This window comes from Grus americana, chromosome 10 (genome assembly GCF_028858705.1).
Source record: "Grus americana isolate bGruAme1 chromosome 10, bGruAme1.mat, whole genome shotgun sequence".
Lineage (NCBI taxonomy): Eukaryota > Metazoa > Chordata > Aves > Gruiformes > Gruidae > Grus > Grus americana.
Genome location: NC_072861.1, coordinates 523,579 through 582,815, shown reverse-complemented (window position 1 = coordinate 582,815; position 59,237 = coordinate 523,579). Strand labels below are relative to the sequence as shown.

At 53.1% G+C, this 59,237-nt stretch overlaps 7 non-coding genes across 7 annotated transcripts; 5 read left to right on the top strand and 2 right to left on the bottom strand.

The window, feature by feature from the left end:
• Positions 1-19,929: 19,929 nt before the first annotated feature.
• Positions 19,930-20,011, bottom strand: TRNAS-AGA (transfer RNA serine (anticodon AGA)). Its single transcript has one exon. It is a non-coding gene; the product is annotated as a tRNA-Ser (tRNA).
• A 12,575-nt stretch (positions 20,012-32,586) lies between these two features.
• On the top strand, positions 32,587-32,658 carry TRNAG-UCC (transfer RNA glycine (anticodon UCC)). The gene has a single exon. It is a non-coding gene; the product is annotated as a tRNA-Gly (tRNA).
• Positions 32,659-33,595: 937 nt separating this feature from the next.
• TRNAL-CAG (transfer RNA leucine (anticodon CAG)) lies at positions 33,596-33,678 on the top strand. Its single transcript has one exon. It is a non-coding gene; the product is annotated as a tRNA-Leu (tRNA).
• Positions 33,679-43,275: 9,597 nt separating this feature from the next.
• TRNAS-AGA (transfer RNA serine (anticodon AGA)) lies at positions 43,276-43,357 on the top strand. Its single transcript has one exon. It is a non-coding gene; the product is annotated as a tRNA-Ser (tRNA).
• Positions 43,358-48,365: 5,008 nt separating this feature from the next.
• Positions 48,366-48,437, top strand: TRNAM-CAU (transfer RNA methionine (anticodon CAU)). Its single transcript has one exon. It is a non-coding gene; the product is annotated as a tRNA-Met (tRNA).
• Positions 48,438-57,701: 9,264 nt separating this feature from the next.
• On the top strand, positions 57,702-57,783 carry TRNAS-AGA (transfer RNA serine (anticodon AGA)). The gene has a single exon. It is a non-coding gene; the product is annotated as a tRNA-Ser (tRNA).
• Positions 57,784-58,490: 707 nt separating this feature from the next.
• TRNAQ-CUG (transfer RNA glutamine (anticodon CUG)) lies at positions 58,491-58,562 on the bottom strand. The gene has a single exon. It is a non-coding gene; the product is annotated as a tRNA-Gln (tRNA).
• Between the last annotated feature and the right edge of the window lie 675 nt (positions 58,563-59,237).

The window sequence follows — 59,237 nt, the reverse complement described above, 5'->3', positions numbered from 1 at the left end:
AGCAGGTGGATATTCCTGAAGGAACTGCAACCCGTGGAGAACCGTGCCAGTGAAGAATTTTCCTGACAGGCCTGAAGCGTGTGGAAGAGCCCACAGTGAAACATATTTTGCTGTTTAGAACTGCAGCATGTGGAGAACCCGTGCTGGACTGACTAGTCTGCAGTGAAGGACTGTAGTTGAGCCTGGTAAAAGTGGGAGGAACAGTTCCAATTTTTTTTTCTCTTATCCCTCACTACCCAAAACCACACACACGGCCCAATCCTTCTCTTCTGGCTGCTCAGGACTGCAATTCAGTGGTGGAATACTACACCTTCCCTCCCACATGCACGTCGGAAGGTCCTCTGAACCCTAGACTGTACCATAGATCTGTGTAGCATGCGTGCCTGGAGCACGGCCCTGGTTTGTCCAGTGTCCTCATCCCTCACGCTCACACCCCACAAAAAAAAAAAAAGAGCCCAGTCACACAGAAGTGAGCTAGGAGTAGAGTGTAAAGAAAAAGAACAACAAACCAAATCACCTTCCTGTTCCTCACATGTCTGCAGAGGGTTTCCAGGATGAGTTTCTCCTTTCGATTCCCAGGGATCAAGGTGAGTCTGACCAACCTGCAGTTCCCCAGGTCCTCCTTTGTGCCCTTCTGGAAGATAGGAGTGACACCACCTCCAACCTCTTGAGCGCATAAGGTGGTGTCAACCCTTGAACAAAGACTCCAGCTGCCGTGCAGGGTGTTGGTGTTTAGGGGGAACAGTTTGCAAGAGTGGGCAAGATCTATGGAAAGGGCAAGGTAGAGCCTGGCTGAGGAAAAGTGTGGAGAGGCCAAGGGAGAATAAATGGGAAGTGTGGGTGCCTTTTTGGTGGAGTACGTATGTCCAGAGCTTTTTTCCAGCAGTGGCAAGCATTGTCCAATTCCAGAGCATGGACCAAAATATTAAACGACCCACAAAAGCCATCATTTACCTCACTAGATGAACGCAGCTCGATTCCCTTTTGACTCTGGAGCAGGAAGATGCTATAAAAGAGTCCGTGTGGAGGTGGTGCACCCGGCAGTGCCTATCTGCATGCAGAGCAAGGGTGGGAGGTGGTTGCAGGCGAGAGCGTGAGCATGAGGAGAGGCTGGAGGAAGTGTATGTGCGGGCGGCTGGAAGGAGGAGGCTGGCCAGTCTGTGAAAAAGCAACAGTCTTGGCTGTGTTGACTGTTCTGGGAAGTGGGGTTGTATGTGGGGTTTGTGTTAGCACAGTATTTCCAGAGTCTGTCATCAGCGGTGCTTCAAGTAGGTGGAGTTACAAAGATGGGAATCGTGATTGCGCATGCTCTGCTTCCTAATGGAATGCCCACCCTAACCCCAGCTTGCAGTCACACTGCATACCTCCAGACCTGAAAACCCACCACACCAGTGAAAGAGAGAAGTGCCATGACTGGTTTCCATACGAAGTTTGCGAACAACAGTTGAGAGGACTGAGACGTTAACTCAAATGTCTGTATGAACATCACATCTGAGCAGGTGGGACACTGGTCTTTGACCACCCCCCAGAAGTAAAAGAGGGTTACTGTGTGTCACATTTCTGTGTCCATTGTTTCTTGCCCTCCCACTTGGGCACCAGTGACAAGAGGATGGCTCTCTCTCCTTTAATCCACCTGTCCACTCTCCAGCAACCTCAGCCTTCCCTTCCCCAGGCAAAGCAACCCCAGCTCTCCCAGCCTGTCCTTGTAGGACAGATGAGCCAAGTCACCTCAGTGTCCCTTTGGCAGGGCTGACAGAGCCCCTAGCTGTGCAGAAGTGGGAATCAGCCACACGATGACACCCATGGAGTCCCTGTAAGGGCACCTGGCATGCAGCCATCAAGGTCTCCTGCAGAGGAAGGACACCTTGAAGAAGCCTTCCCACTTGCTGCTGGGCAAAGATTGGACCACAAGACAAAGCAGAAGCAACAGCCTTCAGTCAGGGAAAGACGTGCACTTGCCCCAAAGTTCCTGCACCGAGAGCAGCAGTGGCTGCTGAGAGGTTTTGGTGGCACAGTGTGGAGGGGAGAAAGGCATCATCTGCGAGTCTAAACAGGGACACTGGATATCCCTTTCTTCTTGACTGCACGCTTGCATGTAGGAGGCCTTGCTTTACTGCTGAGCACAAAGGTGGGTTGGTTTTTTTTTTCCCTCCCAAACCAACTCCGAGTAGCAAGAGGCATCACCAAAAGGAAAGGAGGTATGAAACAAGACTTCCAAATGTCAGGACTGTAGCTGAGATTCAGGCTCAGAAAGGACACTTCTCCCTGCCCATCCACAACTGGTTGACAGCTCGGGACATAAGCCAGTGCTCTTCCTTGCAGAGCGGGTATCTGCCGGAGGGAGGAGGAGAACAAACCACCACGAGTCTCCAGCTATGCTGCACAAAGTCTTTAATGAGAAGGAGCAGATGCAGTGGCACAGAAGAGAGAAACACGCCTGCAGGGTTCAGGGAGGCACAGAGAATGGCCCGTTTCCCAAGGAGAAGCTCCACACAAAGCACTGGCCTTTTCCCATTCTGCTCTCCCTGGTGGCAATCCCAGCCCACCAAGAGCAGTCCCTAACTCTGGCACCCTACCCCCATCAGCAGGAGGTTCATCAAAGCAGAAGAGAACGAGCCCTTTCTGCAGGAGCTCAGAGCAAAGCAGAGCCAGAGGAGGCACGGCCAGGCCTGCCGTGCAGCCAGGAGCAGTGGGCACAGGTCCCTCCGGCCAGGTGGCATGAGGACACCCAGCCCGTCTGCAAGCCGTGGCCACGCTCCTGCTGCTGCAGGGTCCCCGTCTTCCTTCCTGCTCCGAAGGGGATGATGCGCCGGCTTCAGCAGTTCAGGCTGCAGCGGAGGGGAGGCAGACACAGCCCTGACCCCCCCAGACCAAGGGAGCCCCCAGAAGAGATGGGAACCCCCCCGGCGCTGAGGGAGCTCCCAACAGCAGCGGACAGAGAGGATCCAACAGCTGTGCTCTGAGGGAAAGAGGTGAGGATGGGGCCCGGCAGGGTCACCACCACCGGGGAGGCCTGGATGGCCACCGTCGAGTCAGCGCAGCGGGCGACACAGGGCTCACTGCAGCTGCTTGCAAGTGGGGTTGGGCCAGAGGCACCGCAGGGTGTTTGGAGACAGGGTCTGAAGCAAGACATCTCTGGGTGAGGGAGGCAAAGCTGAAACGCAGAGCAGAGAGGAAACAGAGACCTCAGTATCAGTCTGTCTTTTCCTCAGCTCTCTCTGAAGATACGCTTTGCTGCCCTCCATCTCCACCTCTAGCTGCAAGCCCAGAAAGAACCCGCAGATGATCTTGCTAACATGCACAACAGCCGTGACACTGTCTGAAAACACACACTGTGCTTACAGCTCCCACGGCCGGCCCTCATCGTGCCCTCCTAGTTGCACGGCACAGGCAAGCTGACCCACTTTTGGAAGAGGACCCAGCAGAGTGGGTTTAAAGCACCTGCGGAAAGACTGATCGTACCCCATCTCCAGAATACACAGTGCTGCGCTGAAGAAAGCCCTGCATGCTCTTGGCCATTTGGATAGAGCCCATCTACGAAACGTAGGTGGAAATTCTGCTGGGCAGAGCTCCCTGCAGATGAGCCCCATTGATCATTTCCTGCTTGAAAGAACCCCCCTCTTCCCTGCTCTCCCCTGCCAGCCCCATCACAAGGGAAACAGGTCACAGCCCTTCAGCAGTTCTGTTGCGGGGCCAAGCTGAGGCAGCCCAAGTATCAACCTGAGCAGCCCCCATGACAGCAGCTCAGCCCAGAGGGAGAGATGGAGCGGACTCAGGCTTACCTCGTTCCTTGAGGAAAGGGAGCCAAGAGAGGAGGATGCGGAGCCTGGAGCACCACAGGCTTTTATGCTGTGTCCCAGAGCCCCACGGGGCCACAAACATTCCTTGCTCATGAAGCACCTAAACACCGAGCAGTTGCCGCTTGCCAAGGCCTCGCTGGTCATTAAGCCCTTGCCTCTTTCATCTGAAACGATTTCCTCCTGCTGCATAGCATCTAACCTCAATATAATTAATTTGTGTCCCGGCCTGCTAAGACCAATTGGCTGGGAGGTCTCAGGCTGCTGTGCAGAGATTTTAAGTGGCTTTCAGTCACATGGATCATATTCAGTACATCTCCTTCTTCACGGTGACTTTGGTGACCAGTGACCAAATTTGGCTATTAGGGAGACCTCAAGTCAGCTCTCAAGTGCTTTCAGTGCATGGCATCAGTCTGATCCTGGGAGGCATCTCTCTCCCAGCAGGTCGTCGTAGGCTCACAGAACATGGTGGGAGAAGAGACTCACATCTTCAGGGATGTGGCAAAGCTCAATGGCAAAGAAGGACCATTTTGGACTGATGGGAGGCCCCGTGCAGGTAGGAGGGAGGGCCATGAGGACCTTGCTTACACTCATCAAGCTTTATCACAACCTCCTTTTTCTGCCTATGACCCCAGAGAACAAAGGCAGATTTATAACATTGAAGAGCAGAGCAGGGGGCCAGACAGGTCTCTGTGAGGTGACCTCTCCCTGGGGTCTCCATAGCCATGTCCCTTGATGACTTGACCAGGTCCTCACGCTTCTTCCAACCAGGGCTCTGGGCTCAGATTGGGAAGTGGAGAGCCTGTTGGACAGAAGTAAATCAGGGCATAGGAGGGTGATCAGAGAGATGCCCACATCCTCCCCTGAAAGAGACCCACAGCCAGATGGACTTGTTTGGCTCAGCAAGTTCACCTCAGAGGCCAAAGACCTGGATGACCTGCTTTTGAGGAGAGGCACAGGGCACGGAGGCAAAAGCTCCTGGGTCTTTTTTCTGGGTCAGGCCCATTCCACACATTTAAATCCAGAAAGGGACATTGGATCCGTGTCCCAGAGCACCTGGGAGTCATAGTGATCTGGAAGAGTTGTGAAAACCCCTGAACTGCAGGCAAACGTGAGTCACCCTGCTGTGGACATAGTTCCCCGGCCTGAAACACGCTGGTGACAGAAGAGCTAATAGCCTCATTCCTCCCAAAGTGCTTCTTTCCTCAAGGGCATTTGTTGGGATGTGGTGTGTAACTGGAAAGTTCGGTCTGCTCAGAGCAGGAGGTTGGCCCAGAGGACCTCCAGAGACCCTTTCCAACCATCATTATTCTGGGGTGGGCTGAATCACACAATTCCTTGAGCAGCCACCAAAAGGCAATGCCCTGGAAGGCGGCAGCAGCAGCATGAGATTGCATGGAAGTACCAGTTGTTTCAGGAATGCTGCTAACTTGTGTGGAAATGCCCTGGAGGAAAGTGGCGCACTGGCGCTATGAGTTCTGCTATCCCTGGCACGCCTGAGGCTGGGGCACTGTGTCCACTGAAGTCCACAGCACAATGACTCACGTTTGCCTGGAGTTCAGGGTTTTTCCCAACTCTTCCACATCATGATGACTCCCAGGTTCTCTGAGAGGCTGATCCGATGTCCCTTTGTAGTTTGAAATGCGTGGAATGGGCCACCCCATCTCTCACCAAGGAAGAAGAGCCATGACCTTTTGGCTTGATGCCCTGAGCCTCTGCTCAAAAGCAGGTCATCCAGACCTTTAGGCCCTGGGTTGAATTTGCTGAGCAAAACAGCAGAATTTGGGTGTGGGTCTCGTTCAGGGAAGGATGCAGGCATCTCTTTGATCGCAAAACCAGGCCGTGGTTGAGCATGATGAGGGTAAGCAAGGTCATCGTGGCCGTCACTCCTGCCCACAAGGGGCTTCCCTCCAGCCCACAATAATCGTTCCATTCCATTGATTTTTGCCACATCCCTGGAGAAGTGAGTCCCTTCTCCTGTATGGGATTGTGCAGTCTTGTCCTTCTGCCTGAACTTACCCACTGTCTCCTGTGTGTCTATGATGACCTGCAGGGAGAATTGTCTCTCAGGCTTAGCCGGAGCGCTTCCACTGAAAGCACTTGAGAGCTGGCTTGAGGTGTCCTTCCTGGCTCAATTTCACCATGACCGGTGGCCATGCTTACCAGGCGTAGAAGCCTACCAAGTAGAAGTGTAACTGATAAATTGTTAGCTTGACCAACATGCCTTGAAGAATCTTTGAGGATTGCCAAAGAAGTAGGAAATTAAGGGAAAGTTAATTCCAACAGGTGGAGATCGCGACCACTAACCCATGGACCACCTACCCCAATTATACCACCTACTCTAAACCAATCATTTAATAGAATAAAAAATGCATATGTATTAGAAAGAAGAATACGTTAATGCTGCATTTATAAATAACCACTGAGTTGGAGCTTTGAGGTGCTGTCCTGGAAGAGACACCCACATCTGCGTAAATATGCAAAAATACCTCTGCTCTGTGTGTATATTGGCGTATTGCACACCGGGTAAACGAATTCTTCAACAGCATTTCCACACATTTTAGAACCATTCCTGAAACAACTGGTACTTCTGTGCTATCTCCTGCCACTGCTGCCTTCCATGTCATTGCCATTTGGTCACTGCTCAAGTGCTTGTGTGGCTCAGTGCACCACAGAATAATGATAGTCAGAAAGGACCTCTGGAGGTCCTCTGGGCCAGCCTCCTGCTCTGAGCAGACCAAACTTCCCAGTTACCTCAGGAAGCTCTGGACCGTGTCCCGCCAACTTCTGAACGTTGGCACTGGCAGAGAGGTCCCTGTCTCTAGGGCAGCTGTTCTGGGGCTGCAGTGCCCCTCCTGTGAGCTACCAAGAGATGGCAGTCAGGTTGCCAGTACTGGAGAGGAGCTCCTGGCTTGCTGCCTTGAGCCTTTCCTCAAAAGCAGGCCATCCAGGCCTCTGGCCTCTGGCGTGAACTTGCTGAGCAAAAAAGGTGAATTTGGGTGTAGGTCTCATTCAGGGAAGGACAAAAGCAGTTATCTCTTTGCTCAAAAAACCAAGCCGTGGTTGAGCATGACGAGTGTAAGCAAGGTCATGGTGGCCATCACTCCTGCCCACAAGGGGCTCCCCTCCAACCCACAATGATCTTTCCATTCTGTTGAGCTTTGCCACATCCCTGCAGAAGTGAGTCCCTTCTCCTGTATGGGATTGTGCAGTCTTGTCCTTCTGCCTGAAATTACCCACTGTCTCCTGTGTGTCTATGATGACCTGCAGGGAGAATTGTCTCTCAGGCTTAGCTGGAGTGCTTCCACTGAAAGCACTTGAGAGCTGGCTTGAGGTGTCCTTCCTGGCTCAATTTCACCATGATCGGTGGCCATGCTCATCATGAAGAGGGCAATGTGACAAAGGCAATCCGTGTGACACAAAGCAGCTTAAAATCTCCCTGCACGGTAGCCTGAGACCTCCGAGTTCATTGGCCTTAAGAATCAGGGACGCAGAAGAATCGTTTTGATATTAGGAAGCATCACGCTTGCAGATCCTGATCCTGGTAGGGGCCTTCAACCACCCAGACATCTGCTGGAAAAGCAGCACAGTCAACTGCAAGCAGACCAGGAAACTAGTGGAGTGAGAGAGAGCCTGACCAGAGGAGAGGCACTGCTGGGCCTGTTTTTCACTAGTGCAGAAGAACTTATTGGAGAGGTGAAAATTGCAGGTAGGTTGGTGTTGCCTATCGTTGGCATGGCGACCTGGTTCAGGAACGGTGCGACGACTAACCCCAGGTCGCTCGGTCCATCAGCTCGCTGACACCAATGTGGTGGACGGCAAATGGCGTTTATTGGTGGGTGACATAGCATTATATAGCTTGGGTTTACGACGTCACATCCGTCTGCTTACGTCGTAAACTAAACGCTATTGGCTATTAGGAGAGGGGTCTTATCTTTCCGTACAGCGCGACATCTTCCGGCCGCCAGACCCTAACTACCTAGATTTCCCCCCTCCCTATGCATAAGTAAATTAGTTAAAATATAACAATCCTAAGAAAAAGGTCTATTTCTATTCTTATTCTATATTATATGACAATCTTAAAAAGTATATGTTATAAATTTGAATAAAAAACATAAGGCACAATAAACGGGTGGAAGTTAGGGGGTAACCGTTAGTAATGGGGTGTAAGTCGGGGTAACTTTAGGGATAACTGGGGGTAACACTGAGTAGGTATATTCTTAAAGCAGTTGCTGGCGTTCTATTAACATAATGTTAACCTTCTCTAGTCGGCTCTTAACAAATGACACGATTCTATTCAATATACAGGGTCCAAAGATCAGTGTCATCATGATCATTGCGACCGGCCCTATCAAGGTAGATATCAGGGTGGTTAACCATGGTGAATGGTTAAACCGTGATGCAAACCAATTTTGTTGTGCCTCTCGTTCCCTCTTCCGTTTTTCCAATCCCTCTCGCAATTTGGCCATAGTGTCTCTCACTATTCCTGTGTGGTCCGCATATACACAACACTCTTCTCTTAGTACGGCGCACACCCCCCCTTGCTGTAAGAACATCAGGTCTAATCCTCTTCGATTTTGTAACACTACTTCAGATAATGATCTAATTGATTGTTCTAATGCAGTTATTGATTGTTCAATTCTAGCCAGGTCCTCATCTACTGCCACCCTCAAGGCACTAAATTCTTTACTCTGTTGCACCAAGGATGCTACTCCTGTACCTATTCCTGCACCTCCTATGATCATTAGAGTAGCTATCGTTAGTGCTGTAAAGGGTTCTCGTTTTGACAGATGATGTTCTGGGGTAATATGTGAGTCATAGGCAAATTCTTCAGAATGGTAAAAGATTTTAGGGACTACAGATACCTGGACACAATATTCTGAGGATTCATCAAATTTTTCCAACGACAAACAAGGTGTAACTCCAATAGTAGAACAAACCCACTTGGCATTTTCGGTCGGTATTAACCACTTTGCAGGGGTTTTATATTGTGCCTTATTAACACACAGTTGTTCTTTGTGCTTTGGGACTTTGCCTACACACACGCCACTTCCCACCACCTGTGTCAATGTAATGCCTTGCTTTTCTGTGTCCCATATGCACTGGGCCGGATTTGTACCATTTGCCTGTATAGGCATGTCACTTACTCCTACAGCCTCATAAAAGGGTGGTTTTATTCCATAGCACAACCAGCAATGCTCTGTAAGGTTTGAGTTAGTTTTGTTCAATACTTGGTAGCTAGCTTGCATCATTTTCCAGAGAGGATTTCCATAAGGGATTTTGGTGGTGCGTGGTGTGGTAGTGCGTGGTGTGGTAGTGCGTGGTGTGGTTGATGTTTTCTGGTTGTTGGTCTCTTTAGTCACGTAGTCCTGACTGGGAATAGTCAGGACCACTTCCTTAACAGTTGCTTGGTTGGGGCCTACTGGCAGTGGATCATTCGGGACAACCTCTTTTTTTATGATGATTAAGCCACCTTTGTCTGTCCCTGGTTCTGTGTATCTTACTCCCCAAATTTTTCCAAGTAACCAACTGTCCTCTTGGGGCTTGGTAACATTTAAGAAGAGGTATCGACAACTTCCGCGTCCTCGCCATGCTTGCGGTGGAATGCACCCATATGGACCCCACTGGACTTTTAGGTATCTGTCTCTACCACTACCCGGTATCCAAGCAGGAGCTATGGTCTCACATCCCCAATAGCTGCAATAATATTGGTTAGGGGAGTTACAATATCCCTTCCCAGGATTCGAGCTGGGACACATATAAAATCCTAGGTATTCCCAACATCGGTCTCTCGGGACAAGCTGACACAGAGAGGCAGTAAAACTTGGCGCACCTGATGTTATTTGAGTTGCGATAACTTGGTGATCCTCAAATCGAAAGAGGGACCATTTAAATGGCTGGTGAGGGTGACCTGATTTTACCTGTTCTATGGTGACAAGCTCTAAAATCAAAACCACACAAAGGCATCGCGGCCCCCCCCCGCGGAGGGTATTTTGTCGTTGTTTGGTTTCTGCCAGTGCGGAATTTCCAGGCTTGGACAGGACGCTTGCCAACTTGTCATCTTCTCTTGTCACCGGGGTGTAAGGGTTAAGGGGGTGTCCAATGATCCAGTCCTGTGAACAAAAACTCACAGTTTTCATTAGTTTTATTCTGAAGGTCTGGTTTAATAGACTTAAGCGGACACCACTTAACTGTTCCATCTTTTTTGACAGCGGCGTACCCTCACCCTGTAAGGACTAGCCTCCATCCTTGTTCCCATTCTCCCAGCTCATTTCTAATTATGACTAACGGGCCTTCTTCTAGCGCTCGAGTGGCCCAATGTTTTTGGGTGGGGCTATTCACCTCTTCTCCCCTGGGGAACTGGTTTAGTGCTAATAAAGCAGTCGCTAGCAAGCGCGCCTGATCTCCTGAGGGAACAGTGTTGGTAAAACCTTCTGTTTTTGCTAATACCTCCAATTTAGATTTTAGAGTTTGGTTTGCTCATTCGACTATGGCTTGTCCCGTGCTATTATACGGGATGCCGTGTATTAGAGTAATACCCCATTTCAGAGCGAATGCTTGGACTGATTTGGATACAAAATTCGGACCATTGTCCGTTTTGATCTGATTAGGGACGCCAAGCCACGCCATGGCTGTCAGCCAGTGTTGGATGGTTGCTTTGGAGTCGGTCTTAAGGTGTTGTGTAGCTACGATCACCCCGCTATATGTGTCTACAGTCACCGCTAGCCACGCTCGAGGTTTCAGTAACTGACAGAGCGTAAAATCCGTCTGCCACACCTCGGAGGCTTTGAGACCTCTGGGGTTGACTCCACTAGACCATAGTGGTGCTTTTTGACAGTGGGGACACGTGGCTACTATGTGTTTTGCGTCAGTGGCTGAAATTCCACACCTCTTTGCTAGCGCTTTAGCTCCAATGTGGGGGGATTCATGTAGTTGGCGGGCATCTCTTAGTGTCCACAATCCTTTAGCAGTGGCATCTACTTTGTCGTTACCGGTTTGGAAAAACCCTTTAATTGGGTCGTGGCTGTTGACGTGGATGACCGATATGGTACCTTTTCGGGAAAAGAGCGCTTCTTCTAGCATTAGAGCTGCTGTAGATGTTGACACGCCGGGCCCTGACATGGCTAAGCAAAGCTTGGCCACGAACATTGAATCGGTTACTATATTGAGATGTTCCGCTGGGAACAGTCCGCACGCTAGTACTACTGCCGCCACTTCCAGCTGTTGAACTGAAAGCGCAAAATCGGTCATTTTAATGCAGTGCCATTCTCCTTCCGATTGCCATACTGCTGCCGCGGTTGAGGTCGCCGAGGATGCGTCTGTGAAGACCGTTGGTCCCGGCTGGGGCCGGTCCATGATCTTCTGTGGAAGGTCGATGTCGACAATTGTCAGCATTTGAGTCCAGGGGGGCTTTGTGGCATGCCGGACTTCTCCACCAAATCCGACAAGGGCTATAGCTAGATATTCTGACACTGCCACTGATTGCGTTGGGAGCTGTTTGCGGAAGGGTAGGTATATTGTGGCAGGTTCAATGCCTAGATGTCTTAGGGCGAGTTTTCTGCCTTTCATGATGAGGTTACCAAGGCACTCGACTCCTGGGGAGAATGCACGTGACGGTTTTCCCAGGACTATCCATTGTATTGGTTGAGCTTTTTCAGGGGGGCCCTGGGCCAGTGCCCCTACTCCCCCCCCTGCTGTAAAATGCACATACAGATCGAGTGGTACATTTGGGTTCCATCTGGCGAGTGAGCTTGACGATATCTGTTGCTCGATAAAGTCAAGAGAGTTCATTGCTTCCGTCGTTAGAGTTTTTTGTTCCCATGGGTTCTTTCCTTTCAAAAGATCGTATAGGGGGGACATGGTTTCTGGAGGGATCAGGATGATATTGCGGAGCCATTGTAAGGACCCTACTAACTGTTGCATATCGTGGAGTGTCTTGATGTTCCGACGGATTTTCATTTGGGGGGGGGTTATGTAGGAGCTCGTGATGTTCACTCCCAAAAAAGTTACACATGGTCCTCTTTTAATTTTTGCGCTCGCGATTTCAAACCCGTTTGTTTTTAGAGTTTCTGAAACCATCGACACCAGCTGGTCCACCTGACTCCCTGACGGCGTGGCGATCAAAATATCATCCATGTATTGAATGATAGTTGCAGTCGGGTCGCTGCGTCGAACCGGTGCCAATGCCCGATCTACCGTTATTTGGCAGATAGTAGGCGAGTTAATCATTCCTTGGGGCAGCACTTTCCACTGGAAGCGTAAATTGGGGCGTTGGCTATTTGGGAACACGACGGAAAAGGCAAATCGTTCTTTATCCTCCTCATGCAGGGGTATCGAAAAGAAACAGTCTTTAATGTCGAGAACAGCGCAAGGTTGTCCTTCCAGTATCATAGAGTTCATAGGCAACACCGTTTGGACAGGACCCATTGGTTGAATTTTCTTGTTTACTTTACGTAGGTCATGGAGGAGGCGAAACCCCTCACCCGTTCGTTTGGGTATTACAAAACCCGGGGTGTTCCATGGGCTAGTAGAAGGCTCTATATGACCTCGTTGTAGTTCGCGGTCGATTAGCTCAAGAAGAGCATCCATTCGAGGCTTCGACAGGGGCCACTGCTCGACCCATACTGGGTCGGACGATTTCCACGTCAGTCTAATTGGTAGAAGTGGGTGTGCGGCAGTGGCCCTTAAGGTAAATTTGTCACCCTGGCTTTTAATAGGGCTAGAGCATCCCTTCCCAACAGGGGTGGGACTCCTGACATGACATATGGGAAAAGGTTGATGGTTTTCTCTGGTCCCTTTTCAGTGTGAAGCGTAATTGCTATCAATTGGGCGCTCTTCCGAGCTCGAGTTAATCCCCCGACTCCACCCACCAAGGGGGCATCTTCCAATTTCCAACGTGGGGGCCAGTTCGTCTCAGGGATAACTGTAACATCTGCTCCGGTATCGATCAAAAAGGGGACACTAATGGTGGTGCCATTTAAGGTATTGTAGAGGGAACAGATTTCCCACACCACTGGCGGGTTATCACACTTTACTGTCAGGGCCACCCTGGGGTCTCGCCCCCAAGGGGTGGTCCTTGCTGTCCCTGAGGTGGGGACAGGTTCGGCAGGATCGTCGGTTGAACCATAAAGTCGGTCGCTCGTCGAGGGGGCAGCGGATTCGGGAGCGCTTCACCCCATTCGGGGTTGGCATAATTGGGCTGCCTTATGTCCCAAGTGGGAGAGGGCTGTGCACGGCCCGGGTGCCCTCTCCCTCTCCCGTTTCCCTGGTTTTTAGATCTGCATTCCTTGGCGAAATGCCCTTTCTTTCCACAAACCCAACACGGTCCTCTGGGTCGATTTTGACGCGGGGGGAGCAGTGTTGGCTCCAGGTTCCGCATCCTCCTCTCTTGCCTCCCTTTCCTCAAGGAACGAGGTAAGCCTGAGTCCGCTCCATCTCTCCCTCTGGGCTGAGCTGCTGTCATGGGGGCTGCTCAGGTTGATACTTGGGCTGCCTCAGCTTGGCCCCGCAACAGAACTGCTGAAGGGCTGTGACCTGTTTCCCTTGTGATGGGGCTGGCAGGGGAGAGCTGGGAAGAGGGGGGTTCTTTCAAGCAGGAAATGATCAATGGGGCTCATCTGCAGGGAGCTCTGCCCGGCAGAATTTCCGCCTACATTTTGTAGATGGGCTCTATCCAAATGGCCAAGAGCATGCAGGGCTTTCTTCAGCGCAGCACTGTGTATTCTGGAGATGGGGTATGATCAGTCTTTCCGCAGGTGCTTTAAACCCACTCTGCTGGGTCCTCTTCCAAAAGTGGGTCAGCTTGCCTGTGCCGTGCAACTAGGAGGGCACGATGAGGGCCGGCCGTGGGAGCTGTAAGCACAGTGTGTGTTTTCAGACAGTGTCACGGCTGTTGTGCATGTTAGCAAGATCAGCTGCGGGTTCTTTCTGGGCTTGCAGCTAGAGGTGGAGATGGAGGGCAGCAAAGCGTATCTTCAGAGAGAGCTGAGGAAAAGACAGACTGATACTGAGGTCTCTGTTTCCTCTCTGCTCTGCGTTTCAGCTTTGCCTCCCTCACCCAGAGATGTCTTGCTTCAGACCCTGTCTCCAAACGCCCTGCGGCGCCTCTGGCCCAACCCCACTTGCAAGCAGCTGCAGTGAGCCCTGTGTCGCCCGCTGCGCTGACTCGACGGTGGCCATCCAGGCCTCCCCGGTGGTGGTGACCCTGCCGGGCCCCATCCTCACCTCTTTCCCTCAGAGCACAGCCGTGGGATCCTCTCTGTCCGCTGCTGTTGGGAGCTCCCTCAGCGCCGGGGGGGTTCCCATCTCTTCTGGGGGCTCCCTTGGTCTGGGGGGGTCAGGGCTGTGTCTGCCTCCCCTCCGCTGCAGCCTGAACTGCTGAAGCCGGCGCATCATCCCCTTCGGAGCAGGAAGGAAGACGGGGACCCTGCAGCAGCAGGAGCGTGGCCACGGCTTGCAGACGGGCTGGGTGTCCTCATGCCACCTGGCCGGAGGGACCTGTGCCCACTGCTCCTGGCTGCATGGCAGGCCTGGCCGTGCCTCCTCTGGCTCTGCTTTGCTCTGAGCTCCTGCAGAAAGGGCTCGTTCTCTTCTGCTTTGATGAACCTCCTGCTGATGGGGGGAGGGTGCCGGAGTTAGGGACTGCTCTTGGTGGGCTGGGATTGCCACCAGGGAGAGCAGAATGGGAAAAGGCCAGTGCTTTGTGTGGAGCTTCTCCTTGGGAAACGGGCCATTCTCTGTGCCTCCCTGAACCCTGCAGGCGTGTTTGTTCTGTGCCACTGCATCTGCTCCTTCTCATTAAAGACTTTGTGCAGCATAGCTGGAGAGTTGTGGTGGTTTGTTCTCCTCCTCCCTCAGTTTGCCACTCACTCTGCAAGGAAGAACAACTCGCCTCTGTCCGGAGCTTACTGGCTGTTGAGTGTGGAAGCTGGTGGAGGTTGATAGTGGAGCAGTAGAAATAAGCAAGCAGGCAAGAGAAAGAGTACAAAGCCTCATAGAAATGATGAATATGTATATTTTGATATATACTTGAGCCGGAAAAAAAAGAGGAATTAGCAGAGGATGGTTTTGATCCATCGACCTCTGGGTTATGGGCCCAGCACGCTTCTGCTGCACCACTCTGCTCCCCCCAGCACCTCAGCCGGGACCTCCCACAGCCCTGCCTGACGCTGCCTGGCACTGCCAGCTCCAGCGCTTGTGCTCACCATGCTTTCCCTTCCTCTGCCCTGTGCCCTCGACCAGGCACGAAAAATGTCTCCCTGGCAAGCTCACTGGCCCTGGGCCTGTGGTGGGAAGCGCAAGGGCCTTGCTTTGCCCTTCTCCACACTTCTCCTGCCCATAACCCTGGATGGGGCTATTTCTCTTTTTCCCTCATCATTTTTCCAGCAGTTGTCTGGGTGGTTGAAGGCCCCCACCACGATCAGGATCTGCAAGCGTGATGCTTCCTAAAATCAAAACGATTCTTCTGCGTCCCTGATTCTTAAGGCCAATGAACTCGGAGGTCTCACGATGCTGTGCAGGTAGATTTTAAGCTGCTTTGTGTCACACAGATTGCCTTTGTCACATTGCCCTCTTCATGATGAGCATGGCCACCAATCACACTGAAATTGAGCGGGGAAGGACATGTCAAGCCAGCTCTCAAGTGCTTTCAGTGGAAGCACTCCAGCTGAGCCTGAGAGACAATTCTCCCCGCAGGTCATCATAGACACACAGGAGACAGTGGGTAAGTTCAGGCAGAAGGTCAAGACTGCACAATCCCATACAGGAGAAGGGACTCACTTCTGCAGGGATGTGGCAAAGCTCAACAGAATGGAAAGATCATTGTGGGTTGGAGGGGAGCCCCTTGTGGGCGGGAGTGATGGCCACGATGACCTTGCTTACCCTCATCATTCCCTACCACAGTCTGGATTTGTGATCAAAGAGATGCCTGCGTCCTTCCCTGAACGAGACCCACATCCAAATTTACGTGTTTTGCTCAGCAAGTTCACTATGCCCCAGCCTCCAGCATGACAAGGATAACATGGCTAATGACCCCAAAGTGTGGCTTTCCTCAAGGGCATTTCCACACAATTTAGCACCATTCCTGAAACAGTTGGTGCTTCTATGCAATCTCCTGCAGTTGCTGTCTTCCAAGGCATTGCCTTTCGGTGGCTGCTCAAGGGCTCCTGTGACTCAGTCCACCTTTGAAAAATGAAGTTTTGAGGGGACCTCTGCAGGTCCTCTGGGCCCATCTCCTGCTCCGAGCTGACCAAACTTCCCCGGTTCCTCAGCAGCCTCAGCAGGAACCTCCAGGCCTGATCCCATCAACTTCTAAACACTGCTGCTCTCAGAGAGGTCACTGTCTCTCAGGCAGCTCTTCCAGAGTTGAACTATGCTCGCTGACACTTCTTTTCCTGAACAGCAGATGATATTTCTACTGTTGCAATTTGCCCTTTTGCAGCGAACCTCTCGGGAGAGTCTGACAGCTGAGCCTCCCCGGCCCACATGTGGGCCACCAGGAGATGACAGTGACAGTGCCAGCAGTGGTGAGAAGATTCCAGGGTTATGAGGTAATGTCTGGAGATGGATGGGAAATAAATACCAGGATTAGGAGTGAAGATTCTCTCCGGGATTTGCCCTGAAAGCTGTGCAGGGACAGATTTTTTTTCTCCTCTTTCCAGCCCTTCTGCCCAGAAAGGGCTTCTTGTCACCGGCATGAAAGTGAAATGCAGAGCAGGTGGCATTCCATGCACACAACCAGCCCTAGTGCTCTCCATAGTGGCCTGGAGCACACTAAGAACTCCTGGCTCATGCAGATCCAACCTAGAATTAGGTTGCTTTTAAAAGCAAACTTTGGACTATACACGTGCAAGCTGACTTCCAACTATGTTTTCTATCACTGAATCATTCTTTGCAGCTTTTACTGTTTTAAGTAAACCCCTTTGATTCACTTAATCCCCATGCAAGTCACAATTACAGCCTCAGACCTAATGTTCTCTTTTTGTGTCTTTTTCGGTGGGTGGAGGTTATCCAGAAGACACAGGGCTGTTGTGCAAATGTTTGCTGCTCATGTGACACTCAAGGCACTGTCCTGGGGAAAGGACTCGGTGCAGTAAAGGGATTTCCAGAAGCACCTTTATTCTTGGCTTCCTTGTTAAGTGGCTCGAATAAAAGTTTTCATGGGGTCCGTTCAATGACACATCAAGAACCACCACTTTTCTCTCTCATTCTGAGATTGGTTCTTTTGTCCCACTTTTAAAACCCACCTAGATCTAGGTGTCATGAAGGACCCTTCAAGCCAGCTCTCGAGTGCTTTCAGTCCAGGGCTAGTACTGAGAGACATCTCACCCTGTGGGTCACTGTAGGCACACAGGAGACGGTGAGATAAGGACGCACGTATCCAGGGATGTGCCAAAGCACAACAGCAAGAAAGAACAGTTGTGGGATGGAGGGAATGCACCACTGAGGGCCACGAGGACCTTGCTTACGCTCATCAGGCTTTACCACAGCCTGCTTTTTCTGCCCGCGTCCTGCCCTGAAAGAGACCAACACCCAAATTGACCTGTTTTACTCAGCAAATTCATTCCAGAGACCAGAGGCCTGGATGACCTGCTTTTGAGGAGAGGCGTGGGGCAGGGAGCCAAAAGTTCATGGCTCTTTTTTCTGGGTCAGGGATGGGGTGGCCCATTCCATGCATCTAGAAAGGGACACTGGATCTGGCTCCCAGAGCACCTGGAAGTCACTGTGATGTGGAAGAGTGGGGAAAACCCCTGAACTCCAGGCAAACATGAATCACTCCGCTGTGATCTGCTGTGTGCACTGTGGCCCGGCCTCAAGCGTGCCAGAAATACACAGAAGTAGCTCACAGTCTACTTCCGCTGAAAATTCTGCTTTCCTCCAAGCCTTTTCCACACAATTTAGAACCATCCTGAATCAACTGGTGCTTCTGTGCAATCTTGTGCTGCTGCTTCCAAGGCATTGCCTTTTGGTGGCTGCTCAAGGGCTCCTGTGACTCAGCGTACCCCAGAAGGTTCGAAAGGACCTCTGGAGTTCCTCTGGGCTGACCTCCTAGTTTGATCTTCCCAGTTTCCTCAGAGGCTCCTGGCCTTGTCCCATTGACTTCTGAATACTGTCACTGTTGGAGACATCACTGTCTCTTGGGTAGCTCTCTCCAGGGCCGCAACACGCCCCCTTTCACCTCTCTTCCCAAAACCGCAGCTGGCATTAGCCTTGCTGAAACTTGTCAGGAAAGCGGCTGTTAGTGATTATTCAAGTCGTGTTGTACAGGAACATCTGAAGGACATAAGACCTGTGGCTGGCTGTCAGGACCAGACAACCCTACCCGTGTGCTGAGAAGTACGCCAGGCACGGAAGCCCCCACCCCCTGAAGACAGGGAAGAGGCAACTTTTGACAGCGTCATTCCCCGTGGGTTCTCATATTGCTCTGTGATTGCCTGACGGCCAGGCAGAAGGTGGGTGGGGGTGGGGTTTTTCTGCATTACACCGGACTCATTTCTGTGTGACTCTGCTCTTCTCTTTTTGTGGGGTTGGTTGTGTGTGTGTGTGAGCTGTTGTCTATGATGGTTCAAGCTGCCTAGAAGCCTGGCTAAAATCAGATCATTTCCGGCCAAGGAGGGGGACAAGAACCCTTAGCACAGAATTAGCAATTGGGGTGCAGGTTCCTCCCAGTCACCCCAGGGCAGGGCTGGACCAGCAGGACTGAGTGGTGCCCTGTCTTCAATGCTGCAAGGCTTCCTCAGATGGCTCTGGGCAGCCTGAGCAGTGAGAGCCTCTCGGTGAGGGCGAGGAACAAGATGGCAGTGCCGAGACCTGCATTTTGGGGCATGTGTTTGCTGGCTGCCTGTCCCAGCCATGGACCAGAGCACGCAGAACCAGGCAGAGGAGGCAAAAACAAATTGGGAAGGAGAAGGCTGGGAAGTGGGTGCAGATGTGAGCATGGAGAGAGTGGCCACGGCCTGCCTTCTGCAGGAGGTATTGCTCAGGGGAAAGCTTTAGACTGCAGACCACGAGGTTCCCTTTCCACTGACCCTTTCCTTCTTCATCCATGCTGCCAACCTCCCCTAATTTTCCCTTTGCTTGCGCTGCTTCTGCCACCCTCAGTGGCATGGCTGCGTGGAACAGATCACGCACCAGCAAATGGCTCGTCTCTCCTTCTCTTCCTCTGGGCCCTCTCTGCATTTACCCCTCAGGGTTTCCTTTTTCCTTCAGATGCTGCACCACCCAGGCAGGCTACCAGCAGCCCCTTTTCCTCTCAGGAGCTGTTCTGCTGCTGCTCTGTTGGGAGCAGGTGGGCACGTGACTGAAAGAAGCCCTCTGGGAAGTCTGCAGCTCTTTTCTATGCCAGCATCTGTAATGGCAGGGGATGTTCTCCTGATGGCACAGTCACCACCATGTCCTCTTTTGCACTTCCACGTCTTTGCCAGAAGAGGAGGAGACAGGAGAAACCCACTCATCAGCATCTCATCCTCGGGTGTAAATTAGGAAAGCTGCCTGGGAAAGGTTGTCCATGTGTGCAAGGGCTGGGGAGGGGTCAGGCAGAATACCCCCACGACCCCAGGCAAGATCTCAGATCTATGGTGAGTCTTCACTTCATCCTTGGCAATGAGGGCCATGTATGCACACAAGGACCTCTTCTGTAGCACAGATTTTGTGTTGGCCTCTTTGCTTCGCTTCGCTTCGCTTACCTGTTGCTCCACCCCAGTCTGCCTTCATGAGACCTAAAGTGAGAGGCACTTGGTGAGTGCTGGCCATACCTCAGATCCAGGAGGTGTCTTCCCTTCATCTTCAGCAATGAGGGCCACGTTGTGCAGACTCTCTTTGGAGATGACCTGCTGTAGTTTCAGGTGTAAGGAGGAGAGCTGGTGGGGCTGTGCTGCTTGGGATGTCAGGTGAGGTCAGGCTCTTAAGTTCTTCTCAACAACCAACAACAGCCGATCTCTTTTCATGGCTCATAGTCATCACTGCTCCATTCCCTTCCCCGAACTTGCCTGCCTTGTCAATGGGAGCAGGATTTCCCAATAATCCAGGAAGTTCTGGGAGTGCGAGCGAGGACAAGTGCTGTAGGCAAGGGGGTTTTACTGTCTCACGGCTGCAGTGTGGTCAAGTGCAGGCAGCCCAAAAGGGGGCTGCGCCCCGTAGTTGGCAGGATTCGAACCTGCGCGGGGAAACCCCAATGGATTTCTAGTCCATCGCCTTCACCACTCGGCCACAACTACCTGCTCCAGCCCTCTCTGCCCCGCTGATCACATCCCTCTGCAATGACACCCGGCTGCCTGGGATTTTCAGGGCAATGCTCCACTCAGCGCTCTGCGGTTGGGACCTGCACTGAGCGGGACAGCTACCAGGCTTCCAGAGGCCTTGAGAGGCGTAACCCCAGGGGCTGTGGCTATGGCTTCTTGCACCTTGTCCTCAGCCAGGCACCTGGGATTTCCTGTCATGGGGGGGTGATTTCACTCCCCAGCTGGTCTCAGCTGCTTCCAGGGCAGCAGGGAAGGCAGCTGTGTGGAGACAACCAGGGCTGGTGGTAGTGGTAGGGTGGGACATTAGACCGCACTTTGCTTCTCACATGTGCCTTGAGGGGGTCTCCAAACCTGCTGTGAGCACTAGGGTGGAGACACTCCTGCAGACTGGCAGCACCTCCAGTTTCTTGGGGACGTAGGGTGGTGTCAATCCTTGAACAAAGACTCCAGCTGCCATGCAGGGTGTTGGTGCATAGGGGGAACGGTTTGCAAGAGTGGGCGAGACCTATGGAAGGGGCAAGGTAGAGCCTGGCTGAGGAAGAGAGTGGAGGAAACAGGAGAGAGCTGGTTTTGGTGGAGTACGTACGTCCAGAGCTTTTTTCCAGCAGTGGCAAGCATTGTCCAGTTCCCGAGCATGGACCAAAATATCACACGATCCGCAAAACCCATCATTTACCTCACTAGATGAATACAGGTTGATTTTGGCTTTCGGAGCAGGAAGACAGCGTAAAAGAATTCATGTGGAGGTGGTATATCCGGCAGTGCCTGTCCACATGGAGAGCAACGTCGGGAGGTGGTTGCAATTGAGAGGGTGAGAATGAGGAGCAGCTGGAGGAAGTGTATGTGTGTGAAAGAGGGGGCTGGCCAGTCTGTGAAGTGGAGGAGCAGGAGACAGCACTGCCCACAGGTGTGTTGGTGGTCTAGTGATGAGCATAGCTGCCTTCCAAGCAGTGGACCTGAGGTAGACTCCTTGCCAATGCTGGCAAGATAACAGCAACATTGGTTGCTGTACTGTCAGGGTTATGTGAGCTTTTGGTTAGTAGAGAATTTACAGACACGCAAACTGTCTTAACAAATGATAGAATTCTTAGAGGGGAATTGTGATGGCACATGCTCAGTGAAAGAAGTGCCATGACTAATTTTCATATAGAGTTTGTGAACACGAATTGAGAGGACTGAAAAGTTAACTTAAATGTCTGTACTAACATGTGCAATGAACAACAGGGCAAGTGGCACCACAGGGCTGTGATCCCCAGGTTACAGACTCAAACTCCCTGTCTCTGAGGCTTTTGGGTGATCTGGTATTAGTTCAGGGATCTCTGTCCACAAGTGGTGGAAAGATCAAGAAAGAAGGCAGTGCTCTTCCTTGCAGAGTGAGTGGCAAACTGAGGGAGGAGGAGAACAAACCACCACAGGTCTCCAGCTATGCTGCACAAAGTCTTTAATGAGAAGGAGCAGATGCAGTGGCACAGAAGAGAGAAACACGCCTGCAGGGTTCAGGGAGGCACAGAGAATGGCCCGTTTCCCAAGGAGAAGCTCCACACAAAGCACTGGCCTTTTCCCATTCTGCTCTCCCTGGTGGCAATCCCAGCCCACCAAGAGCAGTCCCTAACTCCGGCACCCTCCCCCCATCAGCAGGAGGTTCATCAAAGCAGAAGAGAACGAGCCCTTTCTCCAGGAGCTCAGAGCAAAGCAGAGCCAGAGGAGGCACGGCCAGGCCTGCTGTGCAGCCAGGAGCAGTGGGCACAGGTCCCTCCGGCCAGGTGGCATGAGGACACCCAGCCCGTCTGCAAGCCGTGGCCACACTCCTGCTGCTGCAGGGTCCCCGTCTTCCTTCCTGCTCCGAAGGGGATGATGCGCCGGCTTCAGCAGTTCAGGCTGCAGCGGAGGGGAGGCAGACACAGCCCTGACCCCCCCAGACCAAGGGAGCCCCCAGAAGAGATGGGAACCCCCCCGGCGCTGAGGGAGCTCCCAACAGCAGCGGACAGAGAGGATCCCACGGCTGTGCTCTGAGGGAAAGAGGTGAGGATGGGGCCCGGCAGGGTCACCACCACCGGGGAGGCCTCAATGAACACCGTCGAGTCAGCGCAGCGGGCGACACAGGGCTCATTGCAGCTGCTTGCAAGTGGGGTTGGGCCAGAGGCGCCGCAGGGTGTTTGGAGACAGGGTCTGAAGCAAGACATCTCTGGGTGAGGGAGGCAAAGCTGAAATGCAGAGAAGAGAGGAAACAGAGACCTCAGTATCAGTCTGTCTTTTCTTCAGCTCTCTCTGAAGATACGCTTTGCTGCCCTCCATCTCCACCTCTAGCTGCAAGCCCAGAAAGAACCCGCAGCTGATCTTGCTAACATGCACAACAGCCGTGACACTGTCTGAAAACACACACTGTGCTTACAGCTCCCACGGCCGGCCCTCATCGTGCCCTCCTAGTTGCACGGCACAGGCAAGCTGACCCACTTTTGGAAGAGGACCCAGCAGAGTGGGCTTAAAGCACCTGCGGAAAGACTGATCATACCCCATCTCCAGAATACACAGTGCTGCGCTGAAGAAAGCCCTGCATGCTCTTGGCCATTTGGATAGAGCCCATCTACGAAATGTAGGCGGAAATTCTGCTGGGCAGAGCTCCCTGCAGATGAACCCCATTGATCATTTCCTGCTTGAAAGAACCCCCCTCTTCCCTGCTCTCCCCTGCCAGCCCCATCACAAGGGAAACAGGTCACAGCCCTTCAGCAGTTCTGTTGCGGGGCCAAGCTGAGGCAGCCCAAGTATCAACCTGAGCAGCCCCCATGACAGCAGCTCAGCCCAGAGGGAGAGATGGAGCGGACTCAGGCTTACCTCGTTCCTTGAGGAAAGGGAGCCAAGAGAGGAGGATGCGGAGCCTGGAGCACCACAGGCTTTTATGCTGTGTCCCAGAGCCCCACGGGGCCACAAACATTCCTTGCTAATGAAGCACCTAAACACCGAGCAGCTGCCGCTTGCCAAGGCCTCGCTGGTCATTTAGCCCTTGCCTCTTTCATCTGAAACGATTTCCTCCTGCTGCATAGCATCTAACCTCAATATAATTAATTGGTGTCCCGGCCTGCTAAGACCAATTGGCTGGGAGGTCTCAGGCTGCTGTGCAGAGATTTTAAGTGGCTTTCGATCACATGGATCATATTCAGTACATCTCCTTCTTCACGGTGACTTTGGTGACCAGTCATGGTGAAATTTGGCTATTAGGGAGACCTGAAGTCAGATCTCAAGTGCTTTCAGTGCATGGCATCAGTCTGACCCTGGGAGGCATCTCTCTCCCAGCAGGTCATCGTAGGCTCACAGAACATGGTGGGAGAAGAGACTCACATCTTCAGGGATGTGGCAAAGCTCAATGGCAAAGAAGGACCATTTTGGACTGATGGGAGGCCGCGTGTAGGCAGGAGGGAGGGCCATGAGGACGTTGCTTACACTCATCAGGCTTTACCACAACCTCCTTTTTCTGCCTATGACCCCAGAGAACAAAGGCAGATTTATAACATTGAAGAGCAGAGCAGGGGGCCAGACAGGTCTCTGTGAGGTGACCTCTCCCTGGGATCTCCATAGCCATGTCCCTTGATGACTTGACCAGGTCCTCACGCTTCTTCCAACCAGGGCTCTGGGCTCAGATTGGGAAGTGGAGAGCCTGTTGGACAGAAGTAAATCAGGGCATAGGAGGGTGATCAGAGAGATGCCCGCATCCTCCCCTGAAAGAGACCCACAGCCAGATGGACTTGTTTGTTTCAGCAAGTTCACCTCAGAGGCCAAAGACCTGGATGACCTGCTTTTGAGGAGAGGCACAGGGCACGGAGGCAAAAGCTCCTGGGTCTTTTTTCTGGGTCAGGCCCATTCCACACATTTAAATCCAGAAAGGGACATTGGATCCGTGTCCCAGAGCACCTGGGAGTCATAGTGATCTGGAAGAGTTGTGAAAACCCCTGAACTGCAGGCAAACATGACTCACCCTGCTGTGGACATAGTTCCCCGGCCTGAAACACGCTGGTGATAGAAAAGCTAATAGCCTCATTCCTCCCAAAGTGCTTCTTTCCTCAAGGGCATGTGGTGGGATGTGGTGTGTAACTGGAAAGTTCGGTCCGCTCAGAGCAGGAGGTTGGCCCAGAGGACCTCCAGAGACCCTTTCCAACCATCATTATTCTGGGGTGGGCTGAATCACACAATCCCTTGAGCAGCCACCAAAAGGCAATGCCCTGGAAGGCGGCAGCAGCAGCATGAGATTGCATGGAAGTACCAGTTGTTTCAGGAATGCTGCTAACTTGTGTGGAAATGCCCTGGAGGAAAGTGGCGCACTGGCGCTATGAGTTCTGCTATCCCTGGCACGCCTGAGGCTGGGGCACTGTGTCCACTGAAGTCCACAGCACAATGACTCACGTTTGCCTGGAGTTCAGGGTTTTTCCCAACTCTTCCACATCATGATGACTCCCAGGTTCTCTGAGAGGCTGATCCGATGTCCCTTTGTAGTTTGAAATGCATGGAATGGGCCACCCCGTCTCTGACCAAGGAAAAATGGCTATGACCTTTTGGCTTGATGCCCTGAGCCTCTGCTCAAAAGCAGGTCATCCAGACCTTTAGGCCCTGGGTTGAATTTGCTGAGCAAAACAGCAGAACTTGGGTGTGGGTCTCGTTCAGGGAAGGACGCAGGCATCTCTTTGATCGCAAAACCAGGCCGTGGTTGAGCATGATGAGGGTAAGCAAGGTCATCGTGGCCGTCACTCCCGCCCACAAGGGGCTTCCCTCCAGCCCATAATAATCGTTCCATTCCATTGATTTTTGTCACATCCCTGGAGAAGTTAGTCCCGTCTCCTGCACGGGATTGTGCAGTCTTGTCCTTCTGCCTGAACTTACCCACTGTCTCCTGTGTGTCTATGATGACCTGCAGGGAGAATTGTCTCTCAGGCTTAGCCGGAGCGCTTCCACTGAAAGCACTTGAGAGCTGGCTTGAGGTGTCCTTCCTGGCTCAATTTCACCATGATCAGTGGCCATGCTCATCATGAAGAGGGCAATGTGACAAAGGCAATCCGTGTGACACAAAGCAGATTAAAATCTCCCTGCACGGTAGCCTGAGACCTCCGAGTTCATTGGCCTTAAGAATCAGGGACGCAGAAGAATTGTTTTGATATTAGGAAGCATCACGCTTGCAGATCCTGATCCTGGTAGGGGCCTTCAACCACCCAGACATGTGCTGGAAAAGCAGCACAGTCAACTGCAAGCAGTCCAGGAAACTAGTGGAGTGAGAGAGAGCCTGACCAGAGGAGAGGCACTGCTGGGCCTGTTTTTCACTAGTGCAGAAGAACTTGTTGGAGAGGTGAAAATTGCAGGTAGGCTGGGTTGCTGCGCTCATGCCCAGGTGTAATTCTCAGTCTGGAGTGGTAAAGGATTGTTAAATGTAGGGGAAGGACCCTTAACCTGAGAAAGGCAACCTTTTGGATGCTTAGGGCACCAGTGTGGGGGGTACCTTGAGAAACTGCCCTCAGAGATAAAGAAGCCAACGAAAACTGGGAGATACTAAAAGATATTTTTCTTGGGGCGCAAGCAGCTCTCCATCCTGATGTGCAGGAAGACGGGCAGAGGAGATTATAGGGGAAAGGACTGGGAGTGCAAGGAGTGAATCAGGGAAGCCAAGACACAGCTGGAGTTGAAATTGGCTAGGGACTTTAAAAATAACAAGTAGGGTTTCTTCATGTATGAAAGTAACAGTACCCCCTCTGATGAGCGAAACAGGAGAACTGGCTACAACTGACATGGAAAAGACAGACGTATCAACAACTTCTATGTCCTAAGTAACCGTCAGATGAAGTTCCTAAGTCACTATCCATCAAATCTGAAACGTCATGGCACATTGGGGAAATTTGCAGCACCTGGAAAAGGGGAACCATAAGCCCCATTTTTAAAAGGTGGAAGAAGGAAGTCCTGGGCAACTGCAGGCTGGTCAGTCTCCCCTCTGTGCCCTGCGAGATCATGGAGCTGATCCTCCTAAGAACTATGCTAAAGGCACGTGGAAAACAGAGAGGTGATTGGTGAGAGCCAACACGGCTTTACTAAGGGCAAATTTTGCCTGACAAACTTAGTGGCCTTCTACAACAGGGTTACAGCATTGATGGGAAAGCAAAGAGCAACCGATGTCATCTACCTGGACTTGTGTAAAGCCTTTGATACTGTCCCACACTACATCCCTGTCTCTAAAACAGAGAGACAGGGATTTGACAGGTGGACCACTTGCTGGATAAGGAATTGGCTGGATGGTGGCACTCAAAGACTTGCAGTTAACAGCACAGAGATGACCAGAGGGCTGGAGAACCTCTCTTTACGAAGGGAGGCTGAGAGAGTTGGGGTTGTTCAGGCTGGAGAAGAGAAGGCTCCAGGGAGACTTTATAGATACCTTCCAGAACCTGAAAGGGTCCTAGAGCAAAGATGGGGAGGGAGTGTAGTGATAGGACTGTTGTTGTACATTGAAACATAGGAATGTTTCAGATAGAAAGAGGGTAGATTTAGATATTAGGAAGAAATACATTCCGGTGAGGGGGGTGAGACACCGTTTGTCCAGAGAAGCTGTGGAAGCCACACCTCTGGAAGTCTTGAAGGCCAGGTTGGATGCGCCTTTGAAGAAGCTGATCTAGGGGAAGGTCTCCCTGTCCATGGCAGGGAGGCTGGAACTAGATGACCATTAAAATCCCTTCCAAACCTAATCCATTCTATGATTCATCCTATGATCCTAGGTGCTATGAAGTGGGATCAAAACATTTCAGGTGAAAAAGGCAAGGGCTTAGTCACCAGCGAGGCCTCAGCAAGTGGTAACTGCTCGGTGTTTAGGTGCTTCATGAGCAAGGAATGTTTGTGGCCCCGTGGGGCTCTGGGACACAGCATAAAAGCCTGTGGTGCTCCAGGCTCCGCATCCTCCTCTCTTGGCTCCCTTTCCTCCAGGAACGAGGTAAGCCTGAGTCCGCTCCATCTCTCCCTCTGGGCTGAGCTGCTGTCATGGGGGCTGCTCAGGTTGATACTTGGGCTGCCTCAGCTTGGCCCCGCAACAGAACTGCTGAAGGGCTGTGACCTGTTTCCCTTTTGATGGGGCTGGCAGGGGAGAGCAGGGAAGAGGGGGGTTCTTTCAAGCAGGAAATGATCAATGGGGCTCATCTGCAGGGAGCTCTGCCCAGCAGAATTTCCACCTACGTTTCGTAGATGGGCTCTATCCAAATGGCCAAGAGCATGCAGGGCTTTCTTCAGCGTAGCACTGTGTATTCTGGAGATGGGGTACGATCAGTCTTTCCGCAGGTGCTTTAAACCCACTCTGCTGGGTCCTCTTCCACAAGTGGGTCAGCTTGCCTGTGCCGTGCAACTAGGAGGGCACGATGAGGGCCGTGGGAGCTGTAAGCACAGTGTGTGTTTTCAGACAGTGTCACGGCCGTTGTGCATGTTAGCAAGATCATCTGTGGGTTCTTTCTGGGCTTGCAGCTAGAGGTGGAGATGGAGGGCAGCAAAGCGTATCTTCAGAGAGAGCTGAGGAAAAGACAGACTGATACTGAGGTCTCTGTTTCCTCTCTGCTCTGCGTTTCAGCTTTGCCTCCCTCACCCAGAGATGTCTTGCTTCAGACCCTGTCTCCAAACACCCTGCGGCGCCTCTGGCCCAACCCCACTTGCAAGCAGCTGCAATGAGCCCTGTGTCGCCCGCTGCGCTGACTCGACGGTGTTCATTGAGGCCTCCCCGGTGGTGGTGACCCTGCCGGGCCCCATCCTCACCTCTTTCCCTCAGAGCACAGCTGTGGGATCCTCTCTGTCCGCTGCTGTTGGGAGCTCCCTCAGCGTCGGGGGGGTTCCCATCTCTTCTGGGGGCTCCCTTGGTCTGGGGGGGTCAGGGCTGTGTCTGCCTCCCCTCCGCTGCAGCCTGAACTGCTGAAGCCGGCGCATCATCCCCTTCGGAGCAGGAAGGAAGACGGGGACCCTGCAGCAGCAGGAGCGTGGCCACAGCTTGCAGACGGGCTGGGTGTCCTCATGCCACCTGGCCGGAGGGACCTGTGCCCACTGCTCCTGGCTGCACGGCAGGCCTAGCCGTGCCTCCTCTGGCTCTGCTTTGCTCTGAGCTCCTGGAGAAAGGGCTCGTTCTCTTCTGCTTTGATGAACCTCCTGCTGATGGGGGGAGGGTGCCGGAGTTAGGGACTGCTCTTGGTGGGCTGGGATTGCCACCAGGGAGAGCAGAATGGGAAAAGGCCAGTGCTTTGTGTGGAGCTTCTCCTTGGGAAACGGGCCATTCTCTGTGCCTCCCTGAACCCTGCAGGCGTGTTTCTCTCTTCTGTGCCACTGCATCTGCTCCTTCTCATTAAAGACTTTGTGCAGCATAGCTGGAGACTCGTGGTGGTTTGTTGTCCTCCTCCCTCAGGTAGATACCCGCTCTGCAAGGAAGTACAACTCACCTCTGTCTGGAGCTTACTGGCTGTTGAGTGTGGAAGCTGGTGGAGGTTGATAGTGGAGCAGCAGAAATAAGCAAGCAGGCAAGAGAAAGAGTACAAAGCCTCATAGAAATGGACCATGAGTCAGTAACCTGTGTATGCCGGCCTTGTATTGTCTCTCAGGCTCAATTTTGAGTCCCGCCAATGAAAGCACTCGAGAACTGAGCTCCTTTCTTTTGGCAGTGTACCCAGCGGGCTTTGTGTGTATGGTGAGAAAGCAGTGACTTTTCACTGCCGGGCCTGACTACCTCCTGGCAGAGCACAGAACTGGGGTTATCAACTGGTCTGAGATGACAACACTCTGCCATGGGTTTATAGCCCCCCAGGCTGCCTGTTGCCTGCCGAAGGATGGAAGACTGTGGCCCTTTGATCATTTGCAGGCACATATGGCTACAGCAGGTTGCTGTACTGCTGTGGAGGGGTGGGATGGGAGAAGTGCGTGGTACAGAGTGGAAAGGAATGCCCCACAGGGGAGTAGGCAATGTGGTGTCCCGTGAGAGTGATGTTTGTGCCACAAAGGAAAGCGTGCCTGTCAAGGCCTCTGGAAGCCTGGCACCAGGTGCTCACCATGCTCCGTGAAGTTGGGACAACCACCGAGCTTTGAGTGGAGCATTGCCCTGAATCTCCCAGGGAGTCATTGAACAAGGGCACTGAAGTGCAAAAGAGGACATGGTGGTGACTGTGCCATCAGGAGTCCATCCCCTGTCGTTGCAGACTTTGATGCATAGGCTAGAAGCCGGAGGCTTCCCAGTGGCCTTCTCCCAGTCCCATGCCCACCTGCTCCCTCCCAGAACAGCTCCTGAGAGGAAGAGGGGCTGCTGGTTGCCTGCCTGGGTGGTGCAGCATCTGAAGGAAAAAGGAAACCCTGAGGAGCAAATGCAGAGAGGGCCCAGAGGAAGAGAAGGAGAGACGAGCCATTTGCTGGTGCGTGATCTGTTCCATGCAGCCATGCCACTGAGGGTGGTGGAAGCAGCACGAGCAAAGGAGAAGCTCAGAGGGGTTGGCAGCATGGATGAAGAAGGAAAGGGACGGTGGGAGGTGGACCTGGAGCTGAGCCAGGGACCTCTTGATCTGCAGTCAGATGCTCTCCTCTGAGCAACAGTCCCTGCAGTGGGCAAGCTGCAGCTATACTCCCCACATTCACATCTACAGCCTCCTCCCAGCCCTCTCTATCCTGCTTTTGCTTTGGCCTCCTCCGCCTGGTTGCGGTGTGCTCTGGCCTGTGGATGTGGCAGGGAACCACCTGGAACAGGCAATGCCCTCGCAGCCCCTTTGAAATGCCAGGTGCTAACTGCTATGCAACTTGCTTAGATGAGCAAACACTATCTAGGACTCAGAGCTTTTATCTCAGGGTCACCGTGACTGTAGAAAATATAGAAGCTTAGCTATAAGAAAAGTTATGCTGATGAGAAAGCTACTCAAGGCCTGAAAGGAAAACTTTCAAAAAGGGGAAAATGTAATCGTGGGATAGAGGCCGTGAGACAGAAACCATGGAATGATTAGCCTGGAATAATTAGTTTGTAATCAAGGTAATAGGTAATGAAGCTAACTGACCATTTAAGACAGGGCACCACTCAGTCCTGCTGGTCCAGCCCTGCCCTGGGGTGACTGGGAGGAACCTCCATCCCAATTGCTAATTCTATGCTAAGGGTTCTTGTCCCTCTCCTTGGATGGCAAAGAACTGGCTTTTATGCTGGACTCCTAGGTAGCTTGAGCTATCTTAGCCAACAACTCACACACAAAGACAAACACACGCCCCCAGAAAAGAAGAAGAGCACAGTCACATGGATATGAGTAGAGGATAATGACAAACACCCCCCCCCAAAATTAACTTCTTCATGTGTGTGAAAAGAGTCTCCTCCTTCCCATTCCCAGGGAATGAAATGAGTCTGACCAGCCTGCAGTTCCCCAGGTCCTCCTTTGTGCCTTTCCAGAAAACACGAGTAACACTGACTTTCTTCCAGGCCTCAGGAACCTCTCCCAGTTGCCATGAACTTTCAAAGACAATCAAGAGTGGCCTCTCCGAGCAGTCCTCCTTGTCTGAGTGCTTTCATGAGCTGGAGGCAGGGAGACAGCATGGGTATCTGCAAGGGAAGTCCCTGCTACCTGAGTACCTGATGGGCCAGAAGCCAGAAGACTGCTTGGCTGTTGACTGTGAGGTCACCCCTGGCTCTGCAGGGAAAGGGCCATCCACAGGAGTCTTGCTTGTTCTAGGTGCCTTTCTTCATTCCCTAGTGGATACCACTGCTTGGTATATCATTTATATCGGAACAGTTCTTGGTCCAAAGGAAGCGGACAGCCCAGTGGAGGGAGACGTGGAACGTGCTGACGTGACAGTGTCAAAAATGGCCGTCAGGCAATCGCAAAACCATACGAGAACGCATAGGGAATGACGCTGTCAAAAGTTGCCTCTTCCCTGTCTTCAGGGGGTGGGGGCTTCCGTGCGTGACGTGCTTCTGGGCACACGGGTAGGGTTGTCTGGTCCCGACAGCCAACCACAGGTCTGCCTGAGAGCAGGTGGGTATGATGGGGTCAAGAAATGGCTGCCAGCCAATCACAGAGCAGCATGAAACCATGGTGTTTGTGGTGTTTAATAAGAAAATGGCAGCTGAAAGGAAATGGTGCCCTCCATGTAGGGAGGAGAAGGGACGTGCTGGTCAGATGTACTTCATGGTTCATCAGTGCTGGCACGAGGATTCGCCAAAGCCATCACCCACCACCAAAACCAGGAGCAGCACAGGGCAGATTTTAGCCCAGGAGCAGGCAATGAGTAGAGTCCTGCAAACCAAACTGCTTAACAAGCATGCAGCACGGAAAGTGGCAGATGCTCATATCCAACCGAGTTATGTGAACCAAGAAACCTGTGCTAGAAATGATCCACCCGGCCTATTGGCACGTCATACAATAGGATAGATAATTGTTACGCTAGCAGTCCCTGCTTCTTCCTCACTGATGGCTGAGCTACTACTAGACAAGCGTACAAGATATGGACATATCGAGTGCCTAAGAAGAAACCCTGGCTGGTTGCTGTGCCTTTTCACTTCAGGCAAAATGTACGTCATGCAACCAGCTGTTAGCCCGGGACGGCGTGAATGTGACTCTGACTGGGGCAGACTCCGACTGTGTTACCTCAGTGGTATGCCCTATGGTATTCCCAATGGGCACTGTATCGGCTACACGTGGCAAGGTTTGGGTAGCGGAGGGGTTAGGGGGTGCTGCAGGGTGGCCTCTGCGAGAAGAGCTAAGGGGCTGCCCTGTGTCAGAGAGAGCCAGCTCCAGCTGCACAGTGCACCCACCGCACACCACAGCTGAGCCATCAGCAAAGTTGGTGGCCCCTCTGTTTTTCACATATTGCAGAAAGGGCACAAGAGGCTGGGCAGAGAGAGGAGGAAGGAACAGAAAGAGTGGGAAAGAGCAGAGGGAAGATGCATCCCGCTAGGGCAGGTAAAGGAGTCTGTCTGCCGTGAAGAAGTTGACCTGGGACGGGGGAGAGGAAAGGTGGTGGTTTGCGTTTGTCTTTTTGTTTCTCGCTAGGTGAACCTGTTTGAATTGGCAAAAACGTGAATTTTCCGGGAGTCAAGCCTGCTTTGCCCACAACAGTTTTTGCTAAGCCGTGTCCTGGTGTTTATCTTGACCCATGAGGTTTCCCATCGTGTTTTCAGAGCTCGGCATCCCCCTGAGGGTGGGGCAAGGCACGAGCATCTGGGTGGGTGTTTGTCTGTGCTTACACCACGAGAGGAACATAGAGAGAAACGCACGTGCACTTGCATAGGACATGCACGTCTGGCACACGTATGAACGCAGCTGGGGAGCGGCACCGTTGCCAGCAGCCATCATGCTGAGTTTCCCTAGCCACCACCTGACACACAGCGGAGCACACACCCACGTACGGCATCATCGTGAGGTCGTGTGCGTGCAGGGCGCTGGAAGGAGGAGTCCGGCCAGTCTGTGAAGCGGAGGAGCAGGAGAGAGGCCAGTTTGTGAGGTGGAAGGGCGGGAGGCAGGCGAGTTTGGGAAGTGGAGGAGCAGGAGGGAGGGAGGCCAGGCTCCGGGCTGGAGGAGCAGGAGGCAGCAGTACCTCCAGCAGCGTTGGTGGTATAGTGGTGAGCATAGCTGCCTTCCAAGCAGTTGACCCGGGTTCGATTCCTGGCCAACGCAGACAAACTTTTCTCCAGCCTGGCTCCACAGTGCCTTGCCCACTTGGCAACAGCAGGCGGCAGGGGCTGCTCTGGACCGTTCAGAGGTTCTCAGGGAGCGCTGAAGCACTGGGTGAAGCAGGTGCCCAGAGGACTTTGGGATTCTCCATGCCTGGGTATCACACGCACGCAAGGCTCAGTGAGGCTCAGGCACTCTAAGCTTTGAGCAGGCTTTTGCACTCGTGACCTCCTGAGATGCCTTGCGGTCTAGCTGCTTCCGTGAAGCAACAAGTCCCAGAGAGAGCTGGGCCCTCCTTCCTCTGCACCATGTCAGGTGCAGCAAGTGAGCCTCTTCCCCACAGGAACTGGAGCTCAGTCGTTGCTCAGCACTTGGTGCATCTGCTGGCCTTTTGCCTTGACCCTCCAGCCCCTTTCCACTCGCACTGACTCCCTGAGACCGGCGCAGCGTTCCCCCAGGGGTTTGTGTGGCAGAGCCCTCCTTGCCCCGCCTTCCTGGCCCCGAGCAGGCAAGAAGGAGGCACCCTTGTTGCCCCAGGAAGCGCCCACAGGGCAGCACTGCAGGCCAAGTGCTTGGCTTGCCATATCCTGAGGCTCTGGAGGGAACGGAGGAAGTCATGGGAAAGGTAGGCGTGTGCCTGGAGCCCCTTGACCAGACGTTGGCATGTGCAGAGCCGTAATTTGCTGACGGCTCCTCTTGTTGCTCCCGTGAAGGATTGCCTTGGCCTTGCGAGACGCTGCCCCTGTGCTGGGTACTGCGTGGTCTAACGTGCGTGTGGGAGCTGCGGTCGCCTGTCAGCAGCCCTTGGTGGGAGCAGGGAAGGGTGCTCCCAGGAGCCAGCTCGCCCTGCAGCAGTGCCAGGAGGAGGCTGGCTGGGGTGGGCTGGCTCTGGCAGCTGCAGGGGGAGGAGCAGCAGAGGCAGTGTGAGCAGCAGCGGTGGGTCAGGATGGCCGAGCGGTCTAAGGCGCTGCATTCAGGTTGCAGTCTCCCTGGGAGGCGTGGGTTCGAGTCCCACTCCTGACAGGCTCCTCTCTCTTGGTTTCCTTCCCTTTCCTTCCCTCAGGGGAATGGAGAGTCTTGCTCCTCTAGGAGGGTCTTGGAGAGGGTCCTGCGCCTCTACCCAGTCTGTGGATTAGGTCTTGCTGCGGGTCCCAGCTGCCACCGCTAGTGGGGTGCATAGAAGAGAATCCCTAGGCAAGTCCACTTTTCCAGTCTCCTCTGCCAAACTCACATTCTGCATGACTCTCCCCGGAAATGCAGACCTTTGGACATTCTGCAAATCCCATCACCCACCCCCTGGAGAGCCAGAGGTGACCTCACCGTCAACAGCCAAGCCATCTTCTGGCTTCTGGCCCATCAGGTACTCAGGGAGCAGGGACCTCCCTTGCAGATACCTGTGCTGTCTTCCTGCCCGCAGCTCATGAAAGCACTCAGACAAGGAGGGCTTCTGGCAGAGGCCACTCTCAATTGTCTTTGAAATGTCGGGGCAACTGGGAGAGGTTCCTGAGGCCTGGAAGAAAGTCAATGCCACTCCTGTCTTCCAGAAGGGCACCAAGGAGGACCTGGGGAACTGCAGGCTGGTCAGAGACAACTTGATGCCTGTGTAACCATGGGATAGGGGCCGTGAAACAGAAACTATAGAATCAGTTTGAGATAATTAGTTTGTAACCAAGGCAACAGGTAATGAAGCTAACTGACCATGGCAACGTACAATGCTGCTATGTTCCATGTACAGTCCCTACCAAACCGAACAATAGGTTCGGAGATATTAATCTTATGAAGTAAGTTGTTATGGACAGGCGCACCCACAGCAATGATACTGCGCACGCCCGCAAGAAGAGGGTCATCCAGCGGACACGGGTGCGAGACCATTGACGACCACCAGAGACCCCTTGAGGACCACCGACTCAAATCACTGAGCATGCGTGATGGGGAGGAGAATATGGAAATGGATTCTAAGAAATGATTATCCTAGGACTGTGTGTTGGGTTTGCGTGGCAAGGTTTTGGTAGTGGGGGGGCTACAGGGGTGGCTTCTGTGAGAAGCTGCTAGAAGCTCCCCCTGTGTCTGATAGAGCCAATGCCAGCCGGCTCCAAGACGGGCCCGCCGCTGGCCAAGGCCAAGCCAATCAGCGCCTCTGTGATAACATATTTAAGAAGAAAAACACTTAGAGAGAGAGAGCTTTTGCAGCTGGAGAGAGGAGTGAGAAGATGTAAGAAACTCTGCAGACACCAAGGTCAGTGCAGAAGGAGGGGCAGGAGGTGCTCCAGGCGCCGGAGCAGAGATCCCCCTGCAGCCCGTGGTGAAGACTATGGTGAAGCAGGCTGTCCCCCTGCAGCCCATGGAGGACGGATGAGGGGGTGTAGAGATTCCACCTGCAGCCCGTGGAGGACCCCACGCCGGAGCAGGTGGAGGCACCTGATGGAGGCTGTGGCCCGTGGGAAGCCCACGTTGGAGCAAGCTCCTGGCAGGACCTGTGGACCCGTGGAGAGAGGAGCCCACGCCAGGGCAGGTGTGCTGGCAGGACTTGTGACCCCGTGGGGGACCCCATGCTGGAGCAGTCTGCTCCTGAAGGTCTGCACCCCATGGAAGAGACCATGCTGGAGCAGTTCGTGAAGGACTGTAGCCCGTGGGAGAGACTCCATGTTGGAGCAGGGGAACGATGAGAGGAGTCCTCCCCCTGAGGATGAAGAAGCGGCAGAAACACCGTGAGATGAACTGACCGCAACCCCCATTCCCCGTCCCCCTGTGCCGCTGAGGGGGGGGGAAGGTTGAAGCCGGGAGTGAAGTTGAGCCCAGGAAGATGGGAGGGGTGGGGGGAAGCGTTTTAAGAGTTGATTTTATTTTCTCATTCCTCTACTCTCTTTTGCCTAGTAATAAATCAGATGAATTCCCACTCTAAGTTCGGTCTGTTTTGCTCGTGACAACAATTAGTGAGTGATCTCTCCCTGTCCTTATCTCGACCTACAAGCATTTCGTTATGCCTTTTCTCCCCTCTTTATTGAATGAGGGGAGTGAGAGAGCGGCTCTGGTGGGCACCTGGCCTCCAGCCAGGGTCAACCCACCACAGACTGCCTTTTCTGAGAAAAATGATGAATATGTATATTTTGATTCTATATAACCTGTGTGTTGGTGATCACCTGGCATGCAAGTTAGGTGGAGCTATCCCCCGTGCATCCAGCGCTGCAACAAAGAATGCCTCCCTTTAACACTACATTGGTGTTACGAGGTTTATTCCCGGGTTTTGGTGACACCTGCAAAGGGGAAGGAGCAACTCATCCTGGAAACTCTTTCCAGACACATGTGCAACAAGAAGGGAATTGCTGTTTTTCATTACTCTCTATTCCTAGCTCATTTCTCTCAGACTGTGTTCTCCTTTTTTGTGGGTGTGGGTGTGTTTCTGTGTGCGCGCAGATGTTGGCAACTAAATCTGAAGCTGAACTAGCCAGCAAGTACAAGGGTGAACAGCAGTAAACTAATCTCCAGCAACTCTCCAGCAGCACTAGCCAGTGAGTGGAGCAGATCAGCATCAGGGACTGCCCAGGGTTTAGAGCAGGACACCAGACAAACCGTGCCCGGGCTCCAGGCATTAACTCTGCACAGACCTACGGTCAGGCCCAGGGTTCAGTGGACCTGCTGTTCAGTGGACGTGCTTGCAGGAGTGAGCGACGGCGTGTGTCCAGCACTGAATTCTAGTCCTGGGCAGGCAGAAGGGAAGTGAAGGGTTGGGCCATGTGTGTGTGGTTTTGGGTATTGTGGAAAAAAAGACAAAAATACTAGCACTGTTCCTCCCACTTTTACCAGGCTCAACTACAGTCCTTCACTGCAGACTAGTCAGTCCAGCACGGGTTCTCCACATGCTGCAGTTCTAAACAGCAAAATATGTTTCACTGTGGGCTCTTCCACACGCTTCAGGCCTGTCAGGAAAATTCTTCACTGGCACGGTTCTCCACGGGTTGCAGTTCCTTCAGGAATATCCACCTGCTCCATCACAGGTGCTAGGGATGCCACAAGCTTTGCAGGTGGCTCAGTGTTGTGGAGGCAGCTGGGACCAGCTGTGTCCGGCACAGGGCAGCCCCTTAGCTCTTCTCACAGAGGCCACCCTGCAGCACCCCCCTCTCCCCTCCACCACCACCACCACCTAGCCACATCTAGCCAATACGGAGCCCATTGGGAATCCCTGCTTGGCCCTGCTCCTGGCTGCACCTGCAAGTGGGCCCAGCAGCAAAGAGACGAGGCCAGAGAAATCCCCCAGCTGTTTGAGTCGATTGCATTGGTGTTGCAGGGCTTCAGTACGCGTACTTGTTACTCCCGATAACAATCATTGTGAAAAAAGAAAAGGAATGCCCCCGCCCTGTTCCACCCCCGAGCTCTCAGTTTCTTATTGCTGAGCAGACGTCATATGGTATGGAATATCCCGTTGGTCAGTTTGGGTCAGCTGTCCTGGTTGTCTCCCTTCCGAAGATCTTGCCCACCCCCAGCCTGCTGCTGAGTGGGGGAGGAAATGTTGGAGACACAGCCTTGGTGTGTGCTGGCACTGCTCAGCAGCAGCCAAAACACAGGTGTGTTATCAACACCTTGCTAGCTAGCAAGAGACAGCACAGCACTATGAGGGCTGCTGTGGGGAGAATTAACTCCATCTCAGCCAGACCCAATACAGCTCCCTTCAGGTTTTTCAGTGAGATCTGTGCTGGGACAGACTTCTCCCCTTTCCAGCCCTTCTGCCCAGAAGGTGTTTCTAGTCACTGGTGTGTACGTGAAATGCAAGAGCAGGTGGCATTCCATGCACACATCCAGCCCTTGTGCTCTTCCTGGTGCCACCGAGCACACTCCAAACTCTTGGCTCACGCTGATGAAACTGTGAACGAGGTGGGTTGTACAAGTGGGATGAACAAACCCATCTGAGAATGAGATAGAGAGGTGGGTATTTTTGATGTGTCATTATATGGACTACACGAACTCTTGTATTCAAGACATCTCCAGAGCACCCTCACTGCCATCTCTTGGTAGCTCACAGGAGGGGCAATGCAGCCCTGGAAGAGCTGCCCTAGAGACTGTGACTTCTCTGCCAGTGTCAAGGTTCAGAAGTCGATGGCACAAGGCCCAGAGCTTCCTGAGGTAACTGGGAAGTTTAGTCTGCTCGGAGCAGAAGGTTGTCCCAGAGGATCTCCAGCGATCCAAGCATTATTATTCTGTGTTGCACTGAATCACACGATCCCTTGAGCAGTGACCAAAAGGCAATGCCCTGGAAGGCAGCAGCAGCATGAGATTGCATGGAAGTTGCATCATTTGTTTCAGGAATGCTGCTAAATTGTGTGAAAATGCCCTTGAGGAAAGTGGCGCATTGGCAGTATGAGCTCTGCTGTCCCTGGCATGCCTGAGGCTGGGGCACCGTGTTCCATGAAGTCCAGAGCAGGGTGACTCATGTTTGCCTGGAGTTCAGGGTTTTTCCCAACTCTTCCACATCACAATAACTCTCAGGTGCTCTGGAAGGCCACATTCAATGTCCCTTTGTAGTCTGAAATGCACGGAATGGGCCACCCCATCTCTGACCAAGGAAGAAGAGCCATGAGCTTTTGGCTTGATGCCCTGAGCCTCTCCTCAAAAGCAGGTCATCCAGACCTCTGGACTCTGGGGTGAACTTGCTGAGCAAAACACGTAAATTTGGATGTGGGTCTCGTTCAGGGAAGGACGCGGGCATCTCTTTGATCACAAATCCAGGCCGTGGTAGGGAATGATGAGGGTAAGCAAGGTCATCGTGGCCATCACTCCTGCCCACAAGGGGCTTCCCTCCAGCCCCAACGATCTTTCCTTTGAAATTTGCCACATTGCTGGAGAAGTGAGTCCCTTCTCCTGTATGGGATTGTGCAGTCTTGACCTTCTGCCTGAACCTACCCACTGTCTCCTGTGTGTCTATGATGACCTGCAGGGAGAAACATCTCTCAGGCTTAGCTGGAGTGCTTCCACTGAAAGCATTGGAGAACTGACTTGAGGTGTCCTTCCTGGCTCACTGTGATCGGTGGCCATGCTCATCATGAAGACAGCAATATGACAAAGGCAATCCGTGTGACACAAAGCAGCTTAAAATCTCCCTGCACAGTAGCCTGAGACCTCTGAGTTCATTGGCCTTATGGAAGCATCAGGGTTGGAGGCCCTGATCCTGGTAGGGGCCTTCAACCACCCAGACATCTGCTGGAAAAGCAGCACAGTCAACTGCAAGCAGTCCAGGAAACTAGTGGAGTGAGAGAGGGCCTTTTGGATGTTGAGGGCACCAGTGTGGGGGGTACCTTCGGAAACTGGCCTCAGAGATAAAGGAGCCAACAATATCTGGGAGATACTACAAGGCATTTTTCTTAGGGCGCACGAAGCTCTCAATCCTGACGTGCAGGAAGAGGGGCAGAGGAGATTATAGGGGAAAGAAGCAGGACTGCAAGGAGGGGATCAGGAAAGCCAAGGCACAGCTGGAGCTGCACTTGGCTAGGGACATGAAAAATAACAAGTAGGGTTTCTTCAGGTACACAGGACAACAAAGGAAGATGAAGGTAACTGTACCCCCTCTGATGAGCGAAACAGGAGAACTGGCTAAAACTGAGGCAGAGAAGACGGAGGTCCTCAACAAATTGTATGGCCTGAGGAACGGTCAGATGAAGTTGCTAAGCCACTATCCATCAAATCTGAAAAGTCATGGCACACTGGGGAAATTTGCAGCACCTGGAAAAGAGGAAACAGGAAAAAGGAAGACCAGGGCAACTGCAGGCTGGTCAGTCTCCCCTCCGTGCCCTGCGAGATCATGGAGCTGATCCTCCTGAGAACTATGCTAAAGGCACGTGGAAAACAGAGAGGTGACTTGTGAGAGCCAACACAGCTTTACTAAGGGCAAATTTTGCCTGACAAACTTAGTGGCCTTCTACAACAGGGTGACAGCATTGATGGGAAAGCAAAGAGCAACCGATGTCATCTACCTGGACTTGTGTAAAGCATTTGATACTATCCCACACTACATCCTTGTCTCTAAATTGGAGAGACATGGATTTGACAGGTGGACCACTTGCTGGATAAGGAATTGTTTTGATGGTTGCACTCAAAGAGTTGCGGTCAATGGCAACTGAAGATGATCAGAGGGCTGGAGAACCTCTCCTTATGAAGAGAGGCTGAGAGAATTGAGGTTATTCATGCTGGAGAAGAAAAGACTCCAGGGAGACTTTATAGAAACCTTCCAGAACCTAAAAGTATCCTAAAGCAAAGATGTGGATGGACTCTTTATCAGCGAGTGTAGGGATAGGACAAGGCGTACATGTTTTAGATTGAAAGAGGGTAGATGTAGATTAGATATTAGGAAGAAGTAACTTCCGGTGAGGTGGTGAGACACCATTTGTCCAGAGAAGCTGTGAATGCCATACATCTAGAAGTCTTGAAGGCCAGGTTGGATGGGCCTTTGAAGCAACCTGATCTAGGGGAAGGTCTCCCTGTCCATGGCAGGGAGGCTGGAACTGGATGATCTTTAAGGTCCATTCCAACCCAAACCCATTCTATGATTCATTCTATGATCCTAGGTGATATGAAGCGGGATCAAAATATTTCAGGTGAAAAAGGCAAGGGCTTAGTCACCAGCGAGGCCTTGGCAAGTGGCAACTGCTTGGTGTTTAGGTGCTTCATGAGCAAGGAATATTTGTGGCCCCGTGGGGCTCTGGGACACAGCATAAAAGCCTGTGGTGCTCCAGGCTTCGCATCCTCCTCTCTTGGCTCCCTTTCCTCGAGGAAGAGGTAAGCCTGAGTCTGCTCCATCTCTCCCTCTGGGCTGAGCTGCTGTCATGGGGGCTGCTCAGGTTGATACTTGGGCTGCCTCAGCTTGGCCCCGCAACAGAACTGCTGAAGGGCTGTGACCTGTTTCCCTTGTGATGGGGCTGGCAGGGGAGAGCAGGGAAGAGGGGGGTTCTTTCAAGCAGGAAATGATCAATGGGGCTCATCTGCAGGGAGCTCTGCCCAGCAGAATTTCCACCTACATTTCGTAGATGGGCTCTATCCAAATGGCCAAGAGCATGCAGGGCTTTCTTCAGCGCAGCACTGTGTATTCTGGAGATGGGGTACGATCAGTCTTTCCGCAGGTGCTTTAAACCCACTCTGCTGGGTCCTCTTCCAAAAGTGGGTCAGCTTGCCTGTGCCGTGCAACTAGGAGGGCACGATGAGGGCCGGCCGTGGGAGCTGTAAGCACAGTGTGTGTTTTCAGACAGTGTCACGGCTGTTGTGCATGTTAGCAAGATCAGCTGCGGGTTCTTTCTGGGCTTGCAGCTAGAGGTGGAGATGGAGGGCAGCAAAGCGTATCTTCAGAGAGAGCTGAAGAAAAGACAGACTGATACTGAGGTCTCTGTTTCCTCTCTGCTCTGCGTTTCAGCTTTGCCTCCCTCACCCAGAGATGTCTTGCTTCAGACCCTGTCTCCAAACGCCCTGCGGCGCCTCTGGCCCAACCCCACTTGCAAGCAGCTGCAGTGAGCCCTGTGTCGCCCGCTGCGCTGACTCGACGGTGGCCATCCAGGCCTCCCCGGTGGTGGTGACCCTGCCGGGCCCCATCCTCACCTCTTTCCCTCAGAGCACAGCCGTGGGATCCTCTCTGGCCGCTGCTGTTGGGAGCTCCCTCAGCGCCGGGGGGGTTCCCATCTCTTCTGGGGGCTCCCTTGGACTGGGGGGGTCAGGGCTGTGTCTGCCTCCCCTCCGCTGCAGCCTGAACTGCTGAAGCCGGCGCATCATCCCCTTCGGAGCAGGAAGGAAGACGGGGACCCTGCAGCAGCAGGAGCGTGGCCACGGCTTGCAGATGGGCTGGGTGTCCTCATGCCACCTGGCCGGAGGGACCTGTGCCCACTGCTCCTGGCTGCACGGCAGGCCTGGCCGTGCCTCCTCTGGCTCTGCTTTGCTCTGAGCTCCTGCAGAAAGGGCTCGTTCTCTTCTGCTTTGATGAACCTCCTGCTGATGGGGGGAGGGTGCCGGAGTTAGGGACTGCTCTTGGTGGGCTGGGATTGCCACCAGGGAGAGCAGAATGGGAAAAGGCCAGTGCTTTGTGTGGAGCTTCTCCTTGGGAAACGGGCCATTCTCTGTGCCTCCCTGAACCCTGCAGGCGTGTTTCTCTCTTCTGTGCCACTGCATCTGCTCCTTCTCATTAAAGACTTTGTGCAGCATAGCTGGAGACCTGTGGTGGTTTGTTCTCCTCCTCCCTCAGTTTGCCACTCACTCTGCAAGGAAGAGCACTGCCTTCTTTCTTGATCTTTCCACCACTTGTGGACAGAGATCCCTGAACTAATACCAGATCACCCAAAAGCCTCAGAGACAGGGAGTTTGAGTCTGTAACCTGGGGATCACAGCCCTGTGGTGCCACTTGCCCTGTTGTTCATTGCACATGTTAGTACAGACATTTAAGTTAACTTTTCAGTCCTCTCAATTCGTGTTCACAAACTCTATATGAAAATTAGTCATGGCACTTCTTTCACTGAGCATGTGCCATCACAATTCCCCTCTAAGAATTCTATCATTTGTTAAGACAGTTTGCGTGTCTGTAAATTCTCTACTAACCAAAAGCTCACATAACCCTGACAGTACAGCAACCAATGTTGCTGTTATCTTGCCAGCATTGGCAAGGAGTCTACCTCAGGTCCACTGCTTGGAAGGCAGCTGTGCTCATCACTAGACCACCAACACACCTGTGGGCAGTGCTGTCTCCTGCTCCTCCACTTCACAGACTGGCCAGCCCCCTCTTTCACACACATACACTTCCTCCAGCTGCTCCTCATTCTCACCCTCTCAATTGCAACCACCTCCCGACGTTGCTCTCCATGTGGACAGGCACTGCCGGATATACCACCTCCACATGAATTCTTTTACGCTGTCTTCCTGCTCCGAAAGCCAAAATCAACCTGTATTCATCTAGTGAGGTAAATGATGGGTTTTGCGGATCGTGTGATATTTTGGTCCATGCTCGGGAACTGGACAATGCTTGCCACTGCTGGAAAAAAGCTCTGGACGTACGTACTCCACCAAAACCAGCTCTCTCCTGTTTCCTCCACTCTCTTCCTCAGCCAGGCTCTACCTTGCCCCTTCCATAGGTCTCGCCCACTCTTGCAAACCGTTCCCCCTATGCACCAACACCCTGCATGGCAGCTGGAGTCTTTGTTCAAGGATTGACACCACCCTACGTCCCCAAGAAACTGGAGGTGCTGCCAGTCTGCAGGAGTGTCTCCACCCTAGTGCTCACAGCAGGTTTGGAGACCCCCTCAAGGCACATGTGAGAAGCAAAGTGCGGTCTAATGTCCCACCCTACCACTACCACCAGCCCTGGTTGTCTCCACACAGCTGCCTTCCCTGCTGCCCTGGAAGCAGCTGAGACCAGCTGGGGAGTGAAATCACCCCCCCATGACAGGAAATCCCAGGTGCCTGGCTGAGGACAAGGTGCAAGAAGCCATAGCCACAGCCCCTGGGGTTACGCCTCTCAAGGCCTCTGGAAGCCTGGTAGCTGTCCCGCTCAGTGCAGGTCCCAACCGCAGAGCGCTGAGTGGAGCATTGCCCTGAAAATCCCAGGCAGCCGGGTGTCATTGCAGAGGGATGTGATCAGCGGGGCAGAGAGGGCTGGAGCAGGTAGTTGTGGCCGAGTGGTGAAGGCGATGGACTAGAAATCCATTGGGGTTTCCCCGCGCAGGTTCGAATCCTGCCAACTACGGGGCGCAGCCCCCTTTTGGGCTGCCTGCACTTGACCACACTGCAGCCGTGAGACAGTAAAACCCCCTTGCCTACAGCACTTGTCCTCGCTCGCACTCCCAGAACTTCCTGGATTATTGGGAAATCCTGCTCCCATTGACAAGGCAGGCAAGTTCGGGGAAGGGAATGGAGCAGTGATGACTATGAGCCATGAAAAGAGATCGGCTGTTGTTGGTTGTTGAGAAGAACTTAAGAGCCTGACCTCACCTGACATCCCAAGCAGCACAGCCCCACCAGCTCTCCTCCTTACACCTGAAACTACAGCAGGTCATCTCCAAAGAGAGTCTGCACAACGTGGCCCTCATTGCTGAAGATGAAGGGAAGACACCTCCTGGATCTGAGGTATGGCCAGCACTCACCAAGTGCCTCTCACTTTAGGTCTCATGAAGGCAGACTGGGGTGGAGCAACAGGTAAGCGAAGCGAAGCGAAGCAAAGAGGCCAGCACAAAATCTGTGCTACAGAAGAGGTCCTTGTGTGCATACATGGCCCTCATTGCCAAGGATGAAGTGAAGACTCACCATAGATCTGAGATCTTGCCTGGGGTCGTGGGGGTATTCTGCCTGACCCCTCCCCAGCCCTTGCACACATGGACAACCTTTCCCAGGCAGCTTTCCTAATTTACACCCGAGGATGAGATGCTGATGAGTGGGTTTCTCCTGTCTCCTCCTCTTCTGGCAAAGACGTGGAAGTGCAAAAGAGGACATGGTGGTGACTGTGCCATCAGGAGAACATCCCCTGCCATTACAGATGCTGGCATAGAAAAGAGCTGCAGACTTCCCAGAGGGCTTCTTTCAGTCACGTGCCCACCTGCTCCCAACAGAGCAGCAGCAGAACAGCTCCTGAGAGGAAAAGGGGCTGCTGGTAGCCTGCCTGGGTGGTGCAGCATCTGAAGGAAAAAGGAAACCCTGAGGGGTAAATGCAGAGAGGGCCCAGAGGAAGAGAAGGAGAGACGAGCCATTTGCTGGTGCGTGATCTGTTCCACGCAGCCATGCCACTGAGGGTGGCAGAAGCAGCGCAAGCAAAGGGAAAATTAGGGGAGGTTGGCAGCATGGATGAAGAAGGAAAGGGTCAGTGGAAAGGGAACCTCGTGGTCTGCAGTCTAAAGCTTTCCCCTGAGCAATACCTCCTGCAGAAGGCAGGCCGTGGCCACTCTCTCCATGCTCACATCTGCACCCACTTCCCAGCCTTCTCCTTCCCAATTTGTTTTTGCCTCCTCTGCCTGGTTCTGCGTGCTCTGGTCCATGGCTGGGACAGGCAGCCAGCAAACACATGCCCCAAAATGCAGGTCTCGGCACTGCCATCTTGTTCCTCGCCCTCACCGAGAGGCTCTCACTGCTCAGGCTGCCCAGAGCCATCTGAGGAAGCCTTGCAGCATTGAAGACAGGGCACCACTCAGTCCTGCTGGTCCAGCCCTGCCCTGGGGTGACTGGGAGGAACCTGCACCCCAATTGCTAATTCTGTGCTAAGGGTTCTTGTCCCCCTCCTTGGCCGGAAATGATCTGATTTTAGCCAGGCTTCTAGGCAGCTTGAACCATCATAGACAACAGCTCACACACACACACAACCAACCCCACAAAAAGAGAAGAGCAGAGTCACACAGAAATGAGTCCGGTGTAATGCAGAAAAACCCCACCCCCACCCACCTTCTGCCTGGCCGTCAGGCAATCACAGAGCAATATGAGAACCCACGGGGAATGACGCTGTCAAAAGTTGCCTCTTCCCTGTCTTCAGGGGGTGGGGGCTTCCGTGCCTGATGTACTTCTCAGCACACGGGTAGGGTTGTCTGGTCCTGACAGCCAGCCACAGGTCTTATGTCCTTCAGATGTTCCTGTACAACACGACTTGAATAATCACTAACAGCCGCTTTCCTGACAAGTTTCAGCAAGGCTAATGCCAGCTGCGGTTTTGGGAAGAGAGGTGAAAGGGGGCGTGTTGCGGCCCTGGAGAGAGCTACCCAAGAGACAGTGATGTCTCCAACAGTGACAGTATTCAGAAGTCAATGGGACAAGGCCAGGAGCCTCTGAGGAAACTGGGAAGATCAAACTAGGAGGTCAGCCCAGAGGAACTCCAGAGGTCCTTTCGAACCTTCTGGGGTACGCTGAGTCACAGGAGCCCTTGAGCAGCCACCAAAAGGCAATGCCTTGGAAGCAGCAGCACAAGATTGCACAGAAGCACCAGTTGATTCAGGATGGTTCTAAATTGTGTGGAAAAGGCTTGGAGGAAAGCAGAATTTTCAGCGGAAGTAGACTGTGAGCTACTTCTGTGTATTTCTGGCACGCTTGAGGCCGGGCCACAGTGCACACAGCAGATCACAGCGGAGTGATTCATGTTTGCCTGGAGTTCAGGGGTTTTCCCCACTCTTCCACATCACAGTGACTTCCAGGTGCTCTGGGAGCCAGATCCAGTGTCCCTTTCTAGATGCATGGAATGGGCCACCCCATCCCTGACCCAGAAAAAAGAGCCATGAACTTTTGGCTCCCTGCCCCACGCCTCTCCTCAAAAGCAGGTCATCCAGGCCTCTGGTCTCTGGAATGAATTTGCTGAGTAAAACAGGTCAATTTGGGTGTTGGTCTCTTTCAGGGCAGGACGCGGGCAGAAAAAGCAGGCTGTGGTAAAGCCTGATGAGCGTAAGCAAGGTCCTCGTGGCCCTCAGTGGTGCATTCCCTCCATCCCACAACTGTTCTTTCTTGCTGTTGTGCTTTGGCACATCCCTGGATACGTGCGTCCTTATCTCACCGTCTCCTGTGTGCCTACAGTGACCCACAGGGTGAGATGTCTCTCAGTACTAGCCCTGGACTGAAAGCACTCGAGAGCTGGCTTGAAGGGTCCTTCATGACACCTAGATCTAGGTGGGTTTTAAAAGTGGGACAAAAGAACCAATCTCAGAATGAGAGAGAAAAGTGGTGGTTCTTGATGTGTCATTGAACGGACCCCATGAAAACTTTTATTCGAGCCACTTAACAAGGAAGCCAAGAATAAAGGTGCTTCTGGAAATCCCTTTACTGCACCGAGTCCTTTCCCCAGGACAGTGCCTTGAGTGTCACATGAGCAGCAAACATTTGCACAACAGCCCTGTGTCTTCTGGATAACCTCCACCCACCGAAAAAGACACAAAAAGAGAACATTAGGTCTGAGGCTGTAATTGTGACTTGCATGGGGATTAAGTGAATCAAAGGGGTTTACTTAAAACAGTAAAAGCTGCAAAGAATGATTCAGTGATAGAAAACATAGTTGGAAGTCAGCTTGCACGTGTATAGTCCAAAGTTTGCTTTTAAAAGCAACCTAATTCTAGGTTGGATCTGCATGAGCCAGGAGTTCTTAGTGTGCTCCAGGCCACTATGGAGAGCACTAGGGCTGGTTGTGTGCATGGAATGCCACCTGCTCTGCATTTCACTTTCATGCCGGTGACAAGAAGCCCTTTCTGGGCAGAAGGGCTGGAAAGAGGAGAAAAAAAATCTGTCCCTGCACAGCTTTCAGGGCAAATCCCGGAGAGAATCTTCACTCCTAATCCTGGTATTTATTTCCCATCCATCTCCAGACATTACCTCATAACCCTGGAATCTTCTCACCACTGCTGGCACTGTCACTGTCATCTCCTGGTGGCCCACATGTGGGCCGGGGAGGCTCAGCTGTCAGACTCTCCCGAGAGGTTCGCTGCAAAAGGGCAAATTGCAACAGTAGAAATATCATCTGCTGTTCAGGAAAAGAAGTGTCAGCGAGCATAGTTCAACTCTGGAAGAGCTGCCTGAGAGACAGTGACCTCTCTGAGAGCAGCAGTGTTTAGAAGTTGATGGGATCAGGCCTGGAGGTTCCTGCTGAGGCTGCTGAGGAACCGGGGAAGTTTGGTCAGCTCGGAGCAGGAGATGGGCCCAGAGGACCTGCAGAGGTCCCCTCAAAACTTCATTTTTCAAAGGTGGACTGAGTCACAGGAGCCCTTGAGCAGCCACCGAAAGGCAATGCCTTGGAAGACAGCAACTGCAGGAGATTGCATAGAAGCACCAACTGTTTCAGGAATGGTGCTAAATTGTGTGGAAATGCCCTTGAGGAAAGCCACACTTTGGGGTCATTAGCCATGTTATCCTTGTCATGCTGGAGGCTGGGGCATAGTGAACTTGCTGAGCAAAACACGTAAATTTGGATGTGGGTCTCGTTCAGGGAAGGACGCAGGCATCTCTTTGATCACAAATCCAGACTGTGGTAGGGAATGATGAGGGTAAGCAAGGTCATCGTGGCCATCACTCCCGCCCACAAGGGGCTCCCCTCCAACCCACAATGATCTTTCCATTCTGTTGAGCTTTGCCACATCCCTGCAGAAGTGAGTCCCTTCTCCTGTATGGGATTGTGCAGTCTTGACCTTCTGCCTGAACTTACCCACTGTCTCCTGTGTGTCTATGATGACCTGCGGGGAGAATTGTCTCTCAGGCTTAGCTGGAGTGCTTCCACTGAAAGCACTTGAGAGCTGGCTTGAGGTGTCCTTCCTGGCTCAATTTCACCATGATCGGTGGCCATGCTCATCATGAAGAGGGCAATGTGACAAAGGCAATCCGTGTGACACAAAGCAGCTTAAAATCTCCCTGCACGGTAGCCTGAGACCTCCGAGTTCATTGGCCTTAAGAATCAGGGACGCAGAAGAATCGTTTTGATTTTAGGAAGCATCACGCTTGCAGATCCTGATCGTGGTGGGGGCCTTCAACCACCCAGACAACTGCTGGAAAAACGATGAGGGAAAAAGAGAAATAGCCCCATCCAGGGTTATGGTCAGGAGAAGTGTGGAGAAGGGCAAAGCAAGGCCCTTGCGCTTCCCACCACAGGCCCAGGGCCAGTGAGCTTGCCAGGGAGACATTTTTCGTGCCTGGTCGAGGGCACAGGGCAGAGGAAGGGAAAGCATGGTGAGCACAAGCGCTGGAGCTGGCAGTGCCAGGCAGCGTCAGGCAGGGCTGTGGGAGGTCCCGGCTGAGGTGCTGGGGGGAGCAGAGTGGCGCAGCGGAAGCGTGCTGGGCCCATAACCCAGAGGTCGATGGATCGAAACCATCCTCTGCTAATTCCTCTTTTTTTTCCGGCTCAAGTATATATCAAAATATACATATTCATCATTTCTATGAGGCTTTTTACTCTTTCTCTTGCCTGCTTGCTTATTTCTGCTGCTCCACTATCAACCTCCACCAGCTTCCACACTCAACAGCCAGTAAGCTCCGGACAGAGGCGAGTTGTTCTTCCTTGCAGAGTGAGTGGCAAACTGAGGGAGGAGGAGAACAAACCACCACAGGTCTCCAGCTATGCTGCACAAAGTCTGTAATGAGAAGGAGCAGATGCAGTGGCACAGAAGAGAGAAACACGCCTGCAGGGTTCAGGGAGGCACAGAGAATGGCCCGTTTCCCAAGGAGAAGCTCCACACAAAGCACTGGCCTTTTCACATCCTGCTCTCCCTGGTGGCAATCCCAGCCCACCAAGAGCAGTCCCTAACTCCGGCACCCTCCCCCCATCAGCAGGAGGTTCATCAAAGCAGAAGAGAACGAGCCCTTTCTGCAGGAGCTCAGAGCAAAGCAGAGCCAGAGGAGGCACGGCCAGGCCTGCCGTGCAGCCAGGAGCAGTGGGCACAGGTCCCTCTGGCCAGGTGGCATGAGGACACCCAGCCCGTCTGCAAGCCGTGGCCACGCTCCTGCTGCTGCAGGGTCCCCGTCTTCCTTCCTGCTCCGAAGGGGATGATGCGCCGGCTTCAGCAGTTCAGGCTGCAGCGGAGGGAAGGCAGACACAGCCCTGACCCCCCCAGACCAAGGGAGCCCCCAGAAGAGATGGGAACCCCCCCGGCGCTGAGGGAGCTCCCAACAGCAGCGGACAGAGAGGATCCCACGGCTGTGCTCTGAGGGAAAGAGGTGAGGATGGGGCCCGGCAGGGTCACCACCACCGGGGAGGCCTGGATGGCCACCGTCGAGTCAGCGCAGCGGGCGACACAGGGCTCACTGCAGCTGCTTGCAAGTGGGGTTGGGCCAGAGGCGCCGCAGGGCGTTTGGAGACAGGGTCTGAAGCAAGACATCTCTGGGTGAGGGAGGCAAAGCTGAAACGCAGAGCAGAGAGGAAACAGAGACCTCAGTATCAGTCTGTCTTTTCCTCAGCTCTCTCTGAAGATACGCTTTGCTGCCCTCCATCTCCACCTCTAGCTGCAAGCCCAGAAAGAACCCGCAGATGATCTTGCTAACATGCACAACGGCCGTGACACTGTCTGAAAACACACACTGTGCTTACAGCTCCCACGGCCGGCCCTCATCGTGCCCTCCTAGTTGCACGGCACAGGCAAGCTGACCCACTTTTGGAAGAGGACCCAGCAGAGTGGGTTTAAAGCACCTGCGGAAAGACTGATCATACCCCATCTCCAGAATACACAGTGCTGCGCTGAAGAAAGCCCTGCATGCTCTTGGCCATTTGGATAGAGCCCATCTACGAAACGTAGGTGGAAATTCTGCTGGGCAGAGCTCCCTGTAGATGAGCCCCATTGATCATTTCCTGCTTGAAAGAACCCCCCTCTTCCCTGCTCTCCCCTGCCAGCCCCATCACAAGGGAAACAGGTCACAGCCCTTCAGCAGTTCTGTTGCGGGGCCAAGCTGAGGCAGCCCAAGTATCAACCTGAGCAGCCCCCATGACAGCAGCTCAGCCCAGAGGGAGAGATGGAGCGGACTCAGGCTTACCTCGTTCCTGGAGGAAAGGGAGCCAAGAGAGGAGGATGCGGAGCCTGGAGCACCACAGGCTTTTATGCTGTGTCCCAGAGCCCCACGGGGCCACAAACATTCCTTGCTCATGAAGCACCTAAACACCGAGCAGTTACCACTTGCTGAGGCCTCGCTGGTGACTAAGCCCTTGCCTTTTTCACCTGAAATGTTTTGATCCCACTTCATAGCACCTAGGATCATAGGATGAATCATAGAATGGATTAGGTTTGGAAGGGATTTTAATGGTCATCTAGTTCCAGCCTCCCTGCCATGGACAGGGAGACCTTCCCCTAGATGAGGTTCTTCAAATGCCCATCCAACCTGGCCTTCAAGACTTCCAGAGGTGTGGCTTCCACAGCTTCTCTGGACAAACGGTGTCTCACCCCCCTCACCGGAATGTATTTCTTCCTAATATCTAAATCTACCCTCTTTCTATCTGAAACATTCCTATGTTTCAATGTACAACAACAGTCCTATCACTACACTCCCTCCCCATCTTTGCTCTAGGACCCTTTCAGGTTCTGGAAGGTATCTATAAAGTCTCCCTGGAGCCTTCTCTTCTCCAGCCTGAACAACCCCAACTCTCTCAGCCTCCCTTCGTAAAGAGAGGTTCTCCAGCCCTCTGGTCATCTCTGTGCTGTTAACTGCAAGTCTTTGAGTGCCACCATCCAGCCAATTCCTTATCCAGCAAGTGGTCCACCTGTCAAATCCATGTCTCTCTGTTTTAGAGACAGGGATGTAGTGTGGGACAGTATCAAAGGCTTTACACAAGTCCAGGTAGATGACATCGGTTGCTCTTTGCTTTCCCATCAATGCTGTAACCCTGTTGTAGAAGGCCACTAAGTTTGTCAGGCAAAATTTGCCCTTAGTAAAGCCGTGTTGGCTCTCACCAATCACCTCTCTGTTTTCCACGTGCCTTTAGCATAGTTCTTAGGAGGATCAGCTCCATGATCTCGCAGGGCACAGAGGGGAGACTGACCAGCCTGCAGTTGCCCAGGACTTCCTTCTTCCACCTTTTAAAAATGGGGCTTATGGTTCCCCTTTTCCAGGTGCTGCAAATTTCCCCAATGTGCCATGACGTTTCAGATTTGATGGATAGTGACTTAGGAACTTCATCTGATGGTTACTTAGGACATAGAAGTTGTTGATACGTCTGTCTTTTCCATGTCAGTTGTAGCCAGTTCTCCTGTTTCGCTCATCAGAGGGGGTACTGTTACTTTCATACATGAAGAAACCCTACTTGTTATTTTTAAAGTCCCTAGCCAATTTCAACTCCAGCTGTGTCTTGGCTTCCCTGATTCACTCCTTGCACTCCCAGTCCTCTCCCCTATAATCTCCTCTGCCCGTCTTCCTGCACATCAGGATGGAGAGCTGCTTGCGCCCCAAGAAAAATATCTTTTAGTATCTCCCAGTTTTCGTTGGCTTCTTTATCTCTGAGGGCAGTTTCTCAAGGTACCCCCCACACTGGTGCCCTAAGCATCCAAAAGGTTGCCTTTCTCAGGTTAAGGGTCCTTCCCCTACATTTAACAATCCTTGACCACTCCAGACTGAGAATTACACCTGGGCATGAGCGCAGCAACCCAGCCTACCTGCAATTTTCACCTCTCCAACAAGTTCTTCTGCACTAGTGAAAAACAGGCCCAGCAGTGCCTCTCCTCTGGTCAGGCTCTCTCTCACTCCACTAGTTTCCTGGACTGCTTGCAGTTGACTGTGCTGCTTTTCCAGCACATGTCTGGGTGGTTGAAGGCCCCTACCAGGATCAGGATCTGCAAGCGTGATGCTTCCTAATATCAAAACGATTCTTCTGCGTCCCTGATTCTTAAGGCCAATGAACTCGGAGGTCTCAGGCTACCGTGCAGGGAGATTTTAATCTGCTTTGTGTCACACGGATTGCCTTTGTCACATTGCCCTCTTCATGATGAGCATGGCCACTGATCATGGTGAAATTGAGCCAGGAAGGACACCTCAAGCCAGCTCTCAAGTGCTTTCAGTGGAAGCGCTCCGGCTAAGCCTGAGAGACAATTCTCCCTGCAGGTCATCATAGACACACAGGAGACAGTGGGTAAGTTCAGGCAGAAGGACAAGACTGCACAATCCCGTGCAGGAGACGGGACTAACTTCTCCAGGGATGTGACAAAAATCAATGGAATGGAACGATTATTATGGGCTGGAGGGAAGCCCCTTGTGGGCGGGAGTGACGGCCACGATGACCTTGCTTACCCTCATCATGCTCAACCACGGCCTGGTTTTGCGATCAAAGAGATGCCTGCATCCTTCCCTGAACGAGACCCACACCCAAATTCTGCTGTTTTGCTCAGCAAATTCAACCCAGGGCCTAAAGGTCTGGATGACCTGCTTTTGAGCAGAGGCTCAGGGCATCAAGCCAAAAGGTCATAGCCATTTTTCCTTGGTCAGAGACGGGGTGGCCCATTCCATGCATTTCAAACTACAAAGGGACATCGGATCAGCCTCTCAGAGAACCTGGGAGTCATCATGATGTGGAAGAGTTGGGAAAAACCCTGAACTCCAGGCAAACGTGAGTCATTGTGCTGTGGACTTCAGTGGACACAGTGCCCCAGCCTCAGGCGTGCCAGGGATAGCAGAACTCATAGCGCCAGTGCGCCACTTTCCTCCAGGGCATTTCCACACAAGTTAGCAGCATTCCTGAAACAACTGGTACTTCCATGCAATCTCATGCTGCTGCTGCCGCCTTCCAGGGCATTGCCTTTTGGTGGCTGCTCAAGGGATTGTGTGATTCAGCCCACCCCAGAATAATGATGGTTGGAAAGGGTCTCTGGAGGTCCTCTGGGCCAACCTCCTGCTCTGAGCAGACCGAACTTTCCAGTTACACACCACATCCCACCACATGCCCTTGAGGAAAGAAGCACTTTGGGAGGAATGAGGCTATTAGCTTTTCTATCACCAGCGTGTTTCAGGCCGGGGAACTATGTCCACAGCAGGGTGAGTCATGTTTGCCTGCAGTTCAGGGGTTTTCACAACTCTTCCAGATCACTATGACTCCCAGGTGCTCTGGGACACGGATCCAATGTCCCTTTCTAGATTTAAATGTGTGGAATGGGCCTGACCCAGAAAAAAGACCCAGGAGCTTTTGCCTCCGTGCCCTGTGCCTCTCCTCAAAAGCAGGTCATCCAGGTCTTTGGCCTCTGAGGTGAACTTGCTGAAACAAACAAGTCCATCTGGCTGTGGGTCTCTTTCAGGGGAGGATGCGGGCATCTCTCTGATCACCCTCCTATGCCCTGATTTACTTCTGTCCAACAGGCTCTCCACTTCCCAATCTGAGCCCAGAGCCCTGGTTGGAAGAAGCGTGAGGACCTGGTCAAGTCATCAAGGGACATGGCTATGGAGATCCCAGGGAGAGGTCACCTCACAGAGACCTGTCTGGCCCCCTGCTCTGCTCTTCAATGTTATAAATCTGCCTTTGTTCTCTGGGGTCATAGGCAGAAAAAGGAGGTTGTGATAAAGCTTGATGAGTGTAAGCAAGGTCCTCATGGCCCTCCCTCCTGCCTACACGCGGCCTCCCATCAGTCCAAAATGGTCCTTCTTTGCCATTGAGCTTTGCCACATCCCTGAAGATGTGAGTCTCTTCTCCCACCATGTTCTGTGAGCCTACAACGACCTGCTGGGAGAGAGATGCCTCCCAGGATCAGACTGATGCCATGCACTGAAAGCACTTGAGAGCTGACTTGAGGTCTCCCTAATAGCCAAATTTGGTCACTGGTCACCAAAGTCACCGTGAAGAAGGAGATGTACTGAATGTGATCCATGTGACTGAAAGCCACTTAAAATCTCTGCACAGCAGCCTGAGACCTCCCAGCCAATTGGTCTTAGCAGGCCGGGACACCAATTAATTATATTGAGGTTAGATGCTATGCAGCAGGAGGAAATCGTTTCAGATGAAAGAGGCAAGGGCCTAATCACCAGCGAGGCCTTGGCAAGCGGCAACAGCTCGGTGTTTAGGTGCTTCATGAGCAAGGAATGTTTGTGGCCCCGTGGGGCTCTGGGACACAGCATAAAAGCCTGTGGTGCTCCAGGCTCCGCATCCTCCTCTCTTGGCTCCCTTTCCTCCAGGAACGAGGTAAGCCTGAGTCCGCTCCATCTCTCCCTCTGGGCTGAGCTGCTGTCATGGGGGCTGCTCAGGTTGATACTTGGGCTGCCTCAGCTTGGCCCCGCAACAGAACTGCTGAAGGGCTGTGACCTGTTTCCCTTTTGGTGGGGCTGGCAGGGGAGAGCTGGGAAGAGGGGGGTTCTTTCAAGCAGGAAATGATCAATGGGGCTCATCTGCAGGGAGCTCTGCCCAGCAGAATTTCCGCCTACATTTCGTAGATGGGCTCTATCCAAATGGCCAAGAGCATGCAGGGCTTTCTTCAGCGCAGCACTGTGTATTCTGGAGATGGGGTACGATCAGTCTTTCCGCAGGTGCTTTAAACCCACTCTGCTGGGTCCTCTTCCAAAAGTGGGTCAGCTTGCCTGTGCCGTGCAACTAGGAGGGCACGATGAGGGCCGGCCGTGGGAGCTGTAAGCACAGTGTGTGTTTTCAGACAGTGTCACGGCTGTTGTGCATGTTAGCAAGATCAGCTGCGGGTTCTTTCTGGGCTTGCAGCTAGAGGTGGAGATGGAGGGCAGCAAAGCGTATCTTCAGAGAGAGCTGAGGAAAAGACAGACTGATACTGAGGTCTCTGTTTCCTCTCTGCTCTGCGTTTCAGCTTTGCCTCCCTCACCCAGAGATGTCTTGCTTCAGACCCTGTCTCCAAACGCCCTGCGGCGCCTCTGGCCCAACCCCACTTGCAAGCAGCTGCAGTGAGCCCTGTGTCGCCCGCTGCGCTGACTCGACGGTGGCCATCCAGGCCTCCCCGGTGGTGGTGACCCTGCCGGGCCCCATCCTCACCTCTTTCCCTCAGAGCACAGCCGTGGGATCCTCTCTGTCCGCTGCTGTTGGGAGCTCCCTCAGCGCCGGGGGGGTTCCCATCTCTTCTGGGGGCTCCCTTGGTCTGGGGGGGTCAGGGCTGTGTCTGCCTCCCCTCCGCTGCAGCCTGAACTGCTGAAGCCGGCGCATCATCCCCTTCGGAGCAGGAAGGAAGACGGGGACCCTGCAGCAGCAGGAGCGTGGCCACGGCTTGCAGACGGGCTGGGTGTCCTCATGCCACCTGGCCGGAGGGACCTGTGCCCACTGCTCCTGGCTGCACGGCAGGCCTGGCCGTGCCTCCTCTGGCTCTGCTTTGCTCTGAGCTCCTGCAGAAAGGGCTCGTTCTCTTCTGCTTTGATGAACCTCCTGCTGATGGGGGGAGGGTGCCGGAGTTAGGGACTGCTCTTGGTGGGCTGGGATTGCCACCAGGGAGAGCAGAATGGGAAAAGGCCAGTGCTTTGTGTGGAGCTTCTCCTTGGGAAACGGGCCATTCTCTGTGCCTCCCTGAACCCTGCAGGCGTGTTTCTCTCTTCTGTGCCACTGCATCTGCTCCTTCTCATTAAAGACTTTGTGCAGCATAGCTGGAGACTCGTGGTGGTTTGTTCTCCTCCTCCCTCCGGCAGATACCCGCTCTGCAAGGAAGAGCACTGGCTTATGTCCCGAGCTGTCAACCAGTTGTGGATGGGCAGGGAGAAGTGTCCTTTCTGAGCCTGAATCTCAGCTACAGTCCTGACATTTGGAAGTCTTGTTTCATACCTCCTTTCCTTTTGGTGATGCCTCTTGCTACTCGGAGTTGGTTTGGGAGGGAAAAAAAAAACCAACCCACCTTTGTGCTCAGCAGTAAAGCAAGGCCTCCTACATGCAAGCGTGCAGTCAAGAAGAAAGGGATATCCAGTGTCCCTGTTTAGACTCGCAGATGATGCCTTTCTCCCCTCCACACTGTGCCACCAAAACCTCTCAGCAGCCACTGCTGCTCTCGGTGCAGGAACTTTGGGGCAAGTGCACGTCTTTCCCTGACTGAAGGCTGTTGCTTCTGCTTTGTCTTGTGGTCCAATCTTTGCCCAGCAGCAAGTGGGAAGGCTTCTTCAAGGTGTCCTTCCTCTGCAGGAGACCTTGATGGCTGCATGCCAGGTGCCCTTACAGGGACTCCATGGGTGTCATCGTGTGGCTGATTCCCACTTCTGCACAGCTAGGGGCTCTGTCAGCCCTGCCAAAGGGACACTGAGGTGACTTGGCTCATCTGTCCTACAAGGACAGGCTGGGAGAGCTGGGGTTGCTTTGCCTGGGGAAGGGAAGGCTGAGGTTGCTGGAGAGTGGACAGGTGGATTAAAGGAGAGAGAGCCATCCTCTTGTCACTGGTGCCCAAGTGGGAGGGCAAGAAACAATGGACACAGAAATGTGACACACAGTAACCCTCTTTTACTTCTGGGGGGTGGTCAAAGACCAGTGTCCCACCTGCTCAGATGTGATGTTCATACAGACATTTGAGTTAACGTCTCAGTCCTCTCAACTGTTGTTCGCAAACTTCGTATGGAAACCAGTCATGGCACTTCTCTCTTTCACTGGTGTGGTGGGTTTTCAGGTCTGGAGGTATGCAGTGTGACTGCAAGCTGGGGTTAGGGTGGGCATTCCATTAGGAAGCAGAGCATGCGCAATCACGATTCCCATCTTTGTAACTCCACCTACTTGAAGCACCGCTGATGACAGACTCTGGAAATACTGTGCTAACACAAACCCCACATACAACCCCACTTCCCAGAACAGTCAACACAGCCAAGACTGTTGCTTTTTCACAGACTGGCCAGCCTCCTCCTTCCAGCCGCCCGCACATACACTTCCTCCAGCCTCTCCTCATGCTCACGCTCTCGCCTGCAACCACCTCCCACCCTTGCTCTGCATGCAGATAGGCACTGCCGGGTGCACCACCTCCACACGGACTCTTTTATAGCATCTTCCTGCTCCAGAGTCAAAAGGGAATCGAGCTGCGTTCATCTAGTGAGGTAAATGATGGCTTTTGTGGGTCGTTTAATATTTTGGTCCATGCTCTGGAATTGGACAATGCTTGCCACTGCTGGAAAAAAGCTCTGGACATACGTACTCCACCAAAAAGGCACCCACACTTCCCATTTATTCTCCCTTGGCCTCTCCACACTTTTCCTCAGCCAGGCTCTACCTTGCCCTTTCCATAGATCTTGCCCACTCTTGCAAACTGTTCCCCCTAAACACCAACACCCTGCATGGCAGCTGGAGTCTTTGTTCAAGGCTTGACACCACCTTATGTGCCCAAGAGGTTGAAGGTGCTGCCAGAAAGCCACCATCTCCTCTACAGCAGTGTCCACACCCTAGTGCTCACAGCAGTCTTGGAGTCCCCCTCAGATTAGAGAAGAAGACAGGATTCTAATATCCCACCCTACCACTACCACCAGCCCTGGTTGTCTCCACACAGCTGCCTTCCCTGCTGCCCTGGAAGCAGCTGAGACCAGCTGGGGAGTGAAATCACCCCCCCATGACAGGAAATCCCAGGTGCCTGGCTGAGGACAAGGTGCAAGAAGCCATAGCCACAGCCCCTGGGGTTACGCCTCTCAAGGCCTCTGGAAGCCTGGTAGCTGTCCCGCTCAGTGCAGGTCCCAACCACAGAGCGCTGAGTGGAGCAGCAGGGCAGAGAGGGCTGGAGCAGGTAGTTGTGGCCGAGTGGTGAAGGCGATGGACTAGAAATCCATTGGGGTTTCCCCGCGCAGGTTCGAATCCTGCCAACTACGGGGCGCAGCCCCCTTTTGGGCTGCCTGCACTTGACCACACTGCAGCCGTGAGACAGTAAAACCCCCTTGCCTACATCACTTGTCCTCCCACCTGTATAGCCAGCTCAAGTGGTCAAAGAGAAAGTCCCCATCAGGGGTTATGGGCAGGAGATGTGTGGAGAAGGGCAAAGAAAGGTCCTTGTGCTTCCCACCACAGGCCAGAAGGAGGAGAACTTTCCAGGGAGACATTTTTCCTGCTCCGGCAAGGATATAGGAAGGGAAAGCAGCGTGAGCACAAGCGCTGGTGCTGGCAGTGCCAGGGAGCATCAGGCAGGGCTGTGGGAGGTCCATCTCTTTGGACATGTCCAACATCCAACCAGGCAAAGACGTGAAAAAATTCTTCTGCTTGGCTCTGCCTCGAGCCTGGCTTGGACTGCCTCATCTCCACCTCAGCTGTTGTGTGATTCTCTGAGCCACTGCTGGATCCCCTCAGCCAGGAGCAGCCATCAGCACAAGGGAGCAGAGAGGGGACAGGGGCCAGTGCTCAGGAAGGCTGCAGAAGTTTGATGGGCACAGGGCAGGAGAAGGGGCACTGATGTCAGCCCCAGGGCTGGAGCCCAGGAAAAGAAGGATGACCTGAGGACATGAAACAATTGACCCAAGAGCGAGGCAAAGAGGCTAAGGTGTAAGCATGCTGAGGAGAGCCCTGAGGGAGGTGCAAAAGGTCAAGGTCCCACTGAGATTTGAACTCAGATCGCTGGATTCAGAGTCCAGAGTGCTCACCATTACACCATGGGACCTCCTGGACACATGCTGCCTTTCCCCTCTGGCCACCTGAGCTGAGCCATATGTTGCTCTTATCTTGAGCCATCCTGGCTGAGCTGGCGGTCTCTCCATCTCCCCATCCAGCACCAAGTGTGGCCTTCCTCCAGGGCCACAGGGCACTCTCTACTCACAGGGCCTTTCAAGGCAGTGGTAGAGCCCACAGCGCAGGCCTGCCATGGCCTCTTCTGCAAGACCTACGCTGTGACAATCTTACGAGGACATGGAGGACACAACCTTCTGGTGCCTGTTGACTGCCCAGAGCACTGGGCTGACACCCAGTACTTCTGAACGCACAGGACAGACCATGTTGTTGTGCCCAAGCCCAAGATATCAAATGGCAGGTTACATTCAGAGAGGGCATGACAAACACCTACTCACTGGAGAAGGCTGGATTCTCTACAGCCTCACAACTCTGAAAGCACGTTCTAGAGAAGCAGCGTTGCAGAAGGCTTTCCTTGTCCATGCCGAGGATCTGCAGGACTTTCAGAACTTTCTGAATGATGAAGTGCATCTGACCGACGTGTACCTTCTCCCACCTACATGGCAGGCACCATTTTCTTTCAGCTGCCATTTTCCTATAAAATACCATGACCACCACGGTTTCATGCTGCTCTGTGATTGGCTGGCAGCCATTTCTTGACCCCATCACA